The sequence below is a fragment of the Natrix helvetica genome (genome assembly GCF_964273705.1).
Source record: "Natrix helvetica genome assembly, chromosome: W".
Classification (NCBI taxonomy): Eukaryota; Metazoa; Chordata; class Lepidosauria; order Squamata; family Natricidae; genus Natrix; species Natrix helvetica.
The window spans coordinates 34028437-34100525 of record NC_138555.1 but is presented as its reverse complement, the minus strand read 5'-3'; positions in this window follow the sequence as shown (position 1 = coordinate 34100525).

Below are 72089 nucleotides of genomic sequence, written 5' to 3'. Positions count from 1 at the left end.
GCACATCCACACACTTCCAGCCCCTCTGCCTCTTCCCTCTTCCTGGCTTCACTCAGACGTTCTTAAGACTCACAGCCTGTGCACAGCACACACACTTCCAGCCCCTCTCCCACTTCCCTCTTCCTGGATTCACGTAGACGGTTTTATGACTCACAGTCTATGCACACCCACACACTTCCATCCCCTCTGTCTCTTCCCTCATCCTGGATTCACTCAAACACTTTTAAGACTCACAGCCGGTGCATATCCACACACTTCCATCCCCTCTGCCTGTTCCCTCTTCCTGGATTCACTCGAACGGTTTTAAGACTCACAGTCCTTGCACATCCACACACTTCCAGCCCCTCTGCCACTTCCCTCTTCCTGGATTCACTCAAACACTTTTAAGACTCCCAGCCGGTGCATATCCACACACTTCAAGCCCCTCTGCCTCTTCCCTCTTCCTGGATTCATTCAGACGTTCTTAAGACTCACAGCTGGTGCACATCCACACACTTCCATCCCCTCTACCTCTTCCCTCTTCCTGGCTTCACTCAGACGTTCTTAAGACTCACAGCCTGTGCACAGCACACACACTTCCAGCCCCTCTGCCTCTTCTTTCTTCCTGGATTCACGTAGACGGTTTTATGACTCACAGCCGCTGCACATCCACACACTTCCAGCCCCTCTGCCTCTTCCCTCTTCCTGGATTCACTCAAACGGTTTTATGACTCACAGCCGGTGCACATCCACACACTTCCATCCCCTCTGCCTCTCCCCTCTTCCTGGATTCACTCAAACGGTTTTAAGACTCACAGGCGCTGCACATCTACACACTTCCAGCCCCTCTGCCTCTTCCCTCTTCCTGGATTCATTCAGACGTTCTTAAGACTCACTGCCTGTGCACATCCACACACTTCCATCCCCTGTGCCTGTTCCCTCTTCCTGGATTCACTCGAACGGTTTTAAGACTCACAGCCGGTGCACATCCACACACTTCCAGCCCCTCTGCCTCTTCCCTGTTCCTGGATTAACTCTAACGGTTTTAAGACTCACAGCCGGTGCACATCCACACACTTCCTGCCCCTCTGCCACTTCCCTCTTCCTGGATTCACTCAAACACTTTTAAGACTCACAGCCGGTGCATATCCACACACTTCCATCCCCTCTGCCTGTTCCCTCTTCCTGGATTCACTCGAACGGTTTTAAGACTCACAGTCGGTGCACATCCACACACTTCCAGCCCCTCTGCCACTTCCCTCTTCCTGGATTCACTCAAACACTTTTAAGACTCCCAGCCGGTGCATATCCACACACTTCCATCCCCTCTGCCTGTTCCCTCTTCCTGGATTCACTCGAACGGTTTTAAGACTCACAGCCGGTGCACATCCACACACTTCCAGCCCCTCTGCCTCTTCCCTCTTCCTGGATTCACTCAAACGGTTTTAAGACTCACAGCCGGTGTACATCCACACACTTCCAGCCCCTCTGCCTCTTCCCTCTTCCTGGATTCATTCAGACGTTCTTAAGACTCACAGCTGGTGCACATCCACACACTTCCAGCCCCTCTGCCTCTTCCCTCTTCCTGGCTTCACTCAGACGTTCTTAAGACTCACAGCCTGTGCACAGCACACACACTTCCAGCCCCTCTCCCACTTCCCTCTTCCTGGATTCACGTAGACGGTTTTATGACTCACAGTCTATGCACACCCACACACTTCCATCCCCTCTGTCTCTTCCCTCATCCTGGATTCACTCAAACACTTTTAAGACTCACAGCCGGTGCATATCCACACACTTCCATCCCCTCTGCCTGTTCCCTCTTCCTGGATTCACTCGAACGGTTTTAAGACTCACAGTCGGTGCACATCCACACACTTCCAGCCCCTCTGCCACTTCCCTCTTCCTGGATTCACTCAAACACTTTTAAGACTCCCAGCCGGTGCATATCCACACACTTCCAGCCCCTCTGCCTCTTCCCTCTTCCTGGATTCATTCAGACGTTCTTAAGACTCACAGCTGGTGCACATCCACACACTTCCATCCCCTCTACCTCTTCCCTCTTCCTGGCTTCACTCAGACGTTCTTAAGACTCACAGCCTGTGCACAGCACACACACTTCCAGCCCCTCTGCCTCTTCTTTCTTCCTGGATTCACGTAGACGGTTTTATGACTCACAGCCGCTGCACATCCACACACTTCCAGCCCCTCTGCCTCTTCCCTCTTCCTGGATTCACTCAAACGGTTTTATGACTCACAGCCGGTGCACATCCACACACTTCCATCCCCTCTGCCTCTCCCCTCTTCCTGGATTCACTCAAACGGTTTTAAGACTCACAGGCGCTGCACATCTACACACTTCCAGCCCCTCTGCCTCTTCCCTCTTCCTGGATTCATTCAGACGTTCTTAAGACTCACTGCCTGTGCACATCCACACACTTCCATCCCCTGTGCCTGTTCCCTCTTCCTGGATTCACTCGAACGGTTTTAAGACTCACAGCCGGTGCACATCCACACACTTCCAGCCCCTCTGCCTCTTCCCTGTTCCTGGATTAACTCTAACGGTTTTAAGACTCACAGCCGGTGCACATCCACACACTTCCAGCCCCTCTGCCACTTCCCTCTTCCTGGATTCACTCAAACACTTTTAAGACTCACAGCCGGTGCATATCCACACACTTCCATCCCCTCTGACTGTTCCCTCTTCCTGGATTCACTCGAACGGTTTTAAGACTCACAGCCGGTGCACATCCACACACTTCCAGCCCCTCTGCCTCTTCCCTCTTCCTGGATTCACTCAAACGGTTTTAAGACTCACAGCTGGTGTACATCCACACACTTCCAGCCCCTCTGTCTCTTCCCTCTTCCTGGATTCATTCAGACGTTCTTAAGACTCACAGCTGGTGCACATCCACACACTTCCAGCCCCTCTGCCTCTTCCCTCTTCCTGGCTTCACTCAGACGTTCTTAAGACTCACAGCCTGTGCACAGCACACACACTTCCAGCCCCTCTCCCACTTCCCTCTTCCTGGATTCACGTAGACGGTTTTATGACTCACAGTCTATGCACACCCACACACTTCCATCCCCTCTGTCTCTTCCCTCATCCTGGATTCACTCAGACAGTTTTAAGACTCACAGCCGCTGCACATCCACACACTTCCAGCCCCTCTGCCTCTTCCCTCTTCCTGGATTCATTCAGACGTTCTTAAGACTCACAGCTGGTGCACATCCACACACTTCCAGCCCCTCTGCCTCTTCCCTCTTCCTGGCTTCACTCAGACGTTCTTAAGACTCACAGCCGGTGCACATCCATACACTTCCAGCCCCTCTGTCTCTTCCCTCTTCCTGGATTCATTCAGACGTTCTTAAGACTCACAGCTGGTGCACATCCACACACTTCCATCCCCTCTGCCTCTTCCCTCTTCCTGGCTTCACTCAGACGTTCTCAAGACTCACAGCCTGTGCACAGCACACACACTTCCAGCCCCTCTGCCTCTTCCCTCTTCCTGGATTCACGTAGACGGTTTTATGACTCACAGCCGCTGCACATCCACACACTTCCAGCCCCTCTGCCTCTTCCCTCTTCCTGGATTCACTCAAACGGTTTTATGACTCACAGCCGGTGCACATCCACACACTTCCATCCCCTCTGTCTCTCCCCTCTTCCTGGATTCACTCAAACGGTTTTAAGACTCACAGCCGCTGCACATCCACACACTTCCAGCCCCTCTGCCTCTTCCCTCTTCCTGGATTCATTCAGACGTTCTTAAGACTCACTGCCTGTGCACATCCACACACTTCCATCCCCTGTGCCTGTTCCCTCTTCCTGGATTCACTCGAACGGTTTTAAGACTCACAGCCGGTGCACATCCACACACTTCCAGCCCCTCTGCCTCTTCCCTCTTCCTGGATTAACTCTAACGGTTTTAAGACTCACAGCCGGTGCACATCCACACACTTCCAGCCCCTCTGCCACTTCCCTCTTCCTGGATTCACTCAAACACTTTTAAGACTCACAGCCGGTGCATATCCACACACTTCCATCCCCTCTGACTGTTCCCTCTTCCTGGATTCACTCGAACGGTTTTCAGACTCACAGCCGGTGCACATCCACACACTTCCAGCCCCTCTGCCTCTTCCCTCTTCCTGGATTCACTCAAACGGTTTTAAGACTCACAGCCGGTGTACATCCACACACTTCCAGCCCCTCTGTCTCTTCCCTCTTCCTGGATTCATTCAGACGTTCTTAAGACTCACAGCTGGTGCACATCCACACACTTCCAGCCCCTCTGCCTCTTCCCTCTTCCTGGCTTCACTCAGACGTTCTTAAGACTCACAGCCTGTGCACAGCACACACACTTCCAGCCCCTCTCCCACTTCCCTCTTCCTGGATTCACGTAGACGGTTTTATGACTCACAGTCTATGCACACCCACACACTTCCATCCCCTCTGTCTCTTCCCTCATCCTGGATTCACTCAGACAGTTTTAAGACTCACAGCCGCTGCACATCCACACACTTCCAGCCCCTCTGCCTCTTCCCTCTTCCTGGATTCATTCAGACGTTCTTAAGACTCACAGCTGGTGCACATCCACACACTTCCAGCCCCTCTGCCTCTTCCCTCTTCCTGGATTCACTCCAACGGTTTTAAGACTCACAGCCGGTGCACATCCAAACACTTCCAGCCCCTCTTCCTCTTCCCTCTTCCTGGATTCACGTAGACGGTTTTAAGTCTCACAGCCGGTGCACATCCACACACTTCCACCCCCTCTCCCTCTTCCCTCTTCCTGGATTCACGTAGATGGTTTTATGACTCACAGCCGGTGCACATCCACACACTTCCATCCCCTCTGCCTGTTCCCTCTTCCTGGATTCACTCGAACGGTTTTAAGACTCACAGCCGGTGCACATCCAAACACTTCCAGCCCCTCTGCCTCTTCCCTCTTCCTGGATTCATTCAGACGTTCTTAAGACTCACTGCCTGTACACATCCACACACTTCCATCCCCTCTGCCTGTTCCCTCTTCCTGGATTCACTCAAACACTTTTAAGACTCACAGCCGGTGTATATCCACACACTTCCATCCCCTCTGCCTGTTCCCTCTTCCTGGATTCAATCGAACGGTTTTAAGACTCACAGCCGGTGCACATCCACACACTTCCTGCCCCTCTGCCTGTTCCCTCTTCCTGGATTCACTCGAACGGTTTTAAGACTCACAGTCGGTGCACATCCACACACTTCCAGCCCCTCTGCCACTTCCCTCTTCCTGGATTCACTCAAACACTTTTAAGACTCCCAGCCGGTGCATATCCACACACTTCCATCCCCTCTGCCTGTTCCCTCTTCCTGGATTCACTCAAACGGTTTTAAGACTCACAGCCAGTGCACATCCACACACTTCCAGCCCCTCTGCCTCTTCCCTCTTCCTGGATTCACTCAAACGGTTTTAAGACTCACAGCCGGTGTACATCCACACACTTCCAGCCCCTCTGCCTCTTCCCTCTTCCTGGATTCATTCAGACGTTCTTAAGACTCACAGCTGGTGCACATCCACACACTTCCAGCCCCTCTGCCTCTTCCCTCTTCCTGGCTTCACTCAGACGTTCTTAAGACTCACGGCCTGTGCACAGCACACACACTTCCAGCCCCTCTCCCACTTCCCTCTTCCTGGATTCACATAGACGGTTTTATGACTCACAGTCTATGCACACCCAAACACTTCCATCCCCTCTGTCTCTTCCCTCATCCTGGATTCACTCAGACGGTTTTAAGACTGACAGCCGCTGCACATCCACACACTTCCAGCCCCTCTGCCTCTTCCCTCTTCCTGGATTCATTCAGACGTTCTTAAGACTCACAGCTGGTGCACATCCACACACTTCCAGCCCCTCTGCCTCTTCCCTCTTCCTGGATTCATTCAGACGTTCTTAAGACTCACTGCCTGTGCACATCCACACACTTCCAGCCCCTCTGCCTCTTCCCTCTTCCTGGATTCACTCAGACGGTTTTAAGACTCACAGCCGCTGCACATCCACACACTTCCAGCCCCTCTGCCTCTTCCCTCTTCCTGGATTCATTCAGACGTTCTTAAGACTCACAGCTGGTGCACATCCACACACTTCCATCCCCTCTGCCTCTTCCCTCTTCCTGGCTTCACTCAGACGTTCTTAAGACTCACAGCCTGTGCACAGCACACACACTTCCAGCCCCTCTGCCTCTTCCCTCTTCCTGGATTCACGTAGACGGTTTTATGACTCACAGCCGCTGCACATCCACACACTTCCAGCCCCTCTGCCTCTTCCCTCTTCCTGGATTCACTCAAACGGTTTTATGACTCACAGCCGGTGCACATCCACACACTTCCATCCCCTCTGCCTCTTCCCTCTTCCTGGATTCACTCAAACGGTTTTAAGACTCACAGCCGCTGCACATCCACACACTTCCAGCCCCTCTGCCTCTTCCCTCTTCCTGGATTCATTCAGACGTTCTTAAGACTCACTGCCTGTGCACATCCACACACTTCCATCCCCTGTGCCTGTTCCCTCTTCCTGGATTAACTCTAACGGTTTTAAGACTCACAGCCGGTGCACATCCACACACTTCCAGCCCCTCTGCCACTTCCCTCTTCCTGGATTCACTCAAACACTTTTAAGACTCACAGCCGGTGCACATCCATACACTTCCATCCCCTCTGCCTCTTCCCTCTTCCTGGATTCAATCAGACGATTTTAAGACTCACAGCTGGTGCACATCCACACACTTCTATCCCCTCTGCCTGTTCCCTCTTCCTGGATTCACTCCAACGGTTTTAAGACTCACAGCCGGTGCACATCCAAACACTTCCAGCCCCTCTGCCTCTTCCCTCTTCCTGGATTCACGTAGACGGTTTTAAGACTCACAGCTGGTGCACATCCACACACTTCTATCCCCTCTGCCTGTTCCCTCTTCCTGGATTCACTCCAACGGTTTTAAGACTCACAGCCGGTGCACATCCAAACACTTCCAGCCCCTCTGCCTCTTCCCTCTTCGTGGATTCACGTAGACGGTTTTAAGACTCACAGCCGGTGCACATCCATACACTTCCACCCCCTCTCCCTCTTCCCTCTTCCTGGATTCACGTAGACGGTTTTATGACTCACAGCCGGTGCACATCCACACACTTCCATCCCCTCTGCCTGTTCCCTCTTCCTGGATTCACTTGAACGGTTTTAAGACTCACAGCCGGTGCACATCCAAACACTTCCAGCCCCTCTGCCTCTTCCCTCTTCCTGGATTCATTCAGACGTTCTTAAGACTCACTGCCTGTGCACATCCACACACTTCCATCCCCTCTGCCTGTTCCCTCTTCCTGGATTCACTCGAACGGTTTTAAGACTCACAGCCGGTGCACATCCACACACTTCCTGCCCCTCTGCCTGTTCCCTCTTCCTGGATTCACTCGAACGGTTTTAAGACTCACAGTCGGTGCACATCCACACACTTCCAGCCCCTCTGCCACTTCCCTCTTCCTGGATTCACTCAAACACTTTTAAGACTCCCAGCCGGTGCATATCCACACACTTCCATCCCCTCTGCCTGTTCCCTCTTCCTGGATTCACTCGAACGGTTTTAAGACTCACAGCCGGTGCACATCCACACACTTCCAGCCCCTCTGCCTCTTCCCTCTTCCTGGATTCACTCAAACGGTTTTAAGACTCACAGCCGGTGTACATCCACACACTTCCAGCCCCTCTGCCTCTTCCCTCTTCCTGGATTCATTCAGACGTTCTTAAGACTCACAGCTGGTGCACATCCACACACTTCCAGCCCCTCTGCCTCTTCCCTCTTCCTGGCTTCACTCAGACGTTCTTAAGACTCACAGCCTGTGCACATCCACACACTTCCAGCCCCTCTGCCTCTTCCCTCTTCCTGGATTCAATCAGACGGTTTTAAGACTCACAGCCGCTGCACATCCACACACTTCCAGCCCCTCTGCCTCTTCCCTCTTCCTGGATTCATTCAGACGTTCTTAAGACTCACAGCTGGTGCACATCCACACACTTCCAGCCCCTCTGCCTCTTCCCTCTTCCTGGCTTCACTCAGACGTTCTTAAGACTCACAGCCGGTGCACATCCATACACTTCCAGCCCCTCTGCCTCTTCCCTCTTCCTGGATTCAATCAGACGGTTTTAAGACTCACAGCTGGTGCACATCCACACACTTCTATCCCCTCTGCCTGTTCCCTCTTCCTGGATTCACTCCAACGGTTTTAAGACTCACAGCCGGTGCACATCCAAACACTTCCAGCCCCTCTTCCTCTTCCCTCTTCCTGGATTCACGTAGACGGTTTTAAGACTCACAGCCGGTGCACATCCACACACTTCCACCCCCTCTCCCTCTTCCCTCTTCCTGGATTCACGTAGACGGTTTTATGACTCACAGCCGGTGCACATCCACACACTTCCATCCCCTCTGCCTGTTCCCTCTTCCTGGATTCACTCGAACGGTTTTAAGACTCACAGCCGGTGCACATCCAAACACTTCCAGCCCCTCTGCCTCTTCCCTCTTCCTGGATTCATTCAGACGTTCTTAAGACTCACTGCCTGTGCACATCCACACACTTCCATCCCCTCTGCCTGTTCCCTCTTCCTGGATTCACTCAAACACTTTTAAGACTCACAGCCGGTGTATATCCACACACTTCCATCCCCTCTGCCTGTTCCCTCTTCCTGGATTCACTTGAACGGTTTTAAGACTCACAGCCGGTGCACATCCACACACTTCCTGCCCCTCTGCCTGTTCCCTCTTCCTGGATTCACTCGAACGGTTTTAAGACTCACAGTCGGTGCACATCCACACACTTCCAGCCCCTCTGCCACTTCCCTCTTCCTGGATTCACTCAAACACTTTTAAGACTCCCAGCCGGTGCATATCCACACACTTCCATCCCCTCTGCCTGTTCCCTCTTCCTGGATTCACTCGAACGGTTTTAAGACTCACAGCCGGTGCACATCCACACACTTCCAGCCCCTCTGCCTCTTCCCTCTTCCTGGATTCACTCAAACGGTTTTAAGACTCACAGCCGGTGTACATCCACACACTTCCAGCCCCTCTGCCTCTTCCCTCTTCCTGGATTCATTCAGACGTTCTTAAGACTCACAGCTGGTGCACATCCACACACTTCCAGCCCCTCTGCCTCTTCCCTCTTCCTGGCTTCACTCAGACGTTCTTAAGACTCACAGCCTGTGCACAGCACACACACTTCAAGCCCCTCTCCCACTTCCCTCTTCCTGGATTCACGTAGACGGTTTTATGACTCACAGTCTATGCACACCCACACACTTCCATCCCCTCTGTCTCTTCCTTCATCCTGGATTCACTCAGATGGTTTTAAGACTCACAGCCGCTGCACATCCACACACTTCCAGCCCCTCTGCCTCTTCCCTCTTCCTGGATTCACCCAAACGATTTTAAGACTCACAGCTGGTGCACATCCACACACTTCCAGCCCCTCTGCCTCTTCCCTCTTCCTGGATTCACCCAAACGATTTTAAGACTCACAGCTGGTGCACATCCACACACTTCCAACCCCTCTGCCTCTTCCCTCTTCCTGGATTCACTCAAACGTTCTTAAGACTCACAGCCGGTGCACATCCACACACTTCCAGCCTCTCTCCCTCTTCCCTCTTCCTGGATTCACGTAGACGGTTTTATGACTCACAGCCGGTGCACATCCACACACTTCCAGCCCCTCTGCCTCTTCCCTCTTCCTGGATTCATTCAGAGGTTCTTAAGACTCACAGCTGGTGCACATCCACACACTTCCAGCCCCTCTGCCTCTTCCCTCTTCCTGGCTTCACTCAGACGTTCTTAAGACTCACAGCCTGTGCACATCCACACACTTCCAGCCCCTCTGCCTCTTCCCTCTTCCTGGCTTCACTCAGACGTTCTTAAGACTCACAGCCTGTGCACAGCACACACACTTCCAGCCCCTCTCCCACTTCCCTCTTCCTGGATTCACGTAGACGGTTTTATGACTCACAGTCTATGCACACCCACACACTTCCATCCCCTCTGTCTCTTCCCTCATCCTGGATTCACTCAGACGGTTTTAAGACTCACAGCCGCTGCACATCCACACACTTCCAGCCCCTCTGCCTCTTCCCTCTTCCTGGATTCATTCAGACGTTCTTAAGACTCACAGCTGGTGCACATCCACACACTTCCAGCCCCTCTGCCTCTTCCCTCTTCCTGGATTCAATCAGACGGTTTTAAGACTCACAGCTGGTGCACATCCACACACTTCTATCCCCTCTGCCTGTTCCCTCTTCCTGGATTCACTCCAACGGTTTTAAGACTCACAGCCGGTGCACATCCAAACACTTCCAGCCCCTCTGCCTCTTCCCTCTTCCTGGATTCACGTAGACGGTTTTATGACTCACAGCCGGTGCACATCCACACACTTCCAGCCCCTCTGCCTCTTCCCTCTTCCTGGATTCATTCAGACGTTCTTAAGACTCACTGCCTGTGCACAGTACACACACTTCCAGCCCCTCTGCCTCTTCCCTCTTCCTGGATTCACTCAGACGTTCTTAAGACTCGCAGCCGGTGCACATCCACACACTTCCACCCCCTCTCCCTCTTCCCTCTTCCTGGATTCACGTAGACGGTTTTATGACTCACAGCCGGTGCACATCCACACACTTCCATCCCCTCTGCCTGTTCCCTCTTCCTGGATTCACTCGAACGGTTTTAAGACTCACAGCCGGTGCACATCCAAACACTTCCAGCCCCTCTGCCTCTTCACTCTTCCTGGATTCATTCAGACGTTCTTAAGACTCACTGCCTGTGCACATCCACACACTTCCTGCCCCTCTGCCACTTCCCTCTTCCTGGATTCACTCAAACACTTTTAAGACTCACAGCCGGTGCATATCCACACACTTCCATCCCCTCTGCCTGTTCCCTCTTCCTGGATTCACTCGAACGGTTTTAAGACTCACAGTCGGTGCACATCCACACACTTCCAGCCCCTCTGCCACTTCCCTCTTCCTGGATTCACTCAAACACTTTTAAGACTCCCAGCCGGTGCATATCCACACACTTCCATCCCCTCTGCCTGTTCCCTCTTCCTGGATTCACTCGAACGGTTTTAAGACTCACAGCCGGTGCACATCCACACACTTCCAGCCCCTCTGCCTCTTCCCTCTTCCTGGATTCACTCAAACGGTTTTAAGACTCACAGCCGGTGTACATCCACACACTTCCAGCCCCTCTGCCTCTTCCCTCTTCCTGGATTCATTCAGACGTTCTTAAGACTCACAGCTGGTGCACATCCACACACTTCCAGCCCCTCTGCCTCTTCCCTCTTCCTGGCTTCACTCAGACGTTCTTAAGACTCACAGCCTGTGCACAGCACACACACTTCCAGCCCCTCTCCCACTTCCCTCTTCCTGGATTCACGTAGACGGTTTTATGACTCACAGTCTATGCACACCCACACACTTCCATCCCCTCTGTCTCTTCCCTCATCCTGGATTCACTCAAACACTTTTAAGACTCACAGCCGGTGCATATCCACACACTTCCATCCCCTCTGCCTGTTCCCTCTTCCTGGATTCACTCAAACGGTTTTAAGACTCACAGTCGGTGCACATCCACACACTTCCAGCCCCTCTGCCACTTCCCTCTTCCTGGATTCACTCAAACACTTTTAAGACTCCCAGCCGGTGCATATCCACACACTTCCAGCCCCTCTGCCTCTTCCCTCTTCCTGGATTCATTCAGACGTTCTTAAGACTCACAGCTGGTGCACATCCACACACTTCCATCCCCTCTGCCTCTTCCCTCTTCCTGGCTTCACTCAGACGTTCTTAAGACTCACAGCCTGTGCACAGCACACACACTTCCAGCCCCTCTGCCTCTTCTTTCTTCCTGGATTCACGTAGACGGTTTTATGACTCACAGCCGCTGCACATCCACACACTTCCAGCCCCTCTGCCTCTTCCCTCTTCCTGGATTCACTCAAACGGTTTTATGACTCACAGCCGGTGCACATCCACACACTTCCATCCCCTCTGCCTCTCCCCTCTTCCTGGATTCACTCAAACGGTTTTAAGACTCACAGGCGCTGCACATCTACACACTTCCAGCCCCTCTGCCTCTTCCCTCTTCCTGGATTCATTCAGACGTTCTTAAGACTCACTGCCTGTGCACATCCACACACTTCCATCCCCTGTGCCTGTTCCCTCTTCCTGGATTCACTCGAACGGTTTTAAGACTCACAGCCGGTGCACATCCACACACTTCCAGCCCCTCTGCCTCTTCCCTGTTCCTGGATTAACTCTAACGGTTTTAAGACTCACAGCCTTTGCACATCCACACACTTCCAGCCCCTCTGCCACTTCCCTCTTCCTGGATTCACTCAAACACTTTTAAGACTCACAGCCGGTGCATATCCACACACTTCCATCCCCTCTGACTGTTCCCTCTTCCTGGATTCACTCGAACGGTTTTAAGACTCACAGCCGGTGCACATCCACACACTTCCAGCCCCTCTGCCTCTTCCCTCTTCCTGGATTCACTCAGATGTTCTTAAGACTCAAAGCCTGTGCACAGCACACACACTTCCAGCCCCTCTTCCTCTTCCCTCTTCCTGGATTCACTCAGATGTTTTTAAAAATCACAGCTTGTGAACACGCACCCACTCTTTCAGCCCCTCGGCCTTTTCCCTCTTCCTGGATTCACCCAAACGGTTTTAAGACTCACAACTGGTGCACATCCACACACTTCCATCCCCTCTGCCTGTTCCCTCTTCCTGGATTCACTCGAACGGTTTTAAGACTCACAGCCGGTGCACATCCACACACTTCCACCCCCTCTCCCTCTTCCCTCTTCCTGGATTCACGTAGACGGTTTTATGACTCACAGCCGGTGCACATCCACACAGTTCCATTCCCTCTGCCTGTTCCCTCTTCCTGGATTCACTCGAACGGTTTTAAGACTCACAGCCGGTGCACATCCAAACACTTCCAGCCCCTCTGCCTCTTCCCTCTTCCTGGATTCATTCAGACGTTCTTAAGACTCACTGCCTGTGCACATCCACACGCTTCCAGCGCCTCTGCCTCTTCCCTCTTCCTGGATTCACTCAGATGTTCTTAAGACTCAAAGCCTGTGCACAGCACACACACTTCCAGCCCCTCTCCCTCTTCCCTCTTCCTGGATTCACTCAGACGTTCTTTAGACTCACAGCCTGTGCACAGCACAAACACTTCCAGCCCCTCTGCCTCTTCCCTCTTCCTGGATTCACCCAAACGGTTTTAAGACTCACAGCTGGTCCACATCCACACACTTCCATCCCCTCTGCCTGTTCCCTCTTCCTGGATTCACTCGAACGGTTTTAAGACTCACAGCGGGTGCACATTCACACACTTCCAGCCCCTCTGCCTCTTCCCTCTTCCTGGATTCACTAAAACGGTTTTAAGACTCACAGCCGGTGCACATCCACACACTTCCAGCGCCTCTGCCTCTTCCCTCTTCCTGGATTCACTCAGACGTTCTTAAGACTCACTGCCTGTGCACAGCACACACACTTCCAGCCCCTCTGCCTCTTACCTCTTCCTGGATTCACTCAGATGTTCTGAAGACTCACAGCCGGTGCACATCCACACACTTCCACCCCCTCTCCCTCTTCCCTCTTCCTGGATTCACGTAGACGGTTTTATGACTCACAGCCGGTGCACATCCACACACTTCCATCCCCTCTGCCTGTTCCCTCTTCCTGGATTCACTCGAACGGTTTTAAGACTCACAGCCGGTGCACATCCAAACACTTCCAGCCCCTCTGCCTCTTCCCTCTTCCTGGATTCACTCAGATGTTCTTAAGACTCAAAGCCTGTGCACAGCACACACACTTCCAGCCCCTCTCCCTCTTCCCTCTTCCTGGATTCACCCAAACGGTTTTAAGACTCACAGCTGGTGCACATCCACACACTTCTAGCCCCTCTGCCTCTTCCCTCTTCCTGGATTCAATCAGACGGTTTTAAGACTCACAGCTGGTGCACATCCACACACTTCCATCCCCTCTGCCTGTTCCCTCTTCCTGGATTCACTCCAACGGTTTTAAGACTCACAGCCGGTGCACATCCAAACACTTCCAGCCCCTCTGCCTCTTCCCTCTTCCTGGATTCACGTAGACGGTTTTATGACTCACAGCCGGTGCACATCCACACACTTCCAGCCCCTCTGCCTCTTCCCTCTTCCTGGATTCATTCAGACGTTCTTAAGACTCCCTGCCTGTGCACAGCACACACACTTCCAGCCTCTCTGCCTCTTCCCTCTTCCTGGATTCATTCAGACGTTCTTAAGACTCACTGCCTGTGCACAGCACACACACTTCCAGCCCCTCTGCCTGTTCCCTCATCCTGGATTCACTCGAACGGTTTTAAGACTCACAGCCGGTGCACATCCACACACTTCCACCCCCTCTCCCTCTTCCCTCTTCCTGGATTCACGTAGACGGTTTTATGACTCACAGCCGGTGCACATCCACACACTTCCATCCCCTCTGCCTGTTCCCTCTTCCTGGATTCACTCGAACGGTTTTAAGACTCACAGCCGGTGCACATCCAAACACTTCCAGCCCCTCTGCCTCTTCCCTCTTCCTGGATTCATTCAGACGTTCTTAAGACTCACTGCCTGTGCACATCCACACACTTCCATCCCCTCTGCCTGTTCCCTCTTCCTGGATTCACTCAAACACTTTTAAGACTCACAGCCGGTGTATATCCACACACTTCCATCCCCTCTGCCTGTTCCCTCATCCTGGATTCACTCGAACGGTTTTAAGACTCACAGCCGGTGCACATCCACACACTTCCTGCCCCTCTGCCACTTCCCTCTTCCTGGATTCACTCAAACACTTTTAAGACTCACAGCCGGTGCATATCCACACACTTCCATCCCCTCTGCCTGTTCCCTCTTCCTGGATTCACTCGAACGGTTTTAAGACTCACAGCCGGTGCACATCCACACACTTCCAGCCCCTCTGCCTCTTCCCTCTTCCTGGATTCACTCAAACGGTTTTAAGACTCACAGCCGGTGTACATCCACACACTTCCAGCCCCTCTGCCTCTTCCCTCTTCCTGGCTTCAGTCAGACGTTCTTAAGACTCACAGCCTGTGCACAGCACACACACTTCCAGCCCCTCTCCCACTTCCCTCTTCCTGGATTCACGTAGACGGTTTTATGACTCACAGTCTATGCACACCCACACACTTCCATCCCCTCTGTCTCTTCCCTCATCCTGGATTCACTCAGACGGTTTTAAGACTCACAGCCGCTGCACATCCACACACTTCCAGCCCCTCTGCCTCTTCCCTCTTCCTGGATTCACCCAAACGATTTTAAGACTCACAGCTGGTGCACATCCACACACTTCCAACCCCTCTGCCTCTTCCCTCTTCCTGGATTCACTCAAACGTTCTTAAGACTCACAGCCGGTGCACATCCACACACTTCCAGCCTCTCTGCCTCTTCCCTCTTCCTGGATTCAATCAGACGGTTTTAAGACTCATAGCCGGTGGACATCCACACACTTCCACCCCCTCTCCCTCTTCCCTCTTCCTGGATTCACGTAGACGGTTTTATGACTCACAGCCGGTGCACATCCACACACTATCAGCCCCTCTGCCTCTTCCCTCTTCCTGGATTCATTCAGACGTTCTTAAGACTCACAGCTGGTGCACATCCACACACTTCCAGCCCCTCTGCCTCTTCCCTCTTCCTGGCTTCACTCAGACGTTCTTAAGACTAACAGCCTGTGCACAGCACACACACTTCCAGCCCCTCTCCCACTTCCCTCTTCCTGGATTCACGTAGACGGTTTTATGACTCACAGTCTATGCACACCCACACACTTCCAGCCCCTCTGTCTCTTCCCTCATCCTGGATTCACTCAGACGGTTTTAAGACTCACAGCCGCTGCACATCCACACACTTCCAGCCCCTCTGCCTCTTCCCTCTTCCTGGATTCATTCAGACGTTCTTAAGACTCACAGCTGGTGCAGATCCACACACTTCCAGCCCATCTACCTCTTCCCTCTTCCTGGATTCACTCAGACGTTCTTAAGACTCACAGCCTGTGCACAGCACACACACTTCCAGCCCCTCTCCCACTTCCCTCTTCCTGGATTCACGTAGACGGTTTTATGACTCACAGTCTATGCACACCCACACACTTCCATCCCCTCTGTCTCTTCCCTCATCCTGGATTCACTCAGACGGTTTTAAGACTCACAGCCGCTGCACATCCACACACTTCCAGCACCTCTGCCTCTTCCCTCTTCCTGGATTCACCCAAATGATTTTAAGACTCACAGCTGGTGCACATCCACACACTTCCAACCCCTCTGCCTCTTCCCTCTTCCTGGATTCACTCAAACGTTCTTAAGACTCACAGCCGGTGCACATCCACACACTTCCAGCCTATCTGCCTCTTCCCTCTTCCTGGATTCAATCAGACGGTTTTAAGACTCACAGCTGGTGCACATCCACACGCTTCCAGCGCCTCTGACTCTTCCCTCTTCCTGGATTCACTCAGATGTTCTTAAGACTCAAAGCCTGTGCACAGCACACACACTTCCAGCCCCTCTCCCTCTTACCTCTTCCTGGATTCACTCAGACGTTCTTTAGACTCACAGCCTGTGCACAGCACAAACACTTCCAGCCCCTCTGCCTCTTCCCTCTTCCTGGATTCACCCAAACGGTTTTAAGACTCACAGCTGGTGCACATCCACACACTTCCATCCCCTCTGCCTGTTCCCTCTTCCTGGATTCACTCGAACGGTTTTAAGACTCACAGCGGGTGCACATTCACACACTTCCAGCCCCTCTGCCTCTTCCCTCTTCCTGGATTCACTAAAACGGTTTTAAGACTCAAAGCCGGTGCACATCCACACACTTCCAGCGCCTCTGCCTCTTCCCTCTTCCTGGATTCACTCAGATGTTCTTAAGACTCAAAGCCTGTGCACAGCACACACACTTCCAGCCCCTCTTCCTCTTCCCTCTTCCTGGATTCACTCAGACGTTCTTTAGACTCACAGCCGCTGCACAGCACAAACACTTCCAGCCCCTCTGCCTCTTCCCTCTTCCTGGATTCACCCAAACGGTTTTAAGACTCACAGCTGGTGCACATCCACACACTTCCAGCCCCTCTGCCTGTTCCCTCTTCCTGGATTCAATCAGACGGTTTTAAGACTCACAGCTGGTGCACATCCACACACTTCCATCCCCTCTGCCTGTTCCCGCTTCCTGGATTCACTCGAACGGTTTTAAGACTCACAGCCGGCGCACATCCAAACACTTCCAGCCCCTCTGCCTCTTCCCTCTTCCTGGATTCACGTAGACGGTTTTATGACTCACAGCCGGTGCACATCCACACACTTCCAGCCCCTCTGCCTCTTCCCTCTTCCTGGATTCATTCAGACATTCTTAAGACTCACTGCCAGTGCACAGCACACACACTTCCAGCCCCTCTGCCTCTTACCTCTTCCTGGATTCACTCAGATGTTCTGAAGACTCACAGCCGGTGCACATCCACACACTTCCACCCCCTCTCCCTCTTCCCTCTTCCTGGATTCACGTAGACGGTTTTATGACTCACAGCCGGTGCACATCCACACACTTCCATCCCCTCTGCCTGTTCCCTCTTCCTGGATTCACTCGAACGGTTTTAAGACTCACAGCCGGTGCACATCCAAACACTTCCAGCCCCTCTGCCTCTTCCCTCTTCCTGGATTCACTCAGATGTTCTTAAGACTCAAAGCCTCTGCACAGCACACACACTTCCAGCCCCTCTCCCTCTTCCCTCTTCCTGGATTCACCCAAACGGTTTTAAGACTCACAGCTGGTGCACATCCACACACCTCTAGCCCCTCTGCCTCTTCCCTCTTCCTGGATTCAATCAGACGGTTTTAAGACTCACAGCTGGTGCACATCCACACACTTCCATCCCCTCTGCCTGTTCCCTCTTCCTGGATTCACTCCAACGGTTTTAAGACTCACAGCCGGTGCACATCCAAACACTTCCAGCCCCTCTGCCTCTTCCCTCTTCCTGGATTCACGTAGACGGTTTTATGACTCACAGCCGGTGCACATCCACACACTTCCAGCCCCTCTGCCTCTTCCCTCTTCCTGGATTCATTCAGACGTTCTTAAGACTCACTGCCTGTGCACAGCACACACACTTCCAGCCCCTCTGCCTCTTCCCTCTTCCTGGATTCACTCGAACGGTTTTAAGACTCACAGCTGGTGCACATCCACACACTTCCACCCCCTCTCCCTCTTCCCTCTTCCTGGCTTCACTCAGACGTTCTTAAGACTCACAGTCTGTGCACAGCACACACACTTCCATCCCCTCTGCCTGTTCCCTCTTCCTGGATTCACTCGAACGGTTTTAAGACTCACAGCCTCTGCACATCCGCACACTTCCAGCCCCTCTGCCTCTTCCCTCTTCCTGGATTCATTCAGACGTTCTGAAGACTCACAGCTGGTGCACATCCACACACTTCCAGCCCCTCTGCCTCTTCCCTCTTCCTGGATTCATTCAGACGTTCTTAAGACTCACAGCTGGTGCACATCCACACACTTCCATCCCCTCTGCCTCTTCCCTCTTCCTGGCTTCACTCAGACGTTCTTAAGACTCACGGCCTGTGCACAGCACACACACTTCCAGCCCCTCTCCCACTTCCCTCTTCCTGGATTCACATAGACGGTTTTATGACTCACAGTCTATGCACACCCACACCCTTCCATCCCCTCTGTCTCTTCCCTTATCCTGGATTCACTCAGACGGTTTTAAGACTCACAGCCGCTGCACATCCACACACTTCCAGACCCTCTGCCTCTTCCCTCTTCCTGGATTCACTCAGACGTTCTTAAGACTCACAGCCTGTGCACAGCACACACAATTCCAGCCCCTCTCCCTCTTCCCTCTTCCTGGATTCACGTAGATGGTTTTAAGAATCACAATCTATGCACATCCACACACTTCCACCCCCGCTCCCTCTTCCCTCTTCCTGGATTCACGTAGACGGTTTTATGACTCACAGTCTATGCACATCCACACACTTCCATCCCCTCTGCCTGTTCCCTCTTCCTGGATTCACTCAGACGGTTTTAAGACTCACAGCCGGTGCACATCCACACACTTCCATCCCCTCTCCCTCTTCCCTCTTCCTGGATTCACTCAGACGGTTTTAAGACTCACAGTCTATGCACATCCACACACTTCAATCCCCTCTGCCTGTTCCCTCTTCCTGGATTCACTCATACGGTTTTAAGACTCACAGCCGGTGCACATCCACACACTTCCAGCCCCTCTGCCTCTTCCCTCTTCCTGGATTCACTCAAATGGTTTTAAGACTCACAGCCAGTGTACATCCACACACTTCCAGCCCCTCTGCCTCTTCCCTCTTCCTGGATTCACTCAGACGTTCTTAAGACTCACAGCCTGTGCACAGCACAAACACTTCCACCCCCTCTCCCTCTTCCCTCTTCCTGGATTCACGTAGACGGTTCTATGACTCACAGCCGGTGCACATCCACACACTTCCAGCCCCTCTGCCTCTTTCCTCTTCCTGGATTCATTCAGACGTTCTTAAGACTCGCTGCCTGTGCACAGCACACACATTTCCAGGCCCTCTGCCTCTTCCCTCTTCCTGGATTCACTCAGACGTTCTTTAGACTCACAAGCTATGCACATCCACACACTTTCAGCCCCTCTGCCTCTTCCCTCATCCTGGATTCACTCAGACGGTTTTAAGACTCACAGCCGGTGCACATCCACACACTTCCAGCCCCTCTGCCTCTTCCCTCTTCCTGGATTCACCCAAATGGTTTTAAGACTCACAGCTGGTGCACATCCACACACTTCCAACCCCTCTGCCTCTTCCCTCTTCCTGGATTCACTCAAACGGTTTTAAGACTCACAGCCGGTGCATATCCACACACTTCCAGCCCCTCTGCCTCTTCCCTCTTCCTGGATTCACTCAGATGTTCTTAAGACTCACATCTTGTGCACAGCACAAACACTTCCAGCCCCTCTCCCTCTTCCTTCTTCCTGGATTCACGTAGATGGTTTTAAGACTCACAGTCTATGCACATCCACACACTTCCACCCCCTCTCCCTCTTCCCTCTTCCTGGATTCACTCAGACGTTCTTAAGACTCACAAGCTATGCACAGCACACATACTTCCAGCCACTCTGCCTCTTCCCTCTTCCTGGCTTCACTCAGACGTTCTTAAGACTCACAGCCTGTGCACATCCACACACTTCCATCCCCTCTCCCTCTTCCCTCTTCCTGGATTCACGTAGATGGTTTTAAGACTCACAGTCTATGCACATCCACACACTTCCATCCCCTCTGCCTGTTCCCTCTTCCTGGATTCACTCGAACGGTTTTAAGACTCACAGCCGGTGCACATCCAAACACTTCCAGCCCCTCTGCCTCTTCCTGGATTCATTCAGACGTTCTTAAGACTCGCTGCCTGTGCACAGCACACACACTTCCAGCCCCTCTCCCTCTTCCCTCTTCCTGGATTCACGTAGACAGTTTTAAGAATCACAATCTATGCACATCCACACACTTCCACCACCTCTCCCTCTTCCCTCTTCCTGGATTCACGTAGACGGTTTTATGACTCACAGTCTATGCACATCCACACACTTCCATCCCCTCTGCCTGTTCCCTCTTCCTGGATTCACTCAGACGGTTTTAAGACTCACAGCCGGTGCACATCCACACACTTCCAGCCCCTCTGCCTCTTCCCTCTTCCTGGATTCAATCAGACGGTGTTAAGACTCATAGCTGGTGAACATCCACACACTTCCATCCCCTCTGCCTGTTCCCTCTTCCTGGATTCACTCGAATGGTTTTAAGACTCACAGCCGGTGCACATCCACACACTTCCAGCGCCTCTGCCTCTTCCGTCTTCCTGGATTCACTCAGATGTTCTTAAGACTCACATCTTGTGCACAGCACAAACACTTCCAGCCCCTCTCCCTCTTCCTTCTTCCTGGATTCACGTAGACGGTTTTAAGACTCACAGTCTATGCACATCCACAAACTTCCACCCCCTCTCCCTCTTCCCTCTTCCTGGATTCACTCAGACGTTCTTAAGACTCACAGTCTATGCACATCCACACACTTCCATCCCCTCTGCCTGTTCCCTCTTCCTGGATTCACTCAGACGGTTTTAAGACTCACAGCCGGTGCACATCCACACACTTCCATCCCCTCTGTCTCTTCCCTCTTCCTGGATTCATTCAGACGTTCTTAAGACTCACAGCCTGTGCACAGCACACATACTTCCAGCCACTCTGCCTCTTCCCTCTTCCTGGATTCACTCAGACGTTCTTAAGACTCACAGCCTGTGCACAGCACACATACTTCCAGCCACTCTGCCTCTTCCCTCTTCCTGGATTCACGTAGACGGTTTTAAGACTCACAGCCGGTGCACATCCACACACTTCCAGCCCCTCTCCCTCTTCCTTCTTCCTGGATTCACGTAGACGGTTTTAAGAATCACAATCTATGCACATCCACACACTTCCACCCCCTCTCCCTCTTCCCTCTTCCTGGATTCACGTAGACGGTTTTATGACTCACAGTTTATGCACATCCACAAACTTCCAGCCCATCTGCCTCTTCTTTCTTCCTGGATTCACCCAAACGGTTTTAAGACTCACAGCCGGTGCACATCCAAACACTTCCAGCCCCTCTGCCTCTTCCTGGATTCATTCAGACGTTCTTAAGACTCGCTGCCTGTGCACAGCACACACACTTCCAGCCCCTCTCCCTCTTCCTTCTTCCTGGATTCACGTAGACGGTTTTAAGAATGACAATCTATGCACATCCACACACTTTCACCCCCTCTCCCTCTTCCCTCTTCCTGGATTCACGTAGACGGTTTTATGACTCACAGTCTATGCACATCCACACACTTCAATCCCCTCTGCCTGTTCCCTCTTCCTGGATTCACTCAGACGGTTTTAAGACTCACATCCGGTGCACATCCACACACTTCCAGCCCCTCTGCCTCTTCCCTCTTCCTGGATTCACTCAAACGGTTTTAAGACTCACAGCCGGTGTACATCCACACACTTCCAGCCCCTCTGCCTCTTCCCTCTTCCTGGATTCATTCAGACGTTCTTAAGACTCGCTGCCTGTGCACAGCACACACACTTCCAGCCCCTCTGCCTCTTCCCTCTTCCTGGATTCACTCAGACGTTCTTAAGACTCACAGCCTGTGCACAGCACAAACACTTCCAGCCCCTCTCCCTCTTCCTTCTTCCTGGATTCACGTAGACGGTTTTAAGACTCACAGTCTATGCACATCCACACACTTCCACCCCCTCTCCCTCTTCCCTCTTCCTGGATTCACTCAGACGTTCTTTAGACTCACAGCCGGTGCACATCCACACACTTCCAGCGCCTCTGCCTCTTCCGTCTTCCTGGATTCACTCAGATGTTCTTAAGACTCACATCCTGTGCACAGCACAAACACTTCCAGCCCCTCTCCCTCTTCCTTCTTCCTGGATTCACGTAGACGGTTTTAAGACTCACAGTCTATGCACATCCACACACTTCCACCCCCTCTCCCTCTTCCCTCTTCCTGGATTCATTTAGACGTTCTTAAGACTCACAAGCTATGCACATCCACACACTTTCACCCCCTCTGCCTCTTCCCTCATCCTGGATTCACCCAAACGGTTTTAAGACTCACAGCCGGTGCACATCCACACACTTCCAGCCCCTCTGCCTCTTCCCTCTTCCTGGATTCACCCAAACGGTTTTAAGACTCACAGCTGGTGCACATCCATACACTTCCAACCCCTCTGCCTCTTCCCTCTTCCTGGATTCACTCAAACGGTTTTAAGACTCACAGCCGGTGCATATCCACACACTTCCAGCCCCTCTGCCTCTTCCCTCTTCCTGGATTCACTCAGACGTTCTTAAGACTCACAGCCTGTGCACAACACAAACACTTCCAGCCCCTCTCCCTCTTCCTGGATTCACGTAGACGGTTTTAAGACTCACAATCTATGCACATCCACACACTTCCACCCCCTCTCCCTCTTCCCTCTTCCTGGATTCACGTAGACGGTTTTATGACTCACAGTCTATGCACATCCACACACTTCCATCCCCTCTGCCTGTTCCCTCTTCCTGGATTCACTCAGACGGTTTTAAGACTCACAGCCGGTGCACATCAACACACTTCCATCCCCTCTGTCTCTTCCCTCTTCCTGGATTCATTCAGACGTTCTTAAGACTCACAGCCTGTGCACAGCACACATACTTCCAGCCACTCTGCCTCTTCCCTCTTCCTGGATTCACTCAGACGTTCTTAAGACTCACAGCCTGTGCACAGCACACATACTTCCAGCCACTCTGCCTCTTCCCTCTTCCTGGATTCACGTAGACGGTTTTAAGACTCACAGTCTATGCACATCCACACACTTCCATCCCCTCTGCCTGTTCCCTCTTCCTGGATTCACTCGAACGGTTTTAAGACTCACAGCCGGTGCATATCCAAACACTTCCAGCCCCTCTGCCTCTTCCTGGATTCATTCAGATGTTCTTAAGTCTCCCTGCATGTGCACAGCACACACACTTCCAGCCCCTCTCCCTCTTCCTTCTTCCTGGATTCACGTAGACGGTTTTAAGAATCACAATCTATGCACATCCACACACTTCCACCCCCTCTCCCTCTTCCCTCTTCCTGGATTCACGTAGACGGTTTTATGACTCACAGTTTATGCACATCCACACACTTCAATCCCCTCTGCCTGTTCCCTCTTCCTGGATTCACTCAGACGGTTTTAAGACTCACAGCCGGTGCACATCCACACACTTCCAGCCCCTCTGCCTCTTCCCTCTTCCTGGATTCACTCAAACGGTTTTAAGACTCACAGGCGGTGTACATCCACACACTTCCAGCCCCTCTGCTTCTCCCCTCTTCCTGGATTCATTCAGACGTTCTTAAGACTCGCTGCCTGTGCACAGCACACACACTTCCAGCCCCTCTGCCTCTTCCCTCTTCCTGGATTCACTCAGACGTTCTTAAGACTCACAGCCTGTGCACAGCAGAAACACTTCCAGCCCCGCTCCCTCTTCCTTCTTCCTGGATTCACGTAGACGGTTTTAAGACTCATAGTCTATGCACATCCACACACTTCCACCCCCTCTCCCTCTTCCCTCTTCCTGGATTCACTCAGACGTTCTTTAGACTCACAAGCTATGCACATCCACACACTTTCAGCCCCTCTGCCTCTTCCCTCATCCTGGATTCACGCAGACGGTTTTAAGACTCACAGCCGGTGCACATCCACACACTTCCAGCCCCTCTGCCTCTTCCCTCTTTCTGGATTCACCCAAACGGTTTTAAGACTCACAGCTGGTGCACATCCACACACTTCCAGCCCCTCTGCCTCTTCCCGCTTCCTGGATTCACTCAGACGTTCTTAAGACTCACTGCCTGTGCACATCCACACGCTTCCAGCGCCTCTGACTCTTCCCTCTTCCTGGATTCACTCAGATGTTCTTAAGACTCAAAGCCTGTGCACAGCACACACACTTCCAGCCCCTCTCCCTCTTCCCTCTTCCTGGATTCACTCAGACGTTCTTTAGACTCACAGCCTGTGCACAGCACAAACACTTCCAGCCCCTCTGCCTCTTCCCTCTTCCTGGATTCACCCAAACGGTTTTAAGACTCACAGCTGGTGCACATCCACACACTTCCATCCCCTCTGCCTGTTCCCTCTTCCTGGATTCACTCGAACGGTTTTAAGACTCACAGCGGGTGCACATTCACACACTTCCAGCCCCTCTGCCTCTTCCCTCTTCCTGGATTCACTAAAACGGTTTTAAGACTCAAAGCCGGTGCACATCCACACACTTCCAGCGCCTCTGCCTCTTCCCTCTTCCTGGATTCACTCAGATGTTCTTAAGACTCAAAGCCTGTGCACAGCACACACACTTCCAGCCCCTCTTCCTCTTCCCTCTTCCTGGATTCACTCAGACGTTCTTTAGACTCACAGCCGCTGCACAGCACAAACACTTCCAGCCCCTCTGCCTCTTCCCTCTTCCTGGATTCACCCAAACGGTTTTAAGACTCACAGCTGGTGCACATCCACACACTTCCAGCCCCTCTGCCTGTTCCCTCTTCCTGGATTCAATCAGACGGTTTTAAGACTCACAGCTGGTGCACATCCACACACTTCCATCCCCTCTGCCTGTTCCCGCTTCCTGGATTCACGTAGACGGTTTTATGACTCACAGCCGGTGCACATCCACACACTTCCAGCCCCTCTGCCTCTTCCCTCTTCCTGGATTCATTCAGACATTCTTAAGACTCACTGCCAGTGCACAGCACACACACTTCCAGCCCCTCTGCCTCTTACCTCTTCCTGGATTCACTCAGATGTTCTGAAGACTCACAGCCGGTGCACATCCACACACTTCCACCCCCTCTCCCTCTTCCCTCTTCCTGGATTCACGTAGACGGTTTTATGACTCACAGCCGGTGCACATCCACACACTTCCATCCCCTCTGCCTGTTCCCTCTTCCTGGATTCACTCGAACGGTTTTAAGACTCACAGCCGGTGCACATCCAAACACTTCCAGCCCCTCTGCCTCTTCCCTCTTCCTGGATTCACTCAGATGTTCTTAAGACTCAAAGCCTCTGCACAGCACACACACTTCCAGCCCCTCTCCCTCTTCCCTCTTCCTGGATTCACCCAAACGGTTTTAAGACTCACAGCTGGTGCACATCCACACACCTCTAGCCCCTCTGCCTCTTCCCTCTTCCTGGATTCAATCAGACGGTTTTAAGACTCACAGCTGGTGCACATCCACACACTTCCATCCCCTCTGCCTGTTCCCTCTTCCTGGATTCACTCCAACGGTTTTAAGACTCACAGCCGGTGCACATCCAAACACTTCCAGCCCCTCTGCCTCTTCCCTCTTCCTGGATTCACGTAGACGGTTTTATGACTCACAGCCGGTGCACATCCACACACTTCCAGCCCCTCTGCCTCTTCCCTCTTCCTGGATTCATTCAGACGTTCTTAAGACTCACTGCCTGTGCACAGCACACACACTTCCAGCCCCTCTGCCTCTTCCCTCTTCCTGGATTCACTCGAACGGTTTTAAGACTCACAGCTGGTGCACATCCACACACTTCCACCCCCTCTCCCTCTTCCCTCTTCCTGGCTTCACTCAGACGTTCTTAAGACTCACAGTCTGTGCACAGCACACACACTTCCATCCCGTCTGCCTGTTCCCTCTTCCTGGATTCACTCGAACGGTTTTAAGACTCACAGCCTCTGCACATCCGCACACTTCCAGCCCCTCTGCCTCTTCCCTCTTCCTGGATTCATTCAGACGTTCTGAAGACTCACAGCTGGTGCACATCCACACACTTCCAGCCCCTCTGCCTCTTCCCTCTTCCTGGATTCATTCAGACGTTCTTAAGACTCACAGCTGGTGCACATCCACACACTTCCAGCCCCTCTGCCTCTTCCCTCTTCCTGGCTTCACTCAGACGTTCTTAAGACTCACGGCCTGTGCACAGCACACACACTTCCAGCCCCTCTCCCACTTCCCTCTTCCTGGATTCACTTAGACGGTTTTATGACTCACAGTCTATGCACACCCACACACTTCCATCCCCTCTGTCTCTTCCCTCATCCTGGATTCACTCAGACGGTTTTAAGACTCACAGCCGCTGCACATCCACACACTTCCAGCCCCTCTGCCTCTTCCCTCTTCCTGGATTCATTCAGACGTTCTTAAGACTCACAGCTGGTGCACATCCACACACTTCCATCCCCTCTGCCTCTTCCCTCTTCCTGGCTTCACTCAGACGTTCTTAAGACTCACGGCCTGTGCTCAGCACACACACTTCCAGCCCCTCTCCCACTTCCCTCTTCCTGGATTCACATAGACGGTTTTATGACTCACAGTCTATGCACACCCACACCCTTCCATCCCCTCTGTCTCTTCCCTTATCCTGGATTCACTCAGACGGTTTTAAGACTCACAGCCGCTGCACATCCACACACTTCCAGACCCTCTGCCTCTTCCCTCTTCCTGGATTCACTCAGACGTTCTTAAGACTCACAGCCTGTGCACAGCACACACAATTCCAGCCCCTCTCCCTCTTCCCTCTTCCTGGATTCACGTAGACGGTTTTAAGAATCACAATCTATGCACATCCACACACTTCCACCCCCGCTCCCTCTTCCCTCTTCCTGGATTCACGTAGACGGTTTTATGACTCACAGTCTATGCACATCCACACACTTCCATCCCCTCTGCCTGTTCCCTCTTCCTGGATTCACTCAGACGGTTTTAAGACTCACAGCCGGTGCACATCCACACACTTCCATCCCCTCTCCCTCTTCCCTCTTCCTGGATTCACTCAGACGGTTTTAAGACTCACAGTCTATGCACATCCACACACTTCAATCCCCTCTGCCTGTTCCCTCTTCCTGGATTCACTCATACGGTTTTAAGACTCACAGCCGGTGCACATCCACACACTTCCAGCCCCTCTGCCTCTTCCCTCTTCCTGGATTCACTCAAATGGTTTTAAGACTCACAGCCAGTGTACATCCACACACTTCCAGCCCCTCTGCCTCTTCCCTCTTCCTGGATTCACTCAGACGTTCTTAAGACTCACAGCCTGTGCACAGCACAAACACTTCCACCCCCTCTCCCTCTTCCCTCTTCCTGGATTCACTCAGACGTTCTTTAGACTCACAAGCTATGCACATCCACACACTTCCAACCCCTCTGCCTCTTCCCTCTTCCTGGATTCACTCAAACGGTTTTAAGACTCACAGCCGGTGGATATCCACACACTTCCAGCCCCTCTGCCTCTTCCCTCTTCCTGGATTCATTCAGACGTTCTTAAGACTCGCTGCCTGTGCACAGCACACACATTTCCAGGCCCTCTGCCTCTTCCCTCTTCCTGGATTCACTCAGACGTTCTTTAGACTCACAAGCTATGCACATCCACACACTTTCAGCCCCTCTGCCTCTTCCCTCATCCTGGATTCACTCAGACGGTTTTAAGACTCACAGCCGGTGCACATCCACACACTTCCAGCCCCTCTGCCTCTTCCCTCTTCCTGGATTCACCCAAATGGTTTTAAGACTCACAGCTGGTGCACATCCACACACTTCCTACCCCTCTGCCTCTTCCCTCTTCCTGGATTCACTCAAACGGTTTTAAGACTCACAGCCGGTGCATATCCACACACTTCCAGCCCCTCTGCCTCTTCCCTCTTCCTGGATTCACTCAGATGTTCTTAAGACTCACAGCCTGTGCACAGCACACACAATTCCAGCCCCTCTCCCTCTTCCCTCTTCCTGGATTCACGTAGACGGTTTTAAGAATCACAATCTATGCACATCCACACACTTCCACCACCTCTCCCTCTTCCCTCTTCCTGGATTCACGTAGACGGTTTTATGACTCACAGTCTATGCACATCCACACACTTCAATCCCCTCTGCCTGTTCCCTCTTCCTGGATTCACTCAGACGGTTTTAAGACTCACAGCCGGTGCACATCCACACACTTCCAGCCCCTCTGCCTCTTCCCTCTTCCTGGATTCAATCAGACGGTGTTAAGACTCATAGCTGGTGAACATCCACACACTTCCATCCCCTCTGCCTGTTCCCTCTTCCTGGATTCACTCGAACGGTTTTAAGACTCACAGCCGGTGCACATCCACACACTTCCAGCGCCTCTGCCTCTTCCGTCTTCCTGGATTCACTCAGATGTTCTTAAGACTCACATCTTGTGCACAGCACAAACACTTCCAGCCCCTCTCCCTCTTCCTTCTTCCTGGATTCACGTAGACGGTTTTAAGACTCACAGTCTATGCACATCCACACACTTCCACCCCCTCTCCCTCTTCCCTCTTCCTGGATTCACTCAGACGTTCTTAAGACTCACAAGCTATGCACAGCACACATACTTCCAGCCACTCTGCCTCTTCCCTCTTCCTGGATTCACTCAGACGTTCTTAAGACTCACAGCCTGTGCACATCCACACACTTCCATCCCCTCTCCCTCTTTCCTCTTCCTGGATTCACGTAGATGGTTTTAAGACTCACAGTCTATGCACATCCACACACTTCCATCCCCTCTGCCTGTTCCCTCTTCCTGGATTCACTCGAACGGTTTTAAGACTCACAGCCGGTGCACATCCAAACACTTCCAGCCCCTCTGCCTTTTCCTGGATTCATTCAGACGTTCTTAAGACTCGCTGCCTGTGCACAGCACACACACTTGCAGTCCCTCTGCCTCTTCCCTCTTCCTGGATTCACTCAGACGTTCTTAAGACTCACAATCTATGCACATCCACACACTTCCACCCCCTCTCCCTCTTCCCTCTTCCTGGATTCACGTAGACGGTTTTATGACTCACAGTCTATGCACATCCACACACTTCCATCCCCTCTGCCTGTTCCCTCTTCCTGGATTCACTCAGACGGTTTTAAGACTCACAGCCGGTGCACATCCACACACTTCCATCCCCTCTGTCTCTTCCCTCTTCCTGGATTCATTCAGACGTTCTTAAGACTCACAGCCTGTGCACAGCACACATACTTCCAGCCACTCTGCCTCTTCCCTCTTCCTGGATTCACTCAGACGTTCTTAAGACTCACAGCCTGTGCACAGCACACATACTTCCAGCCACTCTGCCTCTTCCCTCTTCCTGGATTCACGTAGACGGTTTTAAGACTCACAGCCGGTGCACATCCACACACTTCCAGCCCCTCTCCCTCTTCCTTCTTCCTGGATTCACGTAGACGGTTTTAAGAATCACAATCTATGCACATCCACACACTTCCACCCCCTCTCCCTCTTCCCTCTTCCTGGATTCACGTAGACGGTTTTATGACTCACAGTTTATGCACATCCACAAACTTCCAGCCCATCTGCCTCTTCCCTCTTCCTGGATTCACCCAAACGGTTTTAAGACTCACAGCCGGTGCACATCCAAACACTTCCAGCCCCTCTGCCTCTTCCTGGATTCATTCAGACGTTCTTAAGACTCGCTGCCTGTGCACAGCACACACACTTCCAGCCCCTCTCCCTCTTCCTTCTTCCTGGATTCACGTAGACGGTTTTAAGAATGACAATCTATGCACATCCACACACTTTCACCCCCTCTCCCTCTTCCCTCTTCCTGGATTCACGTAGACGGTTTTATGACTCACAGTCTATGCACATCCACACACTTCAATCCCCTCTGCCTGTTCCCTCTTCCTGGATTCACTCAGACGGTTTTAAGACTCACATCCGGTGCACATCCACACACTTCCAGCCCCTCTGCCTCTTCCCTCTTCCTGGATTCACTCAAACGGTTTTAAGACTCACAGCCGGTGTACATCCACACACGTCCAGCCCCTCTGCCTCTTCCCTCTTCCTGGATTCATTCAGACGTTCTTAAGACTCGCTGCCTGTGCACAGCACACACACTTCCAGCCCCTCTGCCTCTTCCCTCTTCCTGGATTCACTCAGACGTTCTTAAGACTCACAGCCTGTGCACAGCACAAACACTTCCAGCCCCTCTCCCTCTTCCTTCTTCCTGGATTCACGTAGACGGTTTTAAGACTCACAGTCTATGCACATCCACACACTTCCACCCCCTCTCCCTCTTCCCTCTTCCTGGATTCAGTCAGACGTTCTTTAGACTCACAGCAGGTGCACATCCACACACTTCCAGCGCCTCTGCCTCTTCCGTCTTCCTGGATTCACTCAGATGTTCTTAAGACTCACATCCTGTGCACAGCACAAACACTTCCAGCCCCTCTCCCTCTTCCTTCTTCCTGGATTCACGTAGACGGTTTTAAGACTCACAGTCTATGCACATCCACACACTTCCACCCCCTCTCCCTCTTCCCTCTTCCTGGATTCATTTAGACGTTCTTAAGACTCACAAGCTATGCACATCCACACACTTTCACCCCCTCTGCCTCTTCCCTCATCCTGGATTCACCCAAACGGTTTTAAGACTCACAGCCGGTGCACATCCACACACTTCCAGCCCCTCTGCCTCTTCCCTCTTCCTGGATTCACCCAAACGGTTTTAAGACTCACAGCTGGTGCACATCCATACACTTCCAACCCCTCTGCCTCTTCCCTCTTCCTGGATTCACTCAAACGGTTTTAAGACTCACAGCCGGTGCACATCCACACACTTCCAGCGCCTCTGCCTCTTCCGTCTTCCTGGATTCACTCAGATGTTCTTAAGACTCACATCCTGTGCACAGCACAAACACTTCCAGCCCCTCTCCCTCTTCCTTCTTCCTGGATTCACGTAGACGGTTTTAAGACTCACAATCTATGCACATCCACACACTTCCACCCCCTCTCCCTCTTCCCTCTTCCTGGATTCACGTAGACGGTTTTATGACTCACAGTCTATGCACATCCACACACTTCCATCCCCTCTGCCTGTTCCCTCTTCCTGGATTCACTCAGACGGTTTTAAGACTCACAGCCGGTGCACATCCACACACTTCCATCCCCTCTGTCTCTTCCCTCTTCCTGGATTCATTCAGACGTTCTTAAGACTCACAGCCTGTGCACAGCACACATACTTCCAGCCACTCTGCCTCTTCCCTCTTCCTGGATTCACTCAGACGTTCTTAAGACTCACAGCCTGTGCACAGCACACATACTTCCAGCCACTCTGCCTCTTCCCTCTTCCTGGATTCACGTAGACGGTTTTAAGACTCACAGTCTATGCACATCCACACACTTCCATCCCCTCTGCCTGTTCCCTCTTCCTGGATTCACTCGAACGGTTTTAAGACTCACAGCCGGTGCATATCCAAACACTTCCAGCCCCTCTGCCTCTTCCTGGATTCATTCAGACGTTCTTAAGTCTCCCTGCATGTGCACAGCACACACACTTCCAGCCCCTCTCCCTCTTCCTTCTTCCTGGATTCACGTAGACGGTTTTAAGAATCACAATCTATGCACATCCACACACTTCCACCCCCTCTCCCTCTTCCCTCTTCCTGGATTCACGTAGACGGTTTTATGACTCACAGTTTATGCACATCCACACACTTCAATCCCCTCTGCCTGTTCCCTCTTCCTGGATTCACTCAGACGGTTTTAAGACTCACAGCCGGTGCACATCCACACACTTCCAGCCCCTCTGCCTCTTCCCTCTTCCTGGATTCACTCAAACGGTTTTAAGACTCACAGGCGGTGTACATCCACACACTTCCAGCCCCTCTGCTTCTCCCCTCTTCCTGGATTCATTCAGACGTTCTTAAGACTCGCTGCCTGTGCACAGCACACACACTTCCAGCCCCTCTGCCTCTTCCCTCTTCCTGGATTCACTCAGACGTTCTTAAGACTCACAGCCTGTGCACAGCAGAAACACTTCCAGCCCCTCTCCCTCTTCCTTCTTCCTGGATTCACGTAGACGGTTTTAAGACTCATAGTCTATGCACATCCACACACTTCCACCCCCTCTCCCTCTTCCCTCTTCCTGGATTCACTCAGACGTTCTTTAGACTCACAAGCTATGCACATCCACACACTTTCAGCCCCTCTGCCTCTTCCCTCATCCTGGATTCACGCAGACGGTTTTAAGACTCACAGCCGGTGCACATCCACACACTTCCAGCCCCTCTGCCTCTTCCCTCTTTCTGGATTCACCCAAACGGTTTTAAGACTCACAGCTGGTGCACATCCACACACTTCCAGCCCCTCTGCCTCTTCCCTCTTCCTGGATTCACTCAGACGTTCTTAAGACTCACAGCCTGTGCACAGCACACACACTTCCAGGCCCTCTACCTCTTCATGGATTCACGTAGACGGTTTTAAGAGTCACAGTCTATGCACATCCACACACTTCCACCCCCTCTCCCTCTTCCCTCTTCCTGGATTCACTCAAACGGTTTTATGACTCAGTCTATGCACATCCACACACTTCCATGCCCTCTGCCTGTTCCCTCTTCCTGGATTCACTCAGACGTTCTTAAGACTCACAGCCTGTGCACAGCACACACAATTCCAGCCCCTCTCCCTCTTCCCTCTTCCTGGATTCACGTAGACGGTTTTAAGAATCACAATCTATGCACATCCACACACTTCCACCACCTCTCCCTCTTCCCTCTTCCTGGATTCACGTAGACGGTTTTATGACTCACAGTCTATGCACATCCACAGACTTCAATCCCCTCTGCCTGTTCCCTCTTCCTGGATTCACTCAGACGGTTTTAAGACTCACAGCCGGTGCACATCCACACACTTCCAGCCCCTCTGCCTCTTCCCTCTTCCTGGATTCAATCAGACGGTGTTAAGACTCATAGCTGGTGAACATCCACACACTTCCATCCCCTCTGCCTGTTCCCTCTTCCTGGATTCACTCGAACGGTTTTAAGACTCACAGCCGGTGCACATCCACACACTTCCAGCGCCTCTGCCTCTTCCGTCTTCCTGGATTCACTCAGATGTTCTTAAGACTCACATCTTGTGCACAGCACAAACACTTCCAGCCCCTCTCCCTCTTCCTTCTTCCTGGATTCACGTAGACGGTTTTAAGACTCACAGTCTATGCACATCCACACACTTCCACCCCCTCTCCCTCTTCCCTCTTCCTGGATTCACTCAGACGTTCTTAAGACTCACAAGCTATGCACAGCACACATACTTCCAGCCACTCTGCCTCTTCCCTCTTCCTGGATTCACTCAGACGTTCTTAAGACTCACAGCCTGTGCACATCCACACACTTCCATCCCCTCTCCCTCTTCCCTCTTCCTGGATTCACGTAGATGGTTTTAAGACTCACAGTCTATGCACATCCACACACTTCCATCCCCTCTGCCTGTTCCCTCTTCCTGGATTCACTCGAACGGTTTTAAGACTCACAGCCGGTGCACATCCAAACACTTCCAGCCCCTCTGCCTTTTCCTGGATTCATTCAGACGTTCTTAAGACTCGCTGCCTGTGCACAGCACACACACTTGCAGCCCCTCTGCCTCTTCCCTCTTCCTGGATTCACTCAAACGGTTTTAAGACTCACAGCCGGTGTACATGCACACACTTCCAGCCCCTCTGCTTCTCCCCTCTTCCTGGATTCATTCAGACGTTCTTAAGACTCGCTGCCTGTGCACAGCACACACACTTCCAGCCCCTCTGCCTCTTCCCTCTTCCTGGATTCACTCAGACTTTCTTAAGACTCACAGCCTGTGCACAGCAGAAACACTTCCAGCCCCTCTCCCTCTTCCTTCTTCCTGGATTCACGTAGACGGTTTTAAGACTCACAGTCTATACACATCCACACACTTCCACCCCCTCTCCCTCTTCCCTCTTCCTGGATTCACTCAGACGTTCTTTAGACTCACAAGCTATGCACATCCACACACTTTCATCCCCTCTGCCTCTTCCCTCATCCTGGATTCACTCAGACGGTTTTAAGACTCAGAGCCGGTGCACATCCACACACTTCCAGCCCCTCTGCCTCTTCCCTCTTCCTGGATTCACTCAAACGGTTTTAAGACTCACAGCCGGTGCATATCCACACACTTCCAGCCCCTCTGCCTCTTCCCTCTTCCTGGATTCATTCAGACGTTCTTAAGACTCGCTGCCTGTGCACAGCACACACATTTCCAGGCCCTCTGCCTCTTCCCTCTTCCTGGATTCACTCAGACGTTCTTTAGACTCACAAGCTATGCACATCCACACACTTTCAGCCCCTCTGCCTCTTCCCTCATCCTGGATTCACTCAGACGGTTTTAAGACTCACAGCCGGTGCACATCCACACACTTCCAGCCCCTCTGCCTCTTCCCTCTTCCTGGATTCACCCAAACGGTTTTAAGACTCACAGCTGGTGCACATCCACACACTTCCAACCCCTCTGCCTCTTCCCTCTTCCTGGATTCACTCAAACGGTTTTAAGACTCACAGCCGGTGCATATCCACACACTTCCAGCCCCTCTACCTCTTCCCTCTTCCTGGATTCATTCAGACGTTCTTAAGACTCGCTGCCTGTGCACAGCACACACACTTCCAGCCCCTCTGCCTCTTCCCTCTTCCTGGATTCACTCAGACGTTCTTAAGACTCACAGCCTGTGCACAGCAGAAACACTTCCAGCCCCTCTCCCTCTTCCTTCTTCCTGGATTCACGTAGACGGTTTTAAGACTCACAGTCTATACACATCCACACACTTCCAACCCCTCTCCCTCTTCCCTCTTCCTGGATTCACTCAGACGTTCTTTAGACTCACAAGCTATGCACATCCACACACTTTCAGTCCCTCTGCCTCTTCCCTCATCCTGGATTCACTCAGACGGTTTTAAGACTCACAGCCGGTGCACATCCACACACTTCCAGCCCCTCTGCCTCTTCCCTCTTTCTGGATTCACCCAAACGGTTTTAAGACTCACAGCCGGTGCATATCCACACACTTCCAGCCCCTCTGCCTCTTCCCTCTTCCTGGATTCACTCAGACGTTCTTAAGACTCACAGCCTGTGCACAGCACACACACTTCCAGGCCCTCTACCTCTTCATGGATTCACGTAGACGGTTTTAAGAGTCACAGTCTATGCACATCCACACACTTCCACCCCCTCTCCCTCTTCCCTCTTCCTGGATTCACTCAAACGGTTTTATGACTCAGTCTATGCACATCCACACACTTCCATGCCCTCTGCCTGTTCCCTCTTCCTGGATTCACTCAGACGTTCTTAAGACTCACAGCCTGTGCACAGCACACACAATTCCAGCCCCTCTCCCTCTTCCCTCTTCCTGGATTCACGTAGACGGTTTTAAGAATCACAATCTATGCACATCCACACACTTCCACCCCCGCTCCCTCTTCCCTCTTCCTGGATTCACGTAGACGGTTTTATGACTCACAGTCTATGCACATCCACACACTTCAATCCCCTCTGCCTGTTCCCTCTTCCTGGATTCACTCATACGGTTTTAAGACTCACAGCCGGTGCACATCCACACACTTCCAGCCCCTCTGCCTCTTCCCTCTTCCTGGATTCACTCAAATGGTTTTAAGACTCACAGCCGGTGTACATCCACACACTTCCAGCCCCTCTGCCTCTTCCCTCTTCCTGGATTCACTCAGACGTTCTTAAGACTCACAGCCTGTGCACAGCACAAACACTTCCAGCCCCTCTCCCTCTTCCTTCTTCCTGGATACACGTAGACGGTTTTAAGACTCACAGTCTATGCACATCCACACACTTCCACCCCCTCTCCCTCTTCCCTCTTCCTGGATTCACTCAGACGTTCTTTAGACTCACAAGCTATGCACATCCACACACTTTCAGCCCCTCTGCCTCTTCCCTCATCCTGGATTCACTCAGACGGTTTTAAGACTCAGAGCCGGTGCACATCCACACACTTCCAGCCCCTCTGCCTCTTCCCTCTTCCTGGATTCACTCAAACGGTTTTAAGACTCACAGCCGGTGCATATCCACACACTTCCAGCCCCTCTGCCTCTTCCCTCTTCCTGGATTCATTCAGACGTTCTTAAGACTCGCTGCCTGTGCACAGCACACACATTTCCAGGCCCTCTGCCTCTTCCCTCTTCCTGGATTCACTCAGACGTTCTTTAGACTCACAAGCTATGCACATCCACACACTTTCAGCCCCTCTGCCTCTTCCCTCATCCTGGATTCACTCAGACGGTTTTAAGACTCACAGCCGGTGCACATCCACACACTTCCAGCCCCTCTGCCTCTTCCCTCTTCCTGGATTCACCCAAACGGTTTTAAGACTCACAGCTGGTGCACATCCACACACTTCCAACCCCTCTGCCTCTTCCCTCTTCCTGGATTCACTCAAACGGTTTTAAGACTCACAGCCGGTGCATATCCACACACTTCCAGCCCCTCTGCCTCTTCCCTCTTCCTGGATTCACTCAGATGTTCTTAAGACTCACAGCCTGTGCACAGCACACACAATTCCAACCCCTCTCCCTCTTCCCTCTTCCGGGATTCACGTAGACGGTTTTAAGAATCACAATCTATGCACATCCACACACTTCCACCACCTCTCCCTCTTCCCTCTTCCTGGATTCACGTAGACGGTTTTATAACTCACAGTCTATGCACATCCACACACTTCAATCCCCTCTGCCTGTTCCCTCTTCCTGGATTCACTCAGACGGTTTTAAGACTCACAGCCGGTGCACATCCACACACTTCCAGCCCCTCTGCCTCTTCCCTCTTCCTGGATTCAATCAGACGGTGTTAAGACTCATAGCTGGTGCACATCCACACACTTCCATCCCCTCTGCCTGTTCCCTCTTCCTGGATTCACTCGAACGGTTTTAAGACTCACAGCCGGTGCACATCCACACACTTCCAGCGCCTCTGCCTCTTCCGTCTTCCTGGATTCACTCAGATGTTCTTAAGACTCACATCCTGTGCACAGCACAAACACTTCCAGCCCCTCTGCCTGTTCCCTCTTCCTGGATTCACGTAGACGGTTTTAAGACTCACAGTCTATGTACATCCACACACTTCCACCCCCTCTCCCTCTTCCCTCTTCCTGGATTCACTCAGACGTTCTTAAGACTCACAAGCTATGCACAGCACACATACTTCCAGCCACTCTGCCTCTTCCCTCTTCCTGGATTCACTCAGACGTTCTTAAGACTCACAGCCTGTGCACATCCACACACTTCCATCCCCTCTCCCTCTTCCCTCTTCCTGGATTCACGTAGACGGTTTTAAGACTCACAGTCTATGCACATCCACACACTTCCATCCCCTCTGCCTGTTCCCTCTTCCTGGATTCACTCGAACGGTTTTAAGACTCACAGCCGGTGCACATCCAAACAATTCCAGCCCCTCTGCCTTTTCCTGGATTCATTCAGACGTTCTTAAGACTCGCTGCCTGTGCACAGCACACACACACTTGCAGTCCCTCTGCCTCTTCCCTCTTCCTGGATTCACTCAGACGTTCTTAAGACTCACAGCCTGTGCACAGCACACACATTTCCACCCCCTCTCCCTCTTCCCTCTTCCTGGATTCACGTAGACGGTTTTATGACTCACAGTCTATGCACATCCACACACTTCAATCCCCTCTGCCTGTTCCCTCTTCCTGGATTCACTCAAACGGTTTTAAGACTCACAGGCGGTGTACATCCACACACTTCCAGCCCCTCTGCTTCTCCCCTCTTCCTGGATTCATTCAGACGTTCTTAAGACTCGCTGCCTGTGCACAGCACACACACTTCCAGCCCCTCTGCCTCTTCCCTCTTCCTGGATTCACTCAGACGTTCTTAAGACTCACAGCCTGTGCGCAGCACACACACTTCCAGCCCCTCTCCCTCTTCCTTCTTCCTGGATTCACGTAGACGGTTTTAAGACTCACAGTCTATGCACATCCACACACTTCCACCCCCTCTCCCTCTTCCCTCTTCCTGGATTCACTCAGACGTTCTTTAGACTCACAAGCTATGCACATCCACACACTTTCAGCCCCTCTGCCTCTTCCCTCATCCTGGATTCACGCAGACGGTTTTAAGACTCACAGCCAGTGCCCATCCACACACTTCCAGCCCCTCTGCCTCTTCCCTCTTTCTGGATTCACCCAAACGGTTTTAAGACTCACAGCTGGTGCACATCCACACACTTCCAACCCCTCTGCCTCTTCCCTCTTCCTGGATTCACTCAAACGGTTTTAAGACTCACAGCCGGTGCATATCCACACACTTCCAGCCCCTCTGCCTCTTCCCTCTTCCTGGATTCACTCAGACGTTCTTAAGACTCACAGCCTGTGCACAGCACACACACTTCCAGGCCCTCTACCTCTTCATGGATTCACGTAGACGGTTTTAAGAGTCACAGTCTATGCACATCCACACACTTCCACCCCCTCTCCCTCTTCCCTCTTCCTGGATTCACTCAAACGGTTTTATGACTCAGTCTATGCACATCCACACACTTCCATGCCCTCTGCCTGTTCCCTCTTCCTGGATTCACTCAGACATTCTTAAGACTAACAGCCTGTGCACAGCACACACAATTCCAGCCCCTCTCCCTCTTCCCTCTTCCTGGATTCACGTAGACGGTTTTAAGAATCACAATCTATGCACATCCACACACTTCAATCCCCTCTGCCTGTTCCCTCTTCCTGGATTCACTCATACGGTTTTAAGACTCACAGCCGGTGCACATCCACACACTTGCAGCCCATCTGCCTCTTCCCTCTTCCTGGATTCACTCAGACGTTCTTAAGACTCACAGCCTGTGCACAGCACAAACACTTCCAGCCCCTCTCCCTCTTCCTTCTTCCTGGATTCACGTAGACGGTTTTAAGACTCACAGTCTATGCACATCCACACACTTCCACCCCCTCTCCCTCTTCCCTCTTCCAGGATTCACTCAGACGTTCTTTAGACTCACAAGCTATGCACATCCACACACTTTCAGCCCCTCTGCCTCTTCCCTCATCCTGGATTCACTCAGACGGTTTTAAGACTCACAGCCGGTGCACATCCACACACTTCCAGCCCCTCTGCCTCTTCCCTCTTCCTGGATTCACCCAAACGGTTTTAAGACTCACAGCTGGTGCACATCCATACACTTCCAACCCCTCTGCCTCTTCCCTCTTCCTGGATTCACTCAGACGGTTTTAAGACTCACAATCTATGCACATCCACACACTTCCACCCCCTCTCCCTCTTCCCTCTTCCTGGATTCACGTAGACGGTTTTATGACTCACAGTCTATGCACATCCACACACTTCCATCCCCTCTGCCTGTTCCCTCTTCCTGGATTCACTCAGACGGTTTTAAGACTCACAGCCGGTGCACATCCACACACTTCCATCCCCTCTGTCTCTTCCCTCTTCCTGGATTCATTCAGACGTTCTTAAGACTCACAGCCTGTGCACAGCACACATACTTCCAGCCACTCTGCCTCTTCCCTCTTCCTGGATTCACTCAGACGTTCTTAAGACTCATAGCCTGTGCACAGCACACATACTTCCAGCCACTCTGCCTCTTCCCTCTTCCCTCTTCCTGGATTCACGTAGACGGTTTTAAGACTCACAGTCTATGCACATCCACACACTTCCATCCCCTCTGCCTGTTCCCTCTTCCTGGATTCACTCGAACGGTTTTAAGACTCACAGCCGGTGCACATCCAAACACTTCCAGCCCCTCTGCCTCTTCCTGGATTCATTCAGACGTTCTTAAGTCTCCCTGCCTGTGCACAGCACACACACTTCCAGCCCCTCTCCCTCTTCCTTCTTCCTGGATTCACGTAGACGGTTTTAAGAATCACAATCTATAAACATCCACACACTTCCACCCCCTCTCCCTCTTCCCTCTTCCTGGATTCACTCAGACGGTTTTAAGACTCACAGCCGGTGCACATCCACACACTTCCAGCCCCTCTGCCTCTTCCCTCTTCCTGGATTCACTCAAACTGTTTTAAGACTCACAGCCGGTGTACATCCACACACTTCCAGCCCCTCTGCTTCTCCCCTCTTCCTGGATTCATTCAGACGTTCTTAAGACTCGCTGCCTGTGCACAGCACACACACTTCCAGCCCCTCTGCCTCTTCCCTCTTCCTGGATTCACTCAGACGTTCTTAAGACTCACAGCCTGTGCACAGCAGAAACACTTCCAGCCCCTCTCCCTCTTCCTTCTTCCTGGATTCACGTAGACGGTTTTAAGACTCACAGTCTATGCACATCCACACACTTCCAACCCCTCTCCCTCTTCCCTCTTCCTGGATTCACGTAGACGGTTTTATGACTCACAGTCTATGCACATCCACACACTTCAATCCCCTCTGCCTGTTCCCTCTTCCTGGATTCACTCAGACGGTTTTAAGACTCACAGCCGGTGCACATCCACACACTTCCAGCCCCTCTGCCCCTTCCCTCTTCCTGGATTCACTCAAACGGTTTTAAGACTCACAGCCGGTGCATATCCACACACTTCCAGCCCCTCTGCCTCTTCCCTCTTCCTGGATTCACTCAGATGTTCTTAAGACTCACAGCCTGTGCACAGCACACACAATTACAGCCCCTCTCCCTCTTCCCTCTTCCTGGATTCACGTAGACGGTTTTAAGACTCACAGTCTATGCACATCCACACACTTCCACCCCCTCTCCCTCTTCCCTCTTCCTGGATTCACTCAGACGTTCTTAAGACTCACAAGCTATGCACAGCACACATACTTCCAGCCACTCTGCCTCTTCCCTCTTCCTGGATTCACTCAGACGTTCTTAAGACTCACAGCCGGTGCACATCCACACACTTCCAGCCCCTCTGCCTCTCCCCTCTTCCTGGATTCAATCAGACGGTGTTAAGACTCATAGCTGGTGCACATCCATACACTTCCATCCCCTCTGCCTGTTCCCTCTTCCTGGATTCACTCGAACGGTTTTAAGACTCACAGCCGGTGCACATCCACACACTTCCAGCGCCTCTGCCTCTTCCGTCTTCCTGGATTCACTCAGATGTTCTTAAGACTCACATCCTGTGCACAGCACAAACACTTCCAGCCCCTCTCCCTCTTCCTTCTTCCTGGATTCACGTAGACGGTTTTAAGACTCACAGTCTATGCACATCCACACACTTCCACCCCCTCTCCCTCTTCCCTCTTCCTGGATTCACTCAGACGTTCTTAAGACTCACAAGCTATGCACAGCACACATACTTCCAGCCACTCTGCCTCTTCCCTCTTCCTGGATTCACGTAGACGGTTTTAAGATTCACAGTCTATGCACATCCACACACTTCCATCCCCTCTGCCTGTTCCCTCTTCCTGGATTCACTCGAACGGTTTTAAGACTCACAGCCGGTGCACATCCAAACACTTCCAGCCCCTCTGCCTTTTCCTGGATTCATTCAGACGTTCTTAAGACTCGCTGCCTGTGCACAGCACACACACTTGCAGTCCCTCTGCCTCTTCCCTCTTCCTGGATTCACTCAGACGTTCTTAAGACTCACAGCCTGTGCACAGCACACACACTTCCACCCCCTCTCCATCTTCCCTCTTCCTGGATTCACGTAGACGGTTTTATGACTCACAGTCTATGCACATCCACACACTTCAATCCCCTCTGCCTGTTCCCTCTTCCTGGATTCACTCATACGGTTTTAAGACTCACAGCCGATGCACATCCACACACTTCCAGCCCCTCTGCCTCTTCCCTCTTCCTGGATTCACTCAAACGTTCTTAAGACTCACAGCCTGTGCACAGCACAAACACTTCCAGCCCCTCTCCCTCTTCCTTCTTCCTGGATTCACGTAGACGGTTTTAAGACTCACAGTCTATGCACATCCACACACTTCCACCCCCTCTCCCTCTTCCCTCTTCCTGGATTCACTTAGACGTTCTTTAGACTCACAAGCTATGCACATCCACACACTTTCAGCCCCTCTGCCTCTTCCCTCATCCTGGATTCACTCAGACGGTTTTAAGACTCACAGCCGGTGCACATCCACACACTTCCAGCCCCTCTGCCTCTTCCCTCTTCCTGGATTCACTCAAACGGTTTTAAGACTCACAGTCGGTGCATATCCACACACTTCCAGCCCCTCTGCCTCTTCCCTCTTCCTGGATTCATTCAGACGTTCTTAAGACTCGCTACCTGTGCACAGCACACACATTTCCAGCCCCACTGCCTCTTCCCTCTTCCTGGATTCACTCAGACGTTCTTAAGACTCACAGCCTGTGCACAGCACACACAATTCCAGCCCCTCTCCCTCTTCCCTCTTCCTGGATTCACATAGACGGTTTTAAGAATCACAATCTATGCACATCCACACACTTCCACCCCCTCTCCCTCTTCCCTCTTCATGGATTCACGTAGACGGTTTTATGACTCACAGTCTATGCACATCCACACACTTCAATCCCCTCTGCCTGTTCCCTCTTCCTGGATTCACTCAGACGGTTTTAAGACTCACAGCCGGTGCACATCCACACACTTCCAGCCCCTCTGCCCCTTCCCTCTTCCTGGATTCACTCAAACGGTTTTAAGACTCACAGCCGGTGCATATCCACACACTTCCAGCCCCTCTGCCTCTTCCCTCTTCCTGGATTCACTCAGATGTTCTTAAGACTCACAGCCTGTGCACAGCACACACAATTACAGCCCCTCTCCCTCTTCCCTCTTCCTGGATTCACGTAGACGGTTTTAAGACTCACAGTCTATGCACATCCACACACTTCCACCCCCTCTCCCTCTTCCCTCTTCCTGGATTCACTCAGACGTTCTTAAGACTCACAAGCTATGCACAGCACACATACTTCCAGCCACTCTGCCTCTTCCCTCTTCCTGGATTCACTCAGACGTTCTTAAGACTCACAGCCTGTGCACAGCACACACACTTCCAGCCCCTCTCCCTCTTCCCTCTTCCTGGATTCACGTAGACGGTTTTAAGACTCACAGTCTATGCACATCCACAGACTCCATCCCCTCTGCCTGTTCCCTCTTCCTGGATTCACTCGAACGGTTTTAAGACTCACAGCCGGTGCACATCCAAACACTTCCAGCCCCTCTGCCTTTTCCTGGATTCATTCAGACGTTCTTAAGATTCGCTGCCTGTGCACAGCACACACACTTGCAGTCCCTCTGCCTCTTCCCTCTTCCTGGATTCACTCAGACGTTCTTAAGACTCACAGCCTGTGCACAGCACACACACTTCCAAGCCCTCTCCCTCTTCCCTCTTCCTGGATTCACGTAGACGGTTTTATGACTCACAGTCTATGCACATCCACACACTTCAATCCCCTCTGCCTGTTCCCTCTTCCTGGATTCACTCATACGGTTTTAAGACTCACAGCCGGTGCACATCCACACACTTCCAGCCCCTCTGCCTCTTCCCTCTTCCTGGATTCACTCAAACGGTTTTAAGACTCACAGCCGGTGTACATCCACACACTTCCAGCCCCTCTGCCTCTTCCCTCTTCCTGGATGCACTCAGACGTTCTTAAGACTCATAGCCTGTGCACAGCACAAACACTTCCAGCCCCTCTCCCTCTTCCTTCTTCCTGGATTCACGTAGACGGTTTTAAGACTCACAGTCTATGCACATCCACACACTTCCACCCCCTCTCCCTCTTCCCTCTTCCTGGATTCACTTAGACGTTCTTTAGACTCACAAGCTATGCACATCCACACACTTTCAGCCCCTCTGCCTCTTCCCTCATCCTGGATTCACGTAGACGGTTTTAAGACTCACAGTCTATGCACATCCACACACTTCCACCCCCTCTCCCTCTTCCCTCTTCCTGGATTCACTTAGACGTTCTTAAGACTCACAAGCTATGCACAGCACACATACTTCCAGCCACTCTGCCTCTTCCCTCTTCCTGGATTCACTCAGACGTTCTTAAGACTCACAGCCTGTGCACAGCACACACACTTCCACCCCCTCTCCCTCTTCCCTCTTCCTGGATTCACGTAGACGGTTTTATGACTCACAGTCTATGCACATCCACACACTTCAATCCCCTCTGCCTGTTCCCTCTTCCTGGATTCACTCATACGGTTTTAAGACTCACAGCCGGTGCATATCCACACACTTCCAGCCCCTCTGCCTCTTCCCTCTTCCTGGATTCATTCAGACGTTCTTAAGACTCGCTGCCTGTGCACAGCACACACATTTCCAGCCCCTCTGCCTCTTCCCTCTTCCTGGATTCACTCAGACGTTCTTAAGACTCACAGCCTGTGCACAGCACACACAATTCCAGCCCCTCTCCCTCTTCCCTCTTCCTGGATTCACGTAGACGGTTTTATAACTCACAGTCTATGCACATCCACACACTTCAATCCCCTCTGCCTGTTCCCTCTTCCTGGATTCACTCGAACGGTTTTAAGACTCACAGCCGCTGCACATCCACACACTTCCAGCCCCTCTGCCTCTTCCCTCTTCCTGGATTCATTCAGACGTTCTTAAGACTCACTGCCTGTGCACATCCACACACTTCCATCCCCTGTGCCTGTTCCCTCTTCCTGGATTAACTCTAACGGTTTTAAGACTCACAGCCGGTGCACATCCACACACTTCCAGCCCCTCTGCCACTTCCCTCTTCCTGGATTCACTCAAACGGTTTTAAGACTCACAGCCGGTGTACATCCACACACTTCCAGCCCCTCTGCCTCTTCCCTCTTCCTGGATTCACTCAGACGTTCTTAAGACTCACAGCCTGTGCACAGCACAAACACTTCCAGCCCCTCTCCCTCTTCCTTCTTCCTGGATTCACTCAAACGGTTTTAAGACTCACAGCCGGTGTACATCCACACACTTCCAGCCCCTCTGCCTCTTCCCTCTTCCTGGATTCACTCAGACGTTCTTAAGACTCACAGCCTGTGCACAGCACAAACACTTCCAGCCCCTCTCCCTCTTCCTTCTTCCTGGATTCACGTAGAAGGTTTTAAGACTCACAGTCTATGCACATCCACACACTTCCACCCCCTCTCCCTCTTCCCTCTTCCTGGATTCACTCAGACGTTCTTTAGACTCACAAGCTATGCACATCCACACACTTTCAGCCCCTCTGCCTCTTCTCTCATCCTGGATTCACTCAGACGGTTTTAAGACTCACAGCCGGTGCACATCCACACACTTCCAGCCCCTCTGCCTCTTCCCTCTTCCTGGATTCACCCAAACGGTTTTAAGACTCACAGCTGGTGCACATCCACACACTTCCAACCCCTCTGCCTCTTCCCTCTTCCTGGATTCACTCAAACGGTTTTAAGACTCACAGCCGGTGCATATCCACACACTTCCAGCCCCTCTGCCTCTTCCCTCTTCCTGGATTCATTCAGACGTTCTTAAGACTCGCTGCCTGTGCACAGCACACACATTTCCAGCCCCTCTGCCTCTTCCCTCTTCCTGGATTCACTCAGACGTTCTTAAGACTCACAGCCTGTGCACAGCACACACAATTCCAGCCCCTCTCCCTCTTCCCTCTTCCTGGATTCACGTAGAAGGTTTTATGACTCACAGCCGGTGCACATCCACACACTTCCACCCCCTCTCCCTCTTCCCTCTTCCTGGATTCACGTAGACGGTTTTATGACTCACAGTCTATGCACATCCACACACTTCAATCCCCTCTGCCTGTTCCCTCTTCCTGGATTCACTCAAACGGTTTTAAGACTCACAGCCGGTGCACAACACAAACACTTCCAGCCCCTCTCCCTCTTCCTGGATTCACGTAGACGGTTTTAAGACTCACAGTCTATGCACATCCACATACTTCAATCCCCTCTGCCTGTTCCCTCTTCCTGGATTCACTCAGACGGTTTTAAGACTCACAGCCGGTGCACATCCACACACTTCCAGCCCCTCTGCCTCTTCCCTCTTCCTGGATTCAATCAGACGGTGTTAAGACTCATAGCTAGTGCACATCCACACACTTCCATCCCCTCTGCCTGTTCCCTCTTCCTGGATTCACTCGAACGGTTTTAAGACTCACAGGCGGTGCACATCCACACACTTCCAGCGCCTCTGCCTCTTCCGTCTTCCTGGATTCACTCAGATGTTCTTAAGACTCACATCCTGTGCACAGCACAAACACTTCCAGCCCCTCTCCCTCTTCCTTCTTCCTGGATTCACGTAGACGGTTTTAAGACTCACAGTCTATGCACATCCACACACTTCCACCCCCTCTCCCTCTTCCCTCTTCCTGGATTCACTCAGACGTTCTTAAGACTCACAAGCTATGCACATCCACACACTTTCAGCCCCTCTGCCTCTTCCTTCTTCCTGGATTCACTCAAACGGTTTTAAGACTCACAGCCGGTGTACATCCACACACTTCCAGCCCCTCTGCCTCTTCCCTCTTCCTGGATTCACTCAGACGTTCTTAAGACTCACAGCCTGTGCACAGCACAAACACTTCCAGCCCCTCTCCCTCTTCCTTCTTCCTGGATTCACGTAGAAGGTTTTAAGACTCACAGTCTATGCACATCCACACACTTCCACCCCCTCTCCCTCTTCCCTCTTCCTGGATTCACTCAGACGTTCTTTAGACTCACAAGCTATGCACATCCACACACTTTCAGCCCCTCTGCCTCTTCTCTCATCCTGGATTCACTCAGACGGTTTTAAGACTCACAGCCGGTGCACATCCACACACTTCCAGCCCCTCTGCCTCTTCCCTCTTCCTGGATTCACCCAAACGGTTTTAAGACTCACAGCTGGTGCACATCCACACACTTCCAACCCCTCTGCCTCTTCCCTCTTCCTGGATTCACTCAAACGGTTTTAAGACTCACAGCCGGTGCATATCCACACACTTCCAGCCCCTCTGCCTCTTCCCTCTTCCTGGATTCATTCAGACGTTCTTAAGACTCGCTGCCTGTGCACAGCACACACATTTCCAGCCCCTCTGCCTCTTCCCTCTTCCTGGATTCACTCAGACGTTCTTAAGACTCACAGCCTGTGCACAGCACACACAATTCCAGCCCCTCTCCCTCTTCCCTCTTCCTGGATTCACGTAGACGGTTTTATGACTCACAGCCGGTGCACATCCACACACTTCCACCCCCTCTCCCTCTTCCCTCTTCCTGGATTCACGTAGACGGTTTTATGACTCACAGTCTATGCACATCCACACACTTCAATCCCCTCTGCCTGTTCCCTCTTCCTGGATTCACTCAAACGGTTTTAAGACTCACAGCCGGTGCACAACACAAACACTTCCAGCCCCTCTCCCTCTTCCTGGATTCACGTAGACGGTTTTAAGACTCACAGTCTATGCACATCCACATACTTCAATCCCCTCTGCCTGTTCCCTCTTCCTGGATTCACTCAGACGGTTTTAAGACTCACAGCCGGTGCACATCCACACACTTCCAGCCCCTCTCCCTCTTCCCTCTTCCTGGATTCACGTAGACGGTTTTATGACTCACAGCCGGTGCACATCCACACACTTCCACCCCCTCTCCCTCTTCCCTCTTCCTGGATTCACGTAGACGGTTTTATGACTCACAGTCTATGCACATCCACACACTTCAATCCCCTCTGCCTGTTCCCTCTTCCTGGATTCACTCAAACGGTTTTAAGACTCACAGCCGGTGCACAACACAAACACTTCCAGCCCCTCTCTTTCTTCCTGGATTCACGTAGACGGTTTTAAGACTCACAGTCTATGCACATCCACATACTTCAATCCCCTCTGCCTGTTCCCTCTTCCTGGATTCACTCAGACGGTTTTAAGACTCACAGCCGGTGCACATCCACACACTTCCAGCCCCTCTGCCTCTTCCCTCTTCCTGGATTCAATCAGACGGTGTTAAGACTCATAGCTAGTGCACATCCACACACTTCCATCCCCTCTGCCTGTTCCCTCTTCCTGGATTCACTCGAACGGTTTTAAGACTCACAGGCGGTGCACATCCACACACTTCCAGCGCCTCTGCCTCTTCCGTCTTCCTGGATTCACTCAGATGTTCTTAAGACTCACATCCTGTGCACAGCACAAACACTTCCAGCCCCTCTCCCTCTTCCTTCTTCCTGGATTCACGTAGACGGTTTTAAGAATCACAGTCTATGCACATCCACACACTTCCACCCCCTCTCCCTCTTCCCTCTTCCTGGATTCACTCAGACGTTCTTAAGACTCACAAGCTATGCACATCCACACACTTTCAGCCCCTCGGCCTCTTCCCTCATCCTGGATTCACTCAGACGGTTTTAAGACTCACAGCCGGTGCACATCCACACACTTCCAGCCCCTCTGCCTCTTCCCTCTTCCTGGATTCACTCAAACGTTCTTAAGACTCACAGCCGGTGCACATCCACACACTTCCAGCCCCTCTGCCTGTTCCCTCTTCCTGGATTCACTCAGACGGTTTTAAGACTCACAGCCGGTGCACATCCACACACTTCCATCCCCTCTGTCTCTTCCCTCTTCCTGGATTCATTCAGACGTTCTTAAGACTCACAGCCTGTGCACAGCACACATACTTCCAGCCACTCTGCCTCTTCCCTCTTCCTGGATTCACTCAGACGTTCTTAAGACTCACAGCCTGTGCACAGCACACACACTTCCAGCCCCTCTCCCTCTTCCCTCTTCCTGGATTCACGTAGACGGTTTTAAGACTCACAGTCTATGCACATCCACACACTTCCATCCCCTCTGCCTGTTCCCTCTTCCTGGATTCACTCGAACGGTTTTAAGACTCACAGCCGGTGCACAGCACACATACTTCCAGCCACTCTGCTTCTTCCCTCTTCCTGGATTCACTCAGACGTTCTTAAGTCTCGCTGCCTGTGCACAGCACACACATATCCAGCCCCTCTCCCTCTTCCTTCTTCCTGGATTCACGTAGACGGTTTTAAGAATCACAATCTATGCACATCCACACACTTCCACCCCCTCTCCCTCTTCCCTCTTCCTGGATTCACGTAGACGGTTTTATGACTCACAGTCTATGCACATCCACACACTTCAATCCCCTCTGCCTGTTCCCTCTTCCTGGATTCACTCAAACGGTTTTAAGACTCACAGCCGGTGCACAACACAAACACTTCCAGCCCCTCTCCCTCTTCCTGGATTCACGTAGACGGTTTTAAGACTCACAGTCTATGCACATCCACATACTTCAATCCCCTCTGCCTGTTCCCTCTTCCTGGATTCACTCAGACGGTTTTAAGACTCACAGCCTGTGCACATCCACACACTTCCAGCCCCTCTGCCTCTTCCCTCTTCCTGGATTCAATCAGACGGTGTTAAGACTCATAGCTAGTGCACATCCACACACTTCCATCCCCTCTGCCTGTTCCCTCTTCCTGGATTCACTCGAACGGTTTTAAGACTCACAGCCGGTGCACATCCACACACTTCCAGCCACTCTGCCTCTTCCCTCTTCCTGGATTCACTCAGACGTTCTTAAGTCTCACTGCCTGTGCACAGCACACACATATCCAGCCCCTCTCCCTCTTCCTTCTTCCTGGATTCACGTAGACGGTTTTAAGAATCACAATCTATGCACATCCACACACTTCCACCCCCTCTCCCTCTTCCCTCTTCCTGGATTCACGTAGACGGTTTTATGACTCACAGTCTATGCACATCCACACACTTCAATCCCCTCTGCCTGTTCCCTCTTCCTGGATTCACTCAGACGGTTTTAAGACTCACAGCCGGTGCACATCCACACACTTCCAGCCCCTCTGCCTCTTCCCTCTTCCTGGATTCAATCAGACGGAGTTAAGACTCATAGCTAGTGCACATCCACACACTTCTATCCCCTCTGCCTGTTCCCTCTTCCTGGATTCACTCGAACGGTTTTAAGACTCACAGCCGGTGCACATCCACACACTTCCAGCGCCTCTGCCTCTTCCGTCTTCCTGGATTCACTCAGATGTTCTTAAGACTCACATCCTGTGCACAGCACAAACACTTCCAGCCCCTCTCCCTCTTCCTTCTTCCTGGATTCACGTAGACGGTTTTAAGACTCACAGTCTATGCACATCCACACACTTCCACCCCCTCTCCCTCTTCCCTCTTCCTGGATTCACTCAGACGTTCTTAAGACTCACAAGCTATGCACATCCACACACTTCCAGCCCCTCTGCCTCTTCCCTCTTCCTGGATTCACCCAAACGGTTTTAAGACTCACAGCTGGTGCACATCCATACACTTCCAACCCCTCTGCCTCTTCCCTCTTCCTGGATTCACTCAAACGGTTTTAAGACTCACAGCCGGTGCACAACACAAACACTTCCAGCCCCTCTCCCTCTTCCTGGATTCACGTAGACGGTTTTAAGACTCACAATCTATGCACATCCACACACTTCCACCCCCTCTCCCTCTTCCCTCTTCCTGGATTCACGTACACGGTTTTATGACTCACAGTCTATGCACATCCACACACTTCCATCCCCTCTGCCTGTTCCCTCTTCCTGGATTCACTCAGACGGTTTTAAGACTCACAGCCGGTGCACATCCACACACTTCCATCCCCTCTGTCTCTTCCCTCTTCCTGGATTCATTCAGACGTTTTTAAGACTCACAGCCGGTGCACAACACAAACACTTCCAGCCCCTCTCCCTCTTCCTGGATTCACGTAGACGGTTTTAAGACTCACAATCTATGCACATCCACACACTTCCACCCCCTCTCCCTCTTCCCTCTTCCTGGATTCACGTACACGGTTTTATGACTCACAGTCTATGCACATCCACACACTTCCATCCCCTCTGCCTGTTCCCTCTTCCTGGATTCACTCAGACGGTTTTAAGACTCACAGCCGGTGCACATCCACACACTTCCATCCCCTCTGTCTCTTCCCTCTTCCTGGATTCATTCAGACGTTCTTAAGACTCACAGCCTGTGCACAGCACACATACTTCCAGCCACTCTGCCTCTTCCCTCTTCCTGGATTAGCTCAGACGTTCTTAAGACTCACATCCTGTGCACAGCACAAACACTTCCAGCCCCTCTCCCTCTTCCTTCTTCCTGGATTCACGTAGACGGTTTTAAGACTCACAGTCTATGCACATCCACACACTTCCACGCCCTCTCCCTCTTCCCTCTTCCTGGATTCACTCAGACGTTCTTAAGACTCACAAGCTATGCACATCCACACACTTTCAGCCCCTCTGCCTCTTCCCTCATCCTGGATTCACTCAGACGGTTTTAAGACTCACAGCCGGTGCACATCCACACACTTCCAGCCCCTCTGCCTCTTCCCTCTTCCTGGATTCACTCAGACGTTCTTAAGACTCACAGCCGGTGCACATCCACACACTTCCAGCCCCTCTGCCTGTTCCCTCTTCCTGGATTCACTCAGACGGTTTTAAGACTCACAGCCGGTGCACATCCACACACTTCCATCCCCTCTGTCTCTTCCCTCTTCCTGGATTCATTCAGACGTTCTTAAGACTCACAGCCTGTGCACAGCACACATACTTCCAGCCACTCTGCCTCTTCCCTCTTCCTGGATTCACTCAGACGTTCTTAAGACTCACAGCCTGTGCACAGCACACACACTTCCAGCCCCTCTCCCTCTTCCCTCTTCCTGGATTCACGTAGACGGTTTTAAGACTCACAGTCTATGCACATCCACACACTTCCATCCCCTCTGCCTGTTCCCTCTTCCTGGATTCACTCGAACGGTTTTAAGACTCACAGCCGGTGCACAGCACACATACTTCCAGCCACTCTGCCTCTTCCCTCTTCCTGGATTCACTCAGACGTTCTTAAGTCTCGCTGCCTGTGCACAGCACACACATATCCTGCCCCTCTCCCTCTTCCTTCTTCCTGGATTCACGTAGACGGTTTTAAGAATCACAATCTATGCACATCCACACACTTCCACCCCCTCTCCCTCTTCCCTCTTCCTGGATTCACGTAGACGGTTTTATGACTCACAGTCTATGCACATCCACACACTTCAATCCCCTCTGCCTGTTCCCTCTTCCTGGATTCACTCAGACGGTTTTAAGACTCACAGCCGGTGCACATCCACACACTTCCAGCCCCTCTGCCTCTTCCCTCTTCCTGGATTCAATCAGACGGAGTTAAGACTCATAGCTAGTGCACATCCACACACTTCTATCCCCTCTGCCTGTTCCCTCTTCCTGGATTCACTCGAACGGTTTTAAGACTCACAGCCGGTGCACATCCACACACTTCCAGCGCCTCTGCCTCTTCCGTCTTCCTGGATTCACTCAGATGTTCTTAAGACTCACATCCTGTGCACAGCACAAACACTTCCAGCCCCTCTCCCTCTTCCTTCTTCCTGGATTCACGTAGACGGTTTTAAGACTCACAGTCTATGCACATCCACACACTTCCACCCCCTCTCCCTCTTCCCTCTTCCTGGATTCACTCAGACGTTCTTAAGACTCACAAGCTATGCACATCCACACACTTCCAGCCCCTCTGCCTCTTCCCTCTTCCTGGATTCACCCAAACGGTTTTAAGACTCACAGCTGGTGCACATCCATACACTTCCAACCCCTCTGCCTCTTCCCTCTTCCTGGATTCACTCAAACGGTTTTAAGACTCACAGCCGGTGCACAACACAAACACTTCCAGCCCCTCTCCCTCTTCCTGGATTCACGTAGACGGTTTTAAGACTCACAATCTATGCACATCCACACACTTCCACCCCCTCTCCCTCTTCCCTCTTCCTGGATTCACGTACACGGTTTTATGACTCACAGTCTATGCACATCCACACACTTCCATCCCCTCTGCCTGTTCCCTCTTCCTGGATTCACTCAGACGGTTTTAAGACTCACAGCCGGTGCACATCCACACACTTCCATCCCCTCTGTCTCTTCCCTCTTCCTGGATTCATTCAGACGTTCTTAAGACTCACAGCCTGTGCACAGCACACATACTTCCAGCCACTCTGCCTCTTCCCTCTTCCTGGATTAGCTCAGACGTTATTAAGACTCACAGCCTCTGCACAGCACACACACTTCCAGCCCCTCTCCCTCTTCCCTCTTCCTGGATTCACGTAGACGGTTTTAAGACTCACAGTCTATGCACATCCACACACTTCCATCCCCTCTGCCTGTTCCCTCTTCCTGGATTCACTCGAACGGTTTTAAGACTCACAGCCGGTGCCCAGCACACATACTTCCAGCCACTCTGCCTCTTCCCTCTTCCTGGATTCACTCAGACGTTCTTAAGTCTCGCTGCCTGTGCACAGCACACACATATCCAGCCCCTCTCCCTCTTCCTTCTTCCTGGATTCACGTAGACGGTTTTAAGAATCACAATCTATGCACATCCACACACTTCCACCACCTCTCCCTCTTCCCTCTTCCTGGATTCACGTAGACGGTTTTATGACTCACAGTCTATGCACATCCACACACTTCCATCCCCTCTGCCTGTTCCCTCTTCCTGGATTCACTCAGACGGTTTTAAGACTCACAGCCGGTGCATATCCACACACTTCCATCCCCTCTGCCTGTTCCCTCTTCCTGGATTCACTCGAACGGTTTTAAGACTCACAGCCGGTGCACATCCACACACTTCCTGCCCCTCTGCCTCTTCCCTCTTCCTGGATTCACTCGAACGGTTTTAAGACTCACAGCCGCTGCACATCCACACACTTCCACCCCCTCTCCCTCTTCCCTCTTCCTGGATTCACGTAGACGGTTTTATGACTCACAGCCGGTGCACATCCACACACTTCCATCCCCTCTGCCTGTTCCCTCTTCCTGGATTCACTCGAACGGTTTTAAGACTCACAGCCGCTGCACATCCACACACTTCCAGCCCCTCTGCCTCCTCCCTCTTCCTGGATTCATTCAGACGTTCTTAAGACTCACTGCCTGTGCACATCCACACACTTCCATCCCCTGTGCCTGTTCCCTCTTCCTGGATTAACTCTAACGGTTTTAAGACTCACAGCTGTTGCACATCCAAACACTTCCAGCCCCTCTGCCTCTTCCCTCTTCCTGGATTCATTCAGACGTTCTTAAGACTCACTGCCTGTGCACAGCACACACACTTCCATCCCCTGTGCCTGTTCCCTCTTCCTGGATTCACTCGAACGGTTTTAAGACTCACAGCCGGTGCACATCCACACACTTCCAGCCCCTCTGCCACTTCCCTCTTCCTGGATTCACTCAAACACTTTTAAGACTCACAGCCGGTGCATATCCACACACTTCCATCCCCTCTGCCTGTTCCCTCTTCCTGGATTCACTCGAACGGTTTTAAGACTCACAGCCGGTGCACATCCACACACTTCCAGCCCCTCTGCCTCTTCCCTCTTCCTGGATTCACTCAAACGGTTTTAAGACTCACAGCCGGTGAACATCCACACACTTCCAGCCCCTCTGCCTCTTCCCTCTTCCTGGATTCATTCAGACGTTCTTAAGACTCACAGCTGGTGCACATCCACACACTTCCAGCCCCTCTCCCACTTCCCTCTTCCTGGATTCACGTAGACGGTTTTATGACTCACAGTCTATGCACACCCACACACTTCCATCCCCTCTGTCTCTTTCCTCATCCTGGATTCACTCAGACGGTTTTAAGACTCACAGCCGCTGCACATCCACACACTTCCAGCCCCTCTGCCTCTTCCCTCTTCCTGGATTCAATCAGACGGTTTTAAGACTCACAGCTGGTGCACATCCACACACTTCCATCCCCTCTGCCTGTTCCCTCTTCCTGGATTCATTCAGACGTTCTTAAGACTCACTGCCTGTGCACAGCACACACACTTCCAGCCCCTCTCCCTCTTCCCTCTTCCTGGATTCACTCAGACATTCTTAAGACTCACAGGCTGTGCACAGCACACACACTTCCAGCCCCTCTCCCACTTCCCGCTTAATGGATTCACGTAGACGGTTTTATGACTCACAGTCTATGCACACCCACACACTTCCATCCCCTCTGTCTCTTCCCTCATCCTGGATTCATTCAGACGTTCTTAAGACTCACAGCTGGTGCAGATCCACACACTTCCAGCCCATCTACCTCTTCCCTCTTCCTGGCTTCAGTCAGACGTTCTTAAGACTCACAGCCGCTGCACATCCACACACTTCCAGCCCCTCTGCCTCTTCCCTCTTCCTGGATTCACCCAAACGATTTTAAGACTCACAGCTGGTGCACATCCACACACTTCCAGCCTCTCTGCCTCTTCCCTCTTCCTGGATTCAATCAGACGGTTTTAAGACTCATAGCCGGTGCACATCCACACATTTCCACCCCCTCTCCCTCTTCCCTCTTCCTGGATTCACGTAGACGGTTTTATGACTCACAGCCGGTGCACATCCACACACTTCCATCCCCTCTGCCTGTTCCCTCTTCCTGGATTCACTCGAACGGTTTTAAGACTCACAGCCGCTGCACATCCACACACTTCCAGCCCCTCTGCCTCTTCCCTCTTCCTGGATTCATTCAGACGTTCTTAAGACTCACTGCCTGTGCACATCCACACACTTCCATCCCCTGTGCCTGTTCCCTCTTCCTGGATTAACTCTAACGGTTTTAAGACTCACAGCCGGTGCACATCCACACACTTCCAGCCCCTCTGCCACTTCCCTCTTCCTGGATTCATTCAGACGTTCTTAAGACTCACAGCTGGTGCACATCCACACACTTCCAGCCCCTCTGCCTCTTCCCTCTTCCTGGATTCACTCAAACGGTTTTAAGACTCACAGCCGGTGAACATCCACACACTTCCAGCCCCTCTGCCTCTTCCCTCTTCCTGGATTCATTCAGACGTTCTTAAGACTCACAGCTGGTGCACATCCACACACTTCCAGCCCCTCTGCCTCTTCCCTCTTCCTGGCTTCACTCAGACGTTCTTAAGACTCACAGCCTGTGCACAGCACACACACTTCCAGCCCCTCTCCCACTTCCCTCTTCCTGGATTCACGTAGATGGTTTTATGACTCACAGTCTATGCACACCCACACACTTCCATCCCCTCTGTCTCTTTCCTCATCCTGGATTCACTCAGACGGTTTTAAGACTCACAGCCGCTGCACATCCACACACTTCCAGCCCCTCTGCCTCTTCCCTCTTCCTGGATTCAATCAGACGGTTTTAAGACTCACAGCTGGTGCACATCCACACACTTCCATCCCCTCTGCCTGTTCCCTCTTCCTGGATTCATTCAGACGTTCTTAAGACTCACTGCCTGTGCACAGCACACACACTTCCAGCCCCTCTCCCTCTTCCCTCTTCCTGGATTCACTCAGACATTCTTAAGACTCACTGCCTGTGCACAGCACACACACTTCCAGCCCCTCTCCCTCTTCCCTCTTCCTGGATTCACTCAGACATTCTTAAGACTCACAGCCTGTGCACAGCACACACACTTCCAGCCCCTCTCCCACTTCCCTCTTAATGGATTCACGTAGACGGTTTTATGACTCACAGTCTATGCACACCCACACACTTCCATCCCCTCTGTCTCTTCCCTCATCCTGGATTCATTCAGACGTTCTTAAGACTCACAGCTGGTGCAGATCCACACACTTCCAGCCCATCTACCTCTTCCCTCTTCCTGGCTTCAGTCAGACGTTCTTAAGACTCACAGCCGCTGCACATCCACACACTTCCAGCCCCTCTGCCTCTTCCCTCTTCCTGGATTCACCCAAACGATTTTAAGACTCACAGCTGGTGCACATCCACACACTTCCAGCCTCTCTGCCTCTTCCCTCTTCCTGGATTCAATCAGACGGTTTTAAGACTCACAGTCTATGCACATCCACACACTTCCATCCCCTCTGCCTGTTCCCTCTTCCTGGATTCACTCGAACGGTTTTAAGACTCACAGCTGGTGCACATCCAAACACTTCCAGCCCCTCTGCCTCTTCCCTCTTCCTGGATTCATTCAGACGTTCTTAAGACTCACTGCCTGTGCACAGCACACACACTTCCATCCCCTGTGCCTGTTCCCTCTTCCTGGATTCACTCGAACGGTTTTAAGACTCACAGCCGGTGCACATCCACACACTTCCAGCCCCTCTGCCACTTCCCTCTTCCTGGATTCACTCAAACACTTTTAAGACTCACAGCCGGTGCACATCCACACACTTCCAGCCCCTCTGCCTCTTCCCTCTTCCTGGATTCACTCAAACGGTTTTAAGACTCACAGCCGGTGAACATCCACACACTTCCAGCCCCTCTGCCTCTTCCCTCTTCCTGGCTTCACTCAGATGTTCTTAAGACTCACAGCCTGTGCACAGCACACACACTTCCAGCCCCTCTCCCACTTCCCTCTTCCTGGATTCACGTAGACGGTTTTATGACTCACAGTCTATGCACACCCACACACTTCCATCCCCTCTGTCTCTTTCCTCATCCTGGATTCACTCAGACGGTTTTAAGACTCACAGCCGCTGCACATCCACACACTTCCAGCCCCTCTGCCTCTTCCCTCTTCCTGGATTCAATCAGACGGTTTTAAGACTCACAGCTGGTGCACATCCACACACTTCCATCCCCTCTGCCTGTTCCCTCTTCCTGGATTCATTCAGACGTTCTTAAGACTCACTGCCTGTGCACAGCACACACACTTCCAGCCCCTCTCCCTCTTCCCTCTTCCTGGATTCACTCAGACATTCTTAAGACTCACAGGCTGTGCACAGCACACACACTTACAGCCCCTCTCCCACTTCCCGCTTAATGGATTCACGTAGACGGTTTTATGACTCACAGTCTATGCACACCCACACACTTCCATCCCCTCTGTCTCTTCCCTCATCCTGGATTCATTCAGACGTTCTTAAGACTCACAGCTGGTGCAGATCCACACACTTCCAGCCCATCTACCTCTTCCCTCTTCCTGGCTTCAGTCAGACGTTCTTAAGACTCACAGCCGCTGCACATCCACACACTTCCAGCCCCTCTGCCTCTTCCCTCTTCCTGGATTCACCCAAACGATTTTAAGACTCACAGCTGGTGCACATCCACACACTTCCAGCCTCTCTGCCTCTTCCCTCTTCGTGGATTCAATCAGACGGTTTTAAGACTCATAGCCGGTGCACATCCACACACTTCCACCCCCTCTCCCTCTTCCCTCTTCCTGGATTCACGTAGACGGTTTTATGACTCACAGCCGGTGCACATCCACACACTTCCAGCCCCTCTGCCTCTTCCCTCTTCCTGGATTCATTCAGACGTTCTTAAGACTCACTGCCTGTGCACAGCACACACACTTCCAGCCCCTCTGCCTCTTCCCTCTTCCTGGATTCACTCAGACGTTCTTAGGACTCACAGCCGGTGCACATCCACACACTTCCACCCCCTCTCCCTCTTCCCTCTTCCTGGATTCACGTAGACGGTTTTATGACTCACAGCCGGTGCACATCCACACACTTCCATCCCCTCTGCCTGTTCCCTCTTCCTGGATTCACTCGAACGGTTTTAAGACTCACAGCCGCTGCACATCCACACACTTCCAGCCCCTCTGCCTCTTCCCTCTTCCTGGATTCATTCAGACGTTCTTAAGACTCACAGCTGGTGCACATCCACACACTTCCAGCCCCTCTGCCTCTTCCCTTATCCTGGATTCACTCAAACGGTTTTAAGACTCACAGCCGGTGAACATCCACACACTTCCAGCCCCTCTGCCACTTCCCTCTTCCTGGATTCATTCAGACGTTCTTAAGACTCACAGCTGGTGCACATCCACACACTTCCAGCCCCTCTGCCTCTTCCCTTATCCTGGATTCACTCAAACGGTTTTAAGACTCACAGCCGGTGAACATCCACACACTTCCAGCCCCTCTCCCACTTCCCTCTTCCTGGATTCACGTAGACGGTTTTATGACTCACAGTCTATGCACACCCACACACTTCCATCCCCTCTGTCTCTTTCCTCATCCTGGATTCACTCAGACGGTTTTAAGACTCACAGCCGCTGCACATCCACACACTTCCAGCCCCTCTGCCTCTTCCCTCTTCCTGGATTCAATCAGACGGTTTTAAGACTCACAGCTGGTGCACATCCACACACTTCCATCCCCTCTACCTGTTCCCTCTTCCTGGATTCATTCAGACGTTCTTAAGACTCACTGCCTGTGCACAGCACACACACTTCCAGCCCCTCTCCCTCTTCCCTCTTCCTGGATTCACTCAGACATTCTTAAGACTCACAGCCTGTGCACAGCACACACACTTCCAGCCCCTCTCCCACTTCCCTCTTAATGGATTCACGTAGACGGTTTTATGACTCACAGTCTATGCACACCCACACACTTCCATCCCCTCTGTCTCTTCCCTCATCCTGGATTCATTCAGACGTTCTTAAGACTCACAGCTGGTGCAGATCCACACACTTCCAGCCCATCTACCTCTTCCCTCTTCCTGGCTTCAGTCAGACGTTCTTAAGACTCACAGCCGCTGCACATCCACACACTTCCAGCCCCTCTGCCTCTTCCCTCTTCCTGGATTCACCCAAACGATTTTAAGACTCACAGCTGGTGCACATCCACACACTTCCAGCCTCTCTGCCTCTTCCCTCTTCCTGGATTCAATCAGACGGTTTTAAGACTCACAGTCTATGCACATCCACACACTTCCATCCCCTCTGCCTGTTCCCTCTTCCTGGATTCACTCGAACGGTTTTAAGACTCACAGCTGGTGCACATCCAAACACTTCCAGCCCCTCTGCCTCTTCCCTCTTCCTGGATTCATTCAGACGTTCTTAAGACTCACTGCCTGTGCACAGCACACACACTTCCATCCCCTCTGCCTCTTCCCTCTTCCTGGATTCACTCAGACGTTCTTAAGACTCATAGCCGGTGCACATCCACACACTTCTACCCCCTCTCCCTCTTCCCTCTTACTGGATTCACGTAGACGGTTTTATGACTCACAGCCGGTGCACATCCACACACTTCCATCCCCTCTGCCTGTTCCCTCTTCCTGGATTCACTCAAACACTTTTAAGCCTCACAGCCAGTGCATATCCACACACTTCCATCCCCTCTGCCTGTTCCCTCTTCCTGGATTCACTCGAACGGTTTTAAGACTCACAGCCGGTGCACATCCACACACTTCAAGCCCCCCTGCCTCTTCCCTCTTCCTGGATTCACTCAAACGGTTTTAAGACTCACAGCCGGTGTACATCCACACACTTCCAGCCCCTCTGCCTCTTCCCTCTTCCTGGATTCATTCAGACGTTCTTAAGACTCACAGCTGGTGCACATCCACACACTTCCAGCCCCTCTGCCTCTTCCCTCTTCCTGGCTTCACTCAGACGTTCTTAAGACTCACAGCCTGTGCACAGCACACACACTTCCAGCCCCTCTCCCACTTCCCTCTTCCTGGATTCACGTAGACGGTTTTATGACTCACAGTCTATGCACACCCACACACTTTCATCCCCTCTGTCTCTTCCCTCATCCTGGATTCACTCAGACGGTTTTAAGACTCACAGCCGCTGCACATCCACACACTTCCAGCCCCTCTGCCTCTTCCCTCTTCCTGGATTCATTCAGACGTTCTTAAGACTCACAGCTGGTGCAGATCCACACACTTCCAGCCCATCTACCTCTTCCCTCTTCCTGGCTTCACTCAGACGTTCTTAAGACTCACAGCCTGTGCACAGCACACACACTTCCAGCCCCTCTCCCACTTCCCTCTTCCTGGATTCACGTAGACGGTTTTATGACTCACAGTCTATGCACACCCACACACTTCCATCCCCTCTGCCTGTTCCCTCTTCCTGGATTCACTCGAACGGTTTTAAGACTCACAGCGGCTGCACATCCACACACTTCCAGCCCCTCTGCCTCTTCCCTCTTCCTGGCTTCACTCAGACGTTCTTAAGACTCACAGCCGGTGCACATCCACACACTTCCATCCCCTGTGCCTGTTCCCTCTTCCTGGATTAACTCTAATGGTTTTAAGACTCACAGCCGGTGCACATCCACACACTTCCAGCCCCTCTGCCACTTCCCTCTTCCTGGATTCACTCAAACACTTTTAAGACTCACAGCCGGTGCATATCCACACACTTCCATCCCCTCTGCCTGTTCCCTCTTCCTGGATTCACTCGAACGGTTTTAAGACTCACAGCCGCTGCACATCCACACACTTCCAGCCCCTCTGCCTCTTCCCTCTTCCTGGATTCACTCAATCGGTTTTAAGACTCACAGCCGGTGTACATCCACACACTTCCAGCCCCTCTGCCTCTTCCCTCTTCCTGGATTCATTCAGACGTTCTTAAGACTCACAGCTGGTGCACATCCACACACTTCCAGCCCCTCTGCCTCTTCCCTCTTCCTGGCTTCACTCAGACGTTCTTAAGACTCACAGCCTGTGCACAGCACACACACTTCCAGCCCCTCTCCCACTTCCCTCTTCCTGGATTCACGTAGATGGTTTTATGACTCACAGTCTATGCACACCCACACACTTCCATCCCCTCTGTCTCTTCCCTCATCCTGGATTCACTCAGACGGTTTTAAGACTCACAGCCGCTGCACATCCACACACTTCCAGCCCCTCTGCCTCTTCCCTCTTCCTGGATTCATTCAGACGTTCTTAAGACTCACAGCTGGTGCACATCCACACACTTCCAGCCCCTCTGCCTCTTCCCTCTTCCTGGCTTCACTCAGACGTTCTTAAGACTCACAGCCGGTGCACATCCACACACTTCCATCCCCTCTGCCTGTTCCCTCTTCCTGGATTCACTCGAACGGTTTTAAGACTCACAGCCGGTGCACATCCACACACTTCCACCCCCTCTCCCTCTTCCCTCTTCCTGGATTCACTCGAACGGTTTTATGACTCACAGCCGGTGTACATCCACACACTTCCATCCCCTCTGCCTCTTCCCTCTTCCTGGATTCACTCAGACGTTCTTAAGACTCACAGCCTGTGCACAGCACAAACACTTCCAGCCCCTCTCCCTCTTCCTTCTTCCTGGATTCACTCAAACGGTTTTAAGACTCACAGCCGGTGTACATCCACACACTTCCAGCCCCTCTGCCTCTTCCCTCTTCCTGGATTCACTCAGACGTTCTTAAGACTCACAGCCTGTGCACAGCACAAACACTTCCAGCCCCTCTCCCTCTTCCTTCTTCCTGGATTCACGTAGAAGGTTTTAAGACTCACAGTCTATGCACATCCACACACTTCCACCCCCTCTCCCTCTTCCCTCTTCCTGGATTCACTCAGACGTTCTTTAGACTCACAAGCTATGCACATCCACACACTTTCAGCCCCTCTGCCTCTTCCCTCATCCTGGATTCACTCAGACGGTTTTAAGAGTCACAGCCGGTGCACATCCACACACTTCCAGCCCCTCTGCCTCTTCCCTCTTCCTGGATTCACTCAGACGTTCTTAAGACTCACAGCCGGTGCACATCCACACACTTCCAGCCCCTCTGCCTCTTCCCTCTTCCTGGATTCACTCAAACGGTTTTAAGACTCACAGCCGGTGCACAACACAAACACTTCCAGCCCCTCTCCCTCTTCCTGGATTCACGTAGACGGTTTTAAGACTCACAATCTATGCACATCCACACACTTCCACCCCCTCTCCCTCTTCCCTCTTCCTGGATTCACGTACACGGTTTTATGACTCACAGTCTATGCACATCCACACACTTCCATCCCCTCTGCCTGTTCCCTCTTCCTGGATTCACTCGAACGGTTTTAAGACTCACAGCTGGTGCACATCCAAACACTTCCAGCCCCTCTGCCTCTTCCCTCTTCCTGGATTCACTCAGACGTTCTTAAGACTCACAGCCTGTGCACAACACAAACACTTCCAGGCCCTCTCCCTCTTCCTGGATTCACGTAGACGGTTTTAAGACTCACAATCTATGCACATCCACACACTTCCACCCCCTCTCCCTCTTCCCTCTTCCTGGATTCACGTAGACGGTTTTATGACTCACAGTCTATGCACATCCACACACTTCCATCCCCTCTGCCTGTTCCCTCTTCCTGGATTCACTCAGACGGTTTTAAGACTCACAGCCGGTGCACATCCACACACTTCCATCCCCTCTGTCTCTTCCCTCTTCCTGGATTCACTCGAACGGTTTTAAGACTCACAGCCGGTGCACAGCACACATACTTCCAGCCACTCTGCCTCTTCCCTCTTCCTGGATTCACTCAGACGTTCTTAAGTCTCGCTGCCTGTGCACAGCACACACATATCCAGCCCCTCTCCCTCTTCCTTCTTCCTGGATTCACGTAGACGGTTTTAAGAATCACAATCTATGCACATCCACACACTTCCACCCCCTCTCCCTCTTCCCTCTTCCTGGATTCACGTAGACGGTTTTATGACTCACAGTCTATGCACATCCACACACTTCAATCCCCTCTGCCTGTTCCCTCTTCCTGGATTCACTCAGACGGTTTTAAGACTCACAGCCGGTGCACATCCACACACTTCCAGCCCCTCTGCCTCTTCCCTCTTCCTGGATTCAATCAGACGGAGTTAAGACTCATAGCTAGTGCACATCCACACACTTCCATCCCCTCTGCCTGTTCCCTCTTCCTGGATTCACTCGAACGGTTTTAAGACTCACAGCCGGTGCACATCCACACACTTCCAGCGCCTCTGCCTCTTCCGTCTTCCTGGATTCACTCAGATGTTCTTAAGACTCACATCCTGTACACAGCACAAACACTTCCAGCCCCTCTCCCTCTTCCTTCTTCCTGGATTCACGTAGACGGTTTTAAGACTCACAGTCTATGCACATCCACACACTTCCACCCCCTCTCCCTCTTCCCTCTTCCTGGATTCACTCAGACGTTCTTAAGACTCACAAGCTATGCACATCCACACACTTTCAGCCCCTCTGCCTCTTCCCTCATCCTGGATTCACTCAGACGGTTTTAAGACTCACAGCCGGTGCACATCCACACACTTCCAGCCCCTCTGCCTCTTCCCTCTTCCTGGATTCACCCAAACGGTTTTAAGACTCACAGCTGGTGCACATCCATACACTTCCAACCCCTCTGCCTCTTCCCTCTTCCTGGATTCACTCAAACGGTTTTAAGACTCACAGCCGGTGCACAACACAAACACTTCCAGCCCCTCTCCCTCTTCCTGGATTCACGTAGACGGTTTTAAGACTCACAATCTATGCACATCCACACACTTCCACCCCCTCTCCCTCTTCCCTCTTCCTGGATTCACGTACACGGTTTTATGACTCACAGTCTATGCACATCCACACACTTCCATCCCCTCTGCCTGTTCCCTCTTCCTGGATTCACTCAGATGGTTTTAAGACTCACAGCCGGTGCACATCCACACACTTCCATCCCCTCTGTCTCTTCCCTCTTCCTGGATTCATTCAGACGTTCTTAAGACTCACAGCCTGTGCACAGCACACATACTTCCAGCCACTCTGCCTCTTCCCTCTTCCTGGATTCACTCAGACGTTCTTAAGACTCACAGCCTGTGCACAGCACACACACTTCCAGCCCCTCTCCCTCTTCCCTCTTCCTGGATTCACGTAGACGGTTTTAAGACTCACAGTCTATGCACATCCAGACACTTCCATCCCCTCTGCCTGTTCCCTCTTCCTGGATTCACTCGAACGGTTTTAAGACTCACAGCCGGTGCACAGCACACATACTTCCAGCCACTCTGCCTCTTCCCTCTTCCTGGATTCACTCAGACGTTCTTAAGTCTCGCTGCCTGTGCACAGCACACACATATCCAGCCCCTCTCCCTCTTCCTTCTTCCTGGATTCACGTAGACGGTTTTAAGAATCACAATCTATGCACATCCACACACTTCCACCCCCTCTCCCTCTTCCCTCTTCCTGGATTCACGTAGACGGTTTTATGACTCACAGTCTATGCACATCCACACACTTCCATCCCCTCTGCCTGTTCCCTCTTCCTGGATTCACTCAGACGGTTTTAAGACTCACAGCCGGTGCACATCCACACACTTCCTGCCCCTCTGCCTCTTCCCTCTTCGTGGATTCACTCGAACGGTTTTAAGACTCACAGCCGCTGCACATCCACACACTTTCACCCCCTCTCCCTCTTCCCTCTTCCTGGATTCACGTAGACGGTTTTATGACTCACAGCCGGTGCACATCCACACACTTCCATCCCCTCTGCCTGTTCCCTCTTCCTGGATTCACTCGAACGGTTTTAAGACTCACAGCCGGTGCACATCCACACACTTCCAGCCCCTCTGCCTCTTCCCTCTTCCTGGATTCAATCAGACGGTTTTAAGACTCACAGCTGGTGCACATCCACACACTTCCATCCCCTCTGCCTGTTCCCTCTTCCTGGATTCATTCAGACGTTCTTAAGACTCACTGCCTGTGCACAGCACACACACACTTCGAGCCCCTCTCCCTCTTCCCTCTTCCTGGATTCACTCAGACGTTCTTAAGACTCAGAGCCTGTGCACAGCACACACACTTCCAGCCCCTCTCCCACTTCCCTCTTAATGGATTCACGTAGATGGTTTTATGACTCACAGTCTATGCACACCCACACACTTCCATCCCCTCTGTCTCTTCCCTCATCCTGGATTCACTCAGACGGTTTTAAGACTCACAGCCGGTGCACATCCACACACTTCCAGCCCCTCTGCCTCTTCCCTCTTCCTGGATTCATTCAGACGTTCTTAAGACTCACAGCTGGTGCAGATCCACACACTTCCAGCCCATCTACCTCTTCCCTCTTCCTGGCTTCAGTCAGACGTTCTTAAGACTCACAGCCTGTGCACAGCACACACACTTCCAGCCCCTCTCCCACTTCCCTCTTCCTGGATTCACATAGACGGTTTTATGACTCACAGTCTATGCACACCCACACACTTCCATCCCCTCTGTCTCTTCCCTCATCCTGGATTCACTCAGACGGTTTTAAGACTCACAGCCGCTGCACATCCACACACTTCCAGCACCTCTGCCTCTTCCCTCTTCCTGGATTCACCCAAACGATTTTAAGACTCACAGCTGGTGCACATCCACACACTTCCAGCCTCTCTGCCTCTTCCCTCTTCCTGGATTCAATCAGACGGTTTTAAGACTCATAGCCGGTGCACATCCACACACTTCCACCCCCTCTCCCTCTTCCCTCTTCCTGGATTCACGTAGACGGTTTTATGACTCACAGCCGGTGCACATCCACACACTTCCAGCCCCTCTGCCTCTTCCCTCTTCCTGGATTCATTCAGACGTTCTTAAGACTCACTGCCTGTGCACAGCACACACACTTCCAGCCCCTCTGCCTCTTCCCTCTTCCTGGATTCACTCAGACGTTCTTAGGACTCACAGCCGGTGCACATCCACACACTTCCACCCCCTCTCCCTCTTCCCTCTTCCTGGATTCACGTAGACGGTTTTATGACTCACAGCCGGTGCACATCCACACACTTCCATCCCCTCTGCCTGTTCCCTCTTCCTGGATTCACTCGAACGGTTTTAAGACTCACAGCCAGTGCACATCCACACACTTCCAGCACCTCTGCCTCTTCCCTCTTCCTGGATTCACCCAAACGATTTTAAGACTCACAGCTGGTGCACATCCACACACTTCCAGCCCCTCTGCCTCTTCCCTCTTCCTGGATTCACTCAGACGTTCTTAGGACTCACAGCCGGTGCACATCCACACACTTCCACCCCCTCTCCCTCTTCCCTCTTCCTGGATTCACTCGAACGGTTTTAAGACTCACAGCCGCTGCACATCCACACACTTCCAGCCCCTCTGCCTCTTCCCTCTTCCTGGATTCATTCAGACGTTCTTAAGACTCACTGTCTGTGCACATCCACACACTTCCATCCCCTGTGCCTGTTCACTCTTCCTGCATTAACTCTAACGGTTTTAAGACTCACAGCCGGTGCACATCCACACACTTCCAGCCCCTCTGCCACTTCCCTCTTCCTGGATTCATTCAGACGTTCTTAAGACTCACAGCTGGTGCACATCCACACACTTCCAGCCCCTCTGCCTCTTCCCTCTTCCTGGCTTCACTCAGACGTTCTTAAGACTCACAGCCTGTGCACAGCACACACACTTCCAGCCCCTCTCCCACTTCCCTCTTCCTGGATTCACGTAGACGGTTTTATGACTCACAGTCTATGCACACCCACACACTTCCATCCCCTCTGCCTCTTCCCTCTTCCTGGATTCACTCAGACGTTCTTAAGACTCACAGCCGGTGCACATCCAAACACTTCCAGCCCCTCTGCCTCTTCCCTCTTCCTGGATTCATTCAGACGTTCTTAAGACTCACTGCCTGTGCACAGCACACACACTTCCAGCCCCTCTGCCTCTTCCCTCTTCCTGGATTCACTCAGACGTTCTTAAGACTCATAGCCGGTGTATATCCACACACTTCCATCCCCTCTGCCTGTTCCCTCTTCCTGGATTCACTCGAACGGTTTTAAGACTCACAGCCGGTGCACATCCACACACTTCCAGCCCCTCTGCCACTTCCCTCTTCCTGGATTCACGCAAACACTTTTAAGACTCACAGCCGGTGCATATCCACACACTTCCATCCCCTCTGCCTCTTCGCTCTTCCTGGATTCACTCAAACGGTTTTAAGACTCACAGCCGGTGTACATCCACACACTTCCAGCCCCTCTGCCTCTTCCCTCTTCCTGGATTCATTCAGACGTTCTTAAGACTCACAGCTGGTGCACATCCACACACTTCCAGCCCCTCTGCCTCTTCCCTCTTCCTGGCTTCACTCAGACGTTCTTAAGACTCACAGCCTGTGCACAGCACACACACTTCCAGCCCCTCTCCCACTTCCCTCTTCCTGGATTCACGTAGACGGTTTTATGACTCACAGTCTATGCACACCCACACACTTCCATCCCCTCTGTCTCTTCCCTCATCCTGGATTCACTCAGATGGTTTTAAGACTCACAGCCGCTGCACATCCACACACTTCCAGCCCCTCTGCCTCTTCCCTCTTCCTGGATTCACCCAAACGATTTTAAGACTCACAGCTGGTGCACATCCACACACTTCCAGCCTCTCTGCCTCTTCCCTCTTCCTGGATTCAATCAGACGGTTTTAAGACTCATAGCCGGTGCACATCCACACACTTCCACCCCCTCTCCCTCTTCCCTCTTCCTGGATTCACGTAGACGGTTTTATGACTCACAGCCGGTGCACATCCACACACTTCCAGCCCCTCTGCCTCTTCCCTCTTCCTGGATTCATTCAGACGTTCTTAAGACTCACTGCCTGTGCACAGCACACACACTTCCAGCCCCTCTGCCTCTTCCCTCTTCCTGGATTCACTCAGACGTTCTTAGGACTCACAGCCGGTGCACATCCACACACTTCCACCCCCTCTCCCTCTTCCCTCTTCCTGGATTCACGTAGACGGTTTTATGACTCACAGCCGGTGCACATCCACACACTTCCATCCCCTCTGCCTGTTCCCTCTTCCTGGATTCACTCGAACGGTTTTAAGACTCACAGCCGCTGCACATCCACACACTTCCAGCCCCTCTGCCTCTTCCCTCTTCCTGGATTCATTCAGACGTTCTTAAGACTCACTGCCTGTGCACATCCACACACTTCCATCCCCTGTGCCTGTTCCCTCTTCCTGGATTAACTCTAACGGTTTTAAGACTCACAGCCGGTGCACATCCACACACTTCCAGCCCCTCTGCCACTTCCCTCTTCCTGGATTCATTCAGACGTTCTTAAGACTCACAGCTGGTGCACATCCACACACTTCCAGCCCCTCTGCCTCTTCCCTCTTCCTGGCTTCACTCAGACGTTCTTAAGACTCACAGCCTGTGCACAGCACACACACTTCCAGCCCCTCTCCCACTTCCCTCTTCCTGGATTCACGTAGACGGTTTTATGACTCATAGTCTATGCACACCCACACACTTCCATCCCCTCTGTCTCTTCCCTCATCCTGGATTCACTCAGATGGTTTTAAGACTCACAGCCGCTGCACATCCACACACTTCCAGCCCCTCTGCCTCTTCCCTCTTCCTGGATTCATTCAGACGTTCTTAAGACTCACAGCTGGTGCACATCCACACACTTCCAGCCCCTCTGCCTCTTCCCTCTTCCTGGCTTCACTCAGACGTTCTTAAGACTCACAGCCGGTGCACATCCACACACTTCCAGCCCCTCTGCCTCTTCCCTCTTCCTGGATTCACTCAGACGTTCTTAGGACTCACAGCCGGTGCACATCCACACACTTCCACCCCCTCTCCCTCTTCCCTCTTCCTGGATTCACGTAGACGGTTTTATGACTCACAGCTGGTGCACATCCACACACTTCCATCCCCTCTGCCTGTTCCCTCTTCCTGGATTCACTCGAACGGTTTTAAGACTCACAGCCGCTGCACATCCACACACTTCCAGCCCCTCTGCCTCTTCCCTCTTCCTGGATTCATTCAGACGTTCTTAAGACTCACTGTCTGTGCACATCCACACACTTCCATCCCCTGTGCCTGTTCACTCTTCCTGGATTAACTCTAACGGTTTTAAGACTCACAGCCGGTGCACATCCACACACTTCCAGCCCCTCTGCCACTTCCCTCTTCCTGGATTCACTCAGACGTTCTTAAGACTCATAGCCGGTGCACATCCAAACACTTCCAGCCCCTCTGCCTCTTCCCTCTTCCTGGCTTCACTCAGACGTTCTTAAGACTCACAGCCTGTGCACAGCACACACACTTCCAGCCCCTCTCCCACTTCCCTCTTCCTGGATTCACGTAGACGGTTTTATGACTCACAGTCTATGCACACCCACACACTTCCATCCCCTCTGCCTCTTCCCTCTTCCTGGATTCACTCAGACGTTCTTAAGACTCACAGCAGGTGCACATCCAAACACTTCCAGCCCCTCTGCCTCTTCCCTCTTCCTGGATTCATTCAGACGTTCTTAAGACTCACTGCCTGTGCACAGCACACACACTTCCAGCCCCTCTGCCTCTTCCCTCTTCCTGGATTCACTCAGACGTTCTTAAGACTCATAGCCGGTGTATATCCACACACTTCCATCCCCTCTGCCTGTTCCCTCTTCCTGGATTCACTCGAACGGTTTTAAGACTCACAGCCGGTGCACATCCACACACTTCCTGCCCCTCTGCCTGTTCCCTCTTCCTGGATTCACTCGAACGGTTTTAAGACTCACAGTCGGTGCACATCTACACACTTCCAGCCCCTCTGCCACTTCCCTCTTCCTGGATTCACGCAAACACTTTTAAGACTCACACCCGGTGCATATCCACACACTTCCATCCCCTCTGCCTGTTCCCTCTTCCTGGATTCACTCGAACGGTTTTAAGACTCACAGCCGGTGCACATCCACACACTTCCAGCCCCTCTGCCTCTTCGCTCTTCCTGGATTCACTCAAACGGTTTTAAGACTCACAGCCGGTGTACATCCACACACTTCCAGCCCCTCTGCCTCTTCCCTCTTCCTGGATTCATTCAGACGTTCTTAAGACTCACAGCCGGTGCACATCCACACACTTCCACCCCCTCTCCCTCTTCCCTCTTCCTGGATTCACGTAGACGGTTTTATGACTCACAGCCGGTGCACATCCACACACTTCCAGCCCCTCTGCCTCTTCCCTCTTCCTGGATTCACTCAGACGTTCTTAGGACTCACAGCCGGTGCACATCCACACACTTCCACCCCCTCTCCCTCTTCCCTCTTCCTGGATTCACGTAGACGGTTTTATGACTCACAGCCGGTGCACATCCACACACTTCCATCCCCTCTGCCTGTTCCCTCTTCCTGGATTCACTCGAACGGTTTTAAGACTCACAGCCGCTGCACATCCACACACTTCCAGCCCCTCTGCCTCTTCCCTCTTCCTGGATTCATTCAGACGTTCTTAAGACTCACTGTCTGTGCACATCCACACACTTCCATCCCCTGTGCCTGTTCACTCTTCCTGGATTAACTCTAACGGTTTTAAGACTCACAGCCGGTGCACATCCACACACTTCCAGCCCCTCTGCCACTTCCCTCTTCCTGGATTCACTCAGACGTTCTTAAGACTCATAGCCGGTGCACATCCAAACACTTCCAGCCCCTCTGCCTCTTCCCTCTTCCTGGCTTCACTCAGACGTTCTTAAGACTCACAGCCTGTGCACAGCACACACACTTCCAGCCCCTCTCCCACTTCCCTCTTCCTGGATTCACGTAGACGGTTTTATGACTCACAGTCTATGCACACCCACACACTTCCATCCCCTCTGCCTCTTCCCTCTTCCTGGATTCACTCAGACGTTCTTAAGACTCACAGCAGGTGCACATCCAAACACTTCCAGCCCCTCTGCCTCTTCCCTCTTCCTGGATTCATTCAGACGTTCTTAAGACTCACTGCCTGTGCACAGCACACACACTTCCAGCCCCTCTGCCTCTTCCCTCTTCCTGGATTCACTCAGACGTTCTTAAGACTCATAGCCGGTGTATATCCACACACTTCCATCCCCTCTTCCTGTTCCCTCTTCCTGGATTCACTCGAACGGTTTTAAGACTCACAGCCGGTGCACATCCACACACTTCCTGCCCCTCTGCCTGTTCCCTCTTCCTGGATTCACTCGAACGGTTTTAAGACTCACAGTCGGTGCACATCTACACACTTCCAGCCCCTCTGCCACTTCCCTCTTCCTGGATTCACG